General features: G+C 34.9%; 1 protein-coding gene and 2 long non-coding RNA genes across 6 annotated transcripts in view; 1 reads left to right on the top strand and 2 right to left on the bottom strand.

Annotated features, from left to right (window-relative positions):
* The window catches only part of LOC121313863, a 5,275-nt gene extending 5,124 nt beyond the window's left edge, over nt 1-151 (bottom strand). The window contains exon 1 of the long non-coding RNA XR_005950060.1: nt 1-151. This exon is cut by the window's left edge and continues 1,209 nt beyond it. This is a non-coding gene — a long non-coding RNA (uncharacterized LOC121313863).
* Nucleotides 152-36,629: 36,478 nt separating this feature from the next.
* On the bottom strand, nt 36,630-39,791 carry LOC121313861. 3 transcript variants are annotated; one of them, XR_005950057.1, is made up of 6 exons: nt 39,694-39,791; nt 39,293-39,407; nt 39,011-39,095; nt 38,731-38,755; nt 37,965-38,012; nt 36,630-36,856 (listed from the first exon to the last, which is right to left on the bottom strand). It is a non-coding gene; the product is annotated as an uncharacterized LOC121313861 (long non-coding RNA). The 3 variants fall into 3 exon arrangements; XR_005950058.1 differs by having other exon boundaries at nt 39,011-39,407; XR_005950059.1 differs by lacking the exon at nt 39,694-39,791 and adding an exon at nt 39,522-39,674 and having other exon boundaries at nt 39,011-39,407.
* A 4,491-nt stretch (nt 39,792-44,282) lies between these two features.
* On the top strand, nt 44,283-66,009 carry LOC121314845 (sal-like protein 3). Of its 2 annotated transcripts, none has more exons than XM_041248557.1 (4): nt 44,283-44,926; nt 56,688-59,675; nt 59,892-60,235; nt 63,064-66,009. In XM_041248557.1, exons 1-4 carry the CDS (start codon nt 44,845-44,847, stop codon nt 63,493-63,495), a joined length of 3,846 nt encoding a protein of 1,281 aa, XP_041104491.1. In that variant the 5' UTR covers nt 44,283-44,844; the 3' UTR covers nt 63,496-66,009. The 2 variants fall into 2 exon arrangements, with proteins under 2 accessions (XP_041104491.1, XP_041104492.1); XM_041248558.1 differs by having other exon boundaries at nt 59,892-60,173; nt 63,064-63,175.
* The last annotated feature ends 6,080 nt before the right edge of the window (nt 66,010-72,089 follow it).

The raw sequence follows: 72,089 nt of genomic DNA, 5'->3' as shown, positions 1-72,089 counted from the left end.
CAAAACCAAAACAAACAATACAGGCTCCAGCCACTTGTTACGTTTCTCAGCGCAAGGAGGCGTACTGACGTAGCTGCTTCCCTTTTGTACCCACAACCCCCTCCCTGCAATCATCCCATTGCCATGGTTTCTCCAATAGAGGGCCACCCAACATCGGATTGCAATGGAGTCGTTCCAGGTACATGCAACTACGTGCTCCCTCTAATATGGTCACCTTTCCGGTTTCCACCTACCGTAAAGGCGGTCCGTCAATGAGGCAGCATACCACCGTCCTCACACAGCGCCCATTCTAATCGGGAGGAAGATTTACAACATCGATCCTCTCTCTCTTTATCACAGCCTCATATTAATGTCACCATCAAAACATTTTCTCTGTGTTCCCATAAAAGATAAATTAAGCAACATTTTTCTACTACATTTTTTATTATTAATAAAGCTGAAAAGCTTAGAAAAAAACAGTACAATACCACACTTTAAAATATGAATATGCTGCACTTGATATTCTCATTTACAATTTATTCTGCATATATTTCATCCACAGCTCTGAATGAGGATATACTACCACCTTACATGTACATTTTAAACATGTGTTGCTTATGACTTCTCATCTCTGTTTAACAGTAATAACAAGGCAAGTTGCTTTGTAAATTCAGTAAATATGACCAGCAGTAAAACAAAGGTTTTCTTGGTGAAACCTTTAATAGAATCGGCTTAATCTATAGTTTTATTGAGAATCTATACATTTATTAAAAGTAATTTCAAATCTTCCAAATGTGTATTTAGGTTTCCTAGACAGAAATGGTTTGTATACATTTTAATGTAATATTTAGGTACTTTCTGGTGTGCACATATGCATTTCAAGACCACCATATCATATAAAATCAAATCAAAGTTTATTTATATAGTACCCTTCATGCAGGTGTATCTCAAAGCAATTTACGGGACAAAACATATTGCCAGATCTATAAAAACCACACAGACAAACAAAAATGTCAGATGAAAAACAGTTTAAGAAATATATCATGTAAACACCAGTAACTAAATTAAAAATATATATATATAATGCTGTGACAGAAGTGTCTGAGTGGTGACGTCAAGCCAGAGAGACACACAGACAGATACTGCAGTTGTAATAAAGGCGCTGCGGCGCTGTTTTATTTTTAAATAACAAAAATAAATAAAATATTTGAACACAAACACTCTTGCTCACAGAGTACAACAAAAGATGTAAACAAAAACAAAAATCATATTGGTCAGGATGGACAATCGCCTTCACTGTTCCTATATTTACTTTTTCTTTTTAAACTCCTCGTTCTCTCGCTCACCTGCTCGCTGTGCTCTCTCTCTTCTGAACAACCTAACCCAAGTGCAGAGAGCCACACGCTTTTTATGCAGAGTCACCTTCTACACAAGGTTTTTAATTATGCACTGGCAGAGGACGAGCTGCCTAATCTCACCTCTGCCAGAAATAAAACAATAGCAAAACACATGGCTTTCGCCTTCATTATATACAAATAAATAAATCATAATACAAACACAAAATAATAAACTGCACAGGGGCAGAGGGGTACCGAGTTCTAAAATAAATAAGCAAATACCTTTGTTTTTAAATAAGAAAACTAAACAAATACATTTATGGCAGTCAGCAGTGACCCCAGGCGAATCAGAGCTGGCAGTGACCCCAGGCAAAGCAGGACCATCTGCAACCGTAGGAGACACAAAAGAAACAGCTCTCCCAGGCGAAGCGGCACAGCAGGCAACCTCAGGCGATGCGGACCTGCCGGCAACCCCAGGCGACGTGGGGCAGCAGTCAACCCCAGGCAATGCAGAGCAGCAGACAACCCCAGGCGATCCAGACGTGGCATCCCTGAGCAGAGCGGGTGTGGTATCACTGGGCAGTGATGTGTGGGCATCCCTGGGAGGTGACAGGTGGCAGCGGACCCTCGGGAGGCGACGACGGGAGGATAGCTCCTGGCCATGAAGGCGGCAGCAGGAGCTTTACTTTTCCCTGTGATGGAGCCAGGACTATTGGTGGTGGTGGGGTTAGCCCTCTTCGCAGCCTCTGCGGCCAGGCGGTTTTCTCCAGTGCTCCCCTCAGCAACCTATGCAGGGGCTTTTGAGAACTGCCGGCATCCTGTCCTGGTCCGTCCAGTGGTGAAGGGAGAGGCAGCTCCTGCTTCTCTCCCTCAGGCAGGAGTGATGGAGGCAGAGGCAGCTCCTGCTCCTCTCCTTGTGATGGGGGTTGTGGTGAAACCAGCAGGCATTCACTCTCTGCTGAGAAAAGTGGGAACAATAAGTAATCATCCCATGGCGGTAGAGGCGGAACTAGCAGGTATTCTGCCTCTGCTGGTGTAGGTGGGAGCGGCAAGCAGACCTCCAGGCCTGCGGAGGTGATGGGGTCTGCTGCTCCAGCAGCCAAAACCATCCGGACGCACAGGACACCATCCCCACTGAGTAGGCCTCCCAGAAGCAGGAGTCTTCATGGGGCAGTCCTCCCGATCATGACCAAAGTCTCTGCACATGACACACAGGGGGGGCCCCTTCAGCCCTCCACTGCTCCTGCTCAGCCTCCCAGTATGAAGGAATATTTTAAATACAAGTAGTACATATAAAACAGATTCAAAAATAAAAATTATAAAAATGCCCCCATTTAACATACTTTATTTTAGGAATTACCAGCAATCCCATATTCAGAGATCTAAGGGATATATGGGTTAAATAGGCTGGTGCCAAATTATTTCAGGCCTTTTAAGTTAATAAGCCAATAAAAGTTTAAAAATACATATCTTCATCTTGGTTCTTAAGTTTGTTGCATTCTTTTTCTATTTCAAAATAGTTCTAGACCTAATCATATAACTGAGGGTCACCCTCAAAAACCACAAATGACACCCTGCTAGTATTATTCACCCTGCTTTTATATAGGAGACATCCCTAAATAGCCTAATTTAAGTAGATCTTGTTTATATTTATTTTTTCATAGTGGCTTACTGTAAACACTGTCCAACAAATGTTTTCTGTGGACTTGCCTATAGACTTAAAGGGGACATGGCCAGTTTTTGAACCCACCTCCCACCGTTCATACACTCTTTTTGTTGTTACTTACCCATGTTAAAGTAATATATCCATCTGCTTAATCCCACACAACCTTTGTATATACTTTGTCACATATATCTAGAAGACCCCCTTGTGATGGCGCTTGACATACATTTACTTGTCACATGTTATTGAGTGTATCTCAATATGGGAATATGGAGGAACCTGTCCGTCACACAAGTGCATATGGTAGATGCAGGCCATGACTGGTCTACTTTTTTCAAGATACTTAGAGCTCTAACTGTGCAGAGTATTTCTGATAAAAGTTCATCAGTTGCTTTGTAAAACATAGATGTTATAAGAACAGAGTTGTTTCCCCTTTTTTTATATTTAGCTGCTGCTTAAGAGTCTCTGTTGTTATGCTGCCTTTAATGCTTCTTCAGAACTGCAGTCAGTATACCAATCGAGTAATTAATATATATATATATATATATATATATATATATATATATATATATATATATTATTATATAATATATTATATATTATATGACGATGAAATCTTGACTGCTATTAACCTTTTAGGCCAGACAGTATGATATAAGCTGATTCATGATTTATTCATGTGTGTATTTAATTCTTACAATACAAGGACTACTAAATAAAATATTCCAGCATTCAAATTGGTCTATATGTGGAGTGCTCTGACCCCAATTGTACCCATCAATTGCCCCTAAGTCAGTAGTTGCAAGTCTACAGATGAAGGAAGTCTGCCTCTAATCTTTCTGTTATGTTTCTATGGAAAAATGTTCTCTCATCCTCAGGATGCTCCTGGACTATGTTCAATATGAAAAAAATATTTTAATCAATGAAACCCAAGAAAAACTAACACAAATCCTAATCTTAAAATAATTTATGCTCAACAAGAATACAAATAAAGGTACAAAGCAAGTATATCGAAGATTATATATATATATATATATATATATATATATATATATATATATATATATATATATATATATATATATATATTCAAACCTGTATTAAGAGACCACTCAAGGGACAGTCTAATAGTGGCCTCTTAACACAGATGATCTCTTAAAAGAGGGCCAATAACTTATGAATTTCCTGTTTGTCTCTAACATGCTTTTCTGTAATTATGTATGTCTTACATACATTGTAAAAGCCAGATGTAATATGAACAAAAGGATGTATGTCATTTAATAATATCCAATTAAATAATGCATTTTCAAAACAAATTACTTTGTGAAAGTAATGAATGCTTGCCTGTCTCAAGTCACACAAAATGTTTTAAATCCTTTGTAAATTTCAATGCCTGTGTCTGCCTTTCAGGTGAGTGTTGATTCACTGCATCCTGAAACCAACGCCAGCATTAGCATAACATCTTTTTCGATTACAGAGCATGTTGTTTTCGTACTCTTATAAGTATGGCTTAAATATTTCGGGCCTGAAGTATTTTCCTTTTAACGGTTTGCCTTTAAGTCTTAACCCTCTAATTATGAGAACATTCTGTTAAATTAGTGGGAAAGAACAACACAAAACGAAACAGACACATTGGAAGCTACCTAGTTCCCAGACTAGCACATACAAGTGTGAAAGCGAAATGCAAGTTAAAGTAGCATCTGGCAGAAATGATTAATGTCATTGCTTGCTCTTGTGTTCGAATAGTGAAGATGGTGAAACAGAATCAGCAAGTCAATCAGGACATCAAGGTAAAAAGAAGCGACTTTGTTTAGTAATTAACAGTTTAATTAAGATATTGAAATCGGCTCAAAACACGGTCACGTGAACAAAAATAAAAACCTAAAACTTCAAGCCCTAGTTTTTTTCGTTTCAAAATGCTGTACCTGCGTCTTTCTAGTGCCAAATTTTTCAGCAGTTTTTCTTAATAACTTGAATTCTGTCATATAGGGAGGGCCTTTTGTTTCTCCATGTTTTCTCTCTTCCTTTACAAGAGAGCACTGTAACAGTTAAAAGACCGCTAAAATGGTTACCGTATTCCTTTCAATTTAGGATGTACCATGGAAAACTATATTTTTCTTATAATAGTAGCCCCGTGTAAGTGTGCTTAATACAGGTTTGAGTCAGTTGCTGGGTAGAGAATTGTGGTCGCTGGTCGCGTTGGACAGGTGGTTGCTTAATACAGTTAAATAAAAGCACAAATGTCGTTGGGAGGCATTTAAAGTGGTCACAGACCATGTGATCACTAATTAAAGGTGGTGGCATGAGCAGGTTTGACTGTATTCCAAAACCAGAATTATATTATACACAGTGGAAACCATTCAAAGCCTTACGGCAATATTGGGAGACAAATTCTGATAACAGCTGGAATTTTGGTTTTGTAATAAAAGCACATTTTTAAAAGACCATGTTACAATTTAAAATAATTTGGAACCTGTTTTAGCAAGCCTATAATCTATATAAAATCTACAGTATACTTAAAAATTTTATGAACTATGATCCCAAATGTGGCACTGTATTTCTTTCTTTCCCAGAATGTATGAAATAACAATTGGGTTGATAACGTTAATATGATGGTATATTGAAACAAAAACCCATACAAAATACCATAGCAGGAGAAAAAAATATAATTTGTTATTGTGTACTATGAATCTGTCCTGGCACCAAAACAAAATGATCCACTTAAAAAAATAAATAAATACAAGAGCCACATATCTGCTATATAAAACACAAAACAAAAGATGAAATTAGTTGAGTTAGGTACAGTATATGTTCTGAAGACTTCAATAAATACATAAATAAGTATGAACTGAAGTGAGAAGCTCAATATGTTTTGAACCAGTGACAGCATGACGGGAAAGCTGGAACAGATACATTCCATGATGAACAAGTTTTAAGACAAATGTAAACCCTTTCATCAAAGATACTGGCGTACACCCAACACTGCTGGCAGCACATCCCCTCACTTCCTGAGGTTATCAGAAATGTTACAGTACCAGTATCTGAAGTCCAGTTCCCGGTGCTATAGCGCTTTAATGTTACTGAACAGTAGAATTCTCCGCCAAGAAGAGTATTTTGTAACTCTGGCTCTATCTAGCTTTTAAAGACAAGACTTAAACCATAGTTGCTTGGCCTGGCCTACTGGTGATTTAATAGTTTGTGTACAGTGCCTTGGGATACATGTACATGAAAGGCACTTCATAAGGTAATGTTGTACTTCCATTTAATTTTTAAATTAGGTCCTTTGCTTTCGTGCTTCAAAAACTTGAAAAAGCTGTCTGTTATTTATTCATTTATATATGCTTTGCTTTGATCAACTAGATTAGATTATATGTAATATTTTCCAGGAGAGCGGTGCTGCTACATCTTTCTATCCGAGATTTTGAAGATATCACAGTGTCAAAGTCGCTGTGCCCTATCCTTAAATACCCAGAACCGACACTTCAAAGAGAAAACTGACATCTGTGCAGAACGTGTCTTACAGTAACTAGTTTTACAATGTGGTCATTACCTAGATGAATGCAACAATAGACAAAAAGTTACAACCAACCAACCATCACCATCTAACAGTTTGTAAAGATGTCCCTTTTTAATCCATAGTCTTTCTGGGCCATTCTTCAATAAAGTGAATGGACTACATTGCCCTTGAAAAAGTTTATCACAGTAAATCTCCACAATAATTTTGCAGTTCTCCAATTCTATTACATGGTTATAATATCATGTACTATAGTTGTAACCTTGTGTGTGGTTCAGGAAGGAACTAGGTTATGTCCCACTTATAATATCTGCCACTCTCACTATTTAAACCTCAAGTCATGCTCTTATTCTGTCTTGCATTTTCATTGCCTCCATCCTCCCTTCCTCCTCCACTATGCTGCTCCATCTCTGCAACTGTCTCCCTTTACCATGGATTGTCATGTTTTTTTTTTACTATGTTTTACAATACCTTTAGGCTTTACAATGCTTGCCAATGCCCTGCAATACTTTCACTGGTCTTCATTACAATTGCATTGCTTTTACTGTGGTTGCTATGGTTTATAAGGATGGAGCTAAACATGATAGCCTTAACTCACTCTTACCAGATGATCTACAATGCAGTTGTGCTGCAATGCACTTTGGGGCAATGGAAGAAAAGGTCTGTCTCAATGGCAGCCATTGATAGAATGGTATCAACATGGTATTGTTGATAGATTTTGATATAAAATCTATAATTTCACAATAATATGAACAAATAGATTCACTCCAAATTGTCAGAAGCTCAATTCTTTCAGACAGGAAAGATGCACCAAATAAAACGACCAAACCAGAAATAAATAAGTCAGATATATTATTTAATTTATTTCTTATTTCTTTTAAAATGTAGTTGTCGTTTTTCTTTTCATGACTTTAATAATCTAGCCTATTGTATCTGTAACGTCTGCTAAAAATCAATGAGGCCTAGGATTTTTTTAATGGCAGTACACTTAAAATCGAGTTCCAAGTTGCATTCAGCTTTTGTCAGCTTGAGAGAGAAATGAACCATACTTCATATCACAGCCATGACACATAGCACAGACAATCTGAAGTCCATTGTGTTGAAGCTGTGATTGCAAGTATGTTGATTTGGTAGCACATACTGTCCCTTAAACACTCAAAGGTGTTTGCTTTTGCCAAAGCTCATATGGTCAACTCAGAATTGTTAATGGTCCATGCAGTGATGAGATAATATACAAAACAGTTGACTGGTAATTGAGAAGTTAGTGTTTGGCACAAACTACTGAAGGCATGGATGGATAAGTGCTTTGTGCCTTCTGTCAAGTTTGGTGGTTATGCTTAGAGAAAAGTGCCTTTTTGAAGAAACAATGGACCACTTCATGTGCAAGAACATCCTGGAGTCCACGATTCTGCCAAGTGACAGAAGGCATGTGTGCAAGGATTTGTCCTCCCATTATCACAGCAATTGTAAATACACATCTGCTCTTATATACTAGTTTCTGGCATTAAAAAGGGGGGATGTATTGGCTCAGTAAATGGAAACCCAACTGTGCTGATCACATACAGTCAATCAAGCAGCATTTGATGTCTTGTGGAGCTTATTGTTTTAGGAATGGACAGGACTTTAAATGGATTTGTCCCAGTAAAATCAGTGCCTGGTCAACAGCACTGACCTGACATATTCATATTATCATCAACTAGCTAATGGTAATGTGGTTTTAGGTCATGGAAGTTTGAACATGGGCTGTTCAAATTGTATTTAGACACAAATGACAAGTAATAATCTGTTTTACGATAAAGGTTTTTGCAATCCTTTATATATATATTTTTTTTTTCATACAATGGCTTTGGAGGAGATAATACGCTATTCAATTTCTATATGTGGGTATGTTTTCAGCTTGCAATTTTTAACTCTTGTAATAATTATCAAATCCATTCCCCTAAACCTATATAATAAACAGTTACCATGTGTAATTAAGGCATACATTTTGTGTTACAAATTTCCTGAAAGCAGTTCATAAAGAGAGATTAGATTGGCTACACATGTACCATTTGATGTGTAATCTCAACCTGATGACCTACAGTATGTATTCAACAATCCATGCATATGCTGTAATATTTCCCTTTTCTCTATTCCAAAGAAGGCTAAAGAAACACCAGACCTGGTAGAGATTAGATTATCAATTATCATGAAACTTGACTGCAGCTTCAAAGGACTTCATAACAAGGGAAGCCATAGTTTATCTGGACTGTAAGCATTTTGCAATTATCTTTCATGTCACACAGATGTAGAGCAGTAGACTCAGGGAATAACCGAAGGTTTGTACTGATTGGACATCCAACAGCATTAAAATAAATAAAAAACACAATTTTCTTTGGAACATGAATCACTAGCTTCAGGTCACATATCGACAATCCCCTGGTTCTTGAATGTGTTAACCACAGGCAACATAATCCAATAGAATTGTGTATCTATGCAGCGTGAGCATTTTATCGATAGGCAGACACAAAATCCCTTTTTCAGAAACACCAATTTTACATAGGTCAACAGATTGTTAATAGTCTGTCAAAGAATGATGCATTGATTGTCTGTACAACTGCTAGATGTCTGTGTTCAGTTGTTCCCACAAGTATGAAGCTTACAGGCTTGTTCCAAGAATCTGCATTTCAGTCAATGAAAAAACATGCTTTTATGTATCCACCAAATCCAGTCATTTTGGATCTAATGCCTTGTGATTCACATTTTAGCAGGATAGTAAGTATGCAAGGAGTCTATATGGGGTCCAGTGGTTAAAAAAAACGGGTTTGTAACCAACAGGTCCCCGGTTCAAATCCCAGCTCAGCCACTGACACATTGTGTGACCCTGAGCAAGTCACTTAACCTCCTTGTGCTCCGACTTTCAGGTGAGACATTGTTGCAAGTGACTCTGCAGCTGATGTATAGTTCACACACTTGTCTTGCAAAGCCCTTTGTGATGGTGGTCCACTATGAAAGGCGCTATATAAAGATTATTATTATTTATACAGGCGACAAATTATCTGCCCCCTTGTTTCTGCATTCATAGAAAATAGGTATGATTTGAGGGTACCAATTCCGTTGTGAGATGGTTGGATCATTAACATATGTATAAAGATTAAAGGTGTATTCAATGAGAGCAAGCTATTTAGTAAACATGGATTTTAAAAGAAATGTGAATGTGATGGGGCCATTGAACCACCAAGTAGCCCTGCATGTCTTACGGAAGTTTTCACTTTTCCACATTATCAAAAATCGAACACAATTTTAGAGCAGCACATGGCTATAATAATGTTGTAAATATTGGACATAACTCTATGTTCACCTCAATTATTATACAATGATACCAGATGGTATTCTGCATTTAGGTTTGTTGTTTAACATTATATCTTACTAAAGGACACAATAAACACAAACATGTCATATGACAACAGTGTGACAGCAAAAGTTATTTCTATCAGTTTTGGAACAGAAAATCCTGTTTTCTGAATAAACAAAACAAGCTGAATTTTGGTGATATAACCCCCTAAGGCAAACTCATCTCCTTCATAATGCACACTTCCTATTACAGTAACAAGGGACATTTTTTTAGCCTTCCAAAATAAAAGAGAAATTACTGTTCTTGACCCAGGACCAAGTTTTGTAGACTTCAAAAGTCCACTATATTCATCACACATTAAACACTTAAAGTTAGTTATTAAAAGGAAACACAAAAGGAAATGAGAACTAATGTGCATTTAAAGAAAACAGTGTATTTAGTCTCATTCCTTGTTTGCTTGCAGCTGTAACGGAATTAATGCTTGCATTAAAATCGCATATAATTATTTTAATATTTGGGTTATATACCAATTGGTTTCTAACAAAAAAAAAAAAGAATTAAAAAAAAGATTAAATCAATCTTTTATGTTTGGAATCAGAGGCATTAACAGTCTAACATTCACAAATAAATTACAAAAAAGTTTGTGGTGGTTTGGGTTTTAGTGGACACTTCTTAGAGACCTTGTTCAAAAAATGAGGACCTTCATACACTGATTGTGTCTATCCATCAGTCTGTCTGACACACTGCATAGTGAACACCATAAGTCCCTTGATGTTGCAGCTATTATTTATCAATCTTGCCTCTTCTAGACATTTTGGATTGCATTTTTCTATAATCTGATAAATTTCATTATATATATATATATATCTATATATATATCTATATATATATATATATATATAGATATATATATATATTATATATATAGCTACTATATAACTTTAGCTTTAACTAAGTGTAATTATTACACAATAATTAACTGATAATAAGATGCTAAAACATTTTCATAAATGTGCTTCATTACTTGTTGAGTGTTAGTTGATAGGTAGTGAGTTGTTTATGATTTACAGTTAATGTTTATTGAGTCGATCATACTGTATCGGTTTAATTCGTTTAAAAACAGTTTTACTACATTATAAACAACCTACTATATATGTATACTATGGCCAGAAATGAACTGTATCTTTTATCATGCCAGTAGTTGTGTTTAATATGACATTATTTCTTCGGGTGATTCATAAAAACCATTTACCGTCAAAAAACATCACTCATCACAACATTAGAACAACATGCCCTTGGAGACCAGTTTTCTCATAAACATATTATTTGTCTGATTCATAAAGATGTATGGTGCCGTTAATTGACCCTTTCTGGCATCATAATTAACGTGTGCCGGGTGGAGAATGAGATGTGTATTAACTGTCTATTTCCTAGCATCACCTCTGTGTTTAGGAACATGTATTTAAGCCAATAGCAAATAGCAATATAACATTTTAATTATCCCATAATTAGGTAATTTAAGTATTTTGTTATTTATAATGCATACATTAAAATGCATTGTTAACTTGTCTAAACATAATAGGCTACTTACTGGTTGGAAAATATAAAAATCTGGTTTTTTGCCTGTTCATTACTCTGTGGAGAGAATAGCAGGCTTCTGTGCTTGTGTGGGCTGTACAAAGAGGAGGCCAAAATTTTGGAAGATGATCCTCCCAGAAGAGTGAGCAGACCCCATAGATTTGATCCTCTAGATCAGAGGTTCCCAAACTTTTTTTACCTGAGGCCCACCTGTGCAGCTACATTAGGCACTGTGGCCCACCATTAACACTTCTTAAAGAAAATGAAATGAAAACTTTGTACTGTACATGTTTAAACTTGTAATGCTGGAAATGTAAAGCTAGAAATCACTAGGAGTATATACAGACATTTTTAATCAAATCTTGAAATGATGCACCTTTTCACTAAATAGCTTTGAAATTAAGCTATTTTTAATTTTTCCTTCTTTTCCTAATTTCTGTACTTTGTAAATAAAAGACACAACTCTACTCCCAACTACTCAAAAAGGGAAAACAAAAGAGTGATCTTAATGTAATGGGTGTGCCTGCACAGTTTTTCCAGGTGGGGGTATATATTAGTGAGGCTTAACCTGATTTAATCTTTAGTTTTTAGCCTTTCCTCTCAAAAAACTCTAGTGGTTTATTTTGCAACATACTATGTTTTTGCTTCAGATGAAACTCAAGTTTTGAGTAAAGTTTCACAGCATATAACACACTGAGGCAAAGGATACTCGATCCGGTAAAGGAAAATCCAAACTTTAAGTGCGCATTGTCATATTTTCTCACCACTTTCTCAGATCTGTCAATTCAGCACAGAGAATCAGTTTGAATGAATGGCAATGAATGAATGATGATGATTGCAATTGTAATTGCAGATAATTTATGAACTGTGAAGGTCGCTCAGGGCCCGATGACTGTGGAGGGCACTCAGGGCCCAAGTGAAAGATAAATTTGACTGTAGGTCTCGTCCGTAGGTGCCCGACGGCTACCTGCATGAGGCTGGCTAGAAAAACATGAACAGTTACATGCATCCCAGTGCCGAAGATAGAAAGTGGCTGTGGCCACCTCCCCCCGAAAAGACGAGGCCGGCAAACCATGAATGAATAATAATAAATAATTAATGCGTCCCACATTGGCACGCAGCCACCTAACCCCCAAATATTGAATTTAATGAAAATCAGCAGCTGAGAAACGGCCCGTCCCCCAGAGCATGACTGCACCGGGGAGAGAGCCCCGCCCCGACCACTCACCCCGCAGAACTAAATATGAACTGCTCAGCACTCAGGTAAGGAAAAAAGAGGACACAGCTCATGTGCATACCTTCAACAACTGGTTAGATAAAATCTGTCGGTAACAATCTGTGACAAGTCACATCTAAACCCAGTACTGGCTGGTAAAATAACCAGGCAGTAGATTTATAAATCGTGTGTTAAATACTGCCCAGTTTTTTTTTTTTTTTAATGGCTGGAAATTACCACCATCTTTTATGCATGTTGGCCAATATTTGTTAACATAAAAACGGCCATAAAATGAAGTGTGGCTAAAAAGTCTCTAGCACATGTAGTTTCCCAACAAGGTTCACCATTCTTTAAGCCTTTAAGTGCTAGTAAACAGCAAGGTTTAGCCCTATAAAATGAAATGGAGTCATTACACATATTGACTTATTTTATTGTGACAAAGCAGCTTTCAGCAACTAAAGAGAAAAAGGTAAAAGCTTTTTCCAAGCAGCTTTCAGCAACTATCACCAAAAAGGTTTCATCACACACTACCGGTTATACTGTAAAAAATTTACCTGTAAAAAAAAAAATATATATATATATATATATATATATATATATATATATATATATATATATATATATATAATATATATATATATATTATTACTCTCAATAATGATCACTGGAAGTTAAGGAGAAATAATAATCAAATTTTGTATACATCACTTTAGAGCATGGTCATCAAGATGCTCATTAAAGCAAAACAACTCCTAATTCAAAATGACATGTCTGGTTTGAAGTGCCATGTTAATAAATGAGAGCTATACTTTTGTTGAGTTGTTAAGTTACAGGTTGAGATAATTTGCAAGTGTATACAATTTATTTTTATACACTGCTAAAGTAATTAAAATGAAAACCTCTAATTTACTATTAGTACCAGTCACACAATACTTCTAATTAAATGTATTACATTTATGTGGACATAATATTTGTAAAAACAAACTATTTTGATTTAATACAAACTTGCTTACACTTGATTTTAACAGTTTTTTTTTTTAGTATTTACAATGCTGCATCGAAAACCATGTACAACTGCAACAAAGTTACATTTTAAAGTCACTAATCTGTTTAAAAAATCTACAAGAAATTAAATCCTCCATGTTGAAGATAAAAACTGGAAAAAAAGTTAAATCTGCTATAAAAAGAACCTATTGAACAACTTGAATTTTAAAACCAAACACAAATCTAATTCTCACAATATTCTACAGTAATCTGTCACATATCCGACTGCGGTGGGACCTGAGTAAGGGCGAATATGTAAAAAGTCAGATGAATGAATCCAGTTTTAGATACCATTATACACAGCTGTAACAATTACTATATTCACACAATTATTGTTTTGAGATTCAGTTTTTATTAGGGAGCTCCCCTAAATCCCTTGTTTAGAAAGATAACAGGGTATGAATGATTGTGACAAGGTAGCCGTCTGCCATGTGGGTGCGTGCATTCGCTGCTGAGTGACAGGCATGAGATTGAGATGTGTCGTGGAAATTCTAATAAAGGAAGAGAGACTGCAATTTCCAAACACACAGGCCTTTATTTCTTAAGTTTGCAAACTGAGAATACTCTCAACACACAGGGTGCTAGATAATCATCGAGTAGTGTACCAAGATACAGAGTTAGATCAGTTTCTTGTATACCTTAAAACTGTCAGCAAGGCAGAGGGTTAGCCAATGATGATTCAGATATTAGCATATAAGGGAAACAATTTATAACTATGCATACGTGGCATATAGCTAAGCAAGCAAATAACAGAATGGCTGTTTTGTGTGTATGTGCCTGGCTCATCCTATTATCCATTGTCTCACAGCTGCAATGTAGGCAAAACTTTATCTTAAGCAAAGCATACAAGGTTATGCGAGCAAGATTGTAGGAGTGCAAGATGCTAGTACTTTTCCATGGCAGGCAAAACTTTCTCTTAAGCAAAGCATACAAGGTTATCCTATTTTATATAATATTTCTATTACAGATGGAGGTTGAAGTTGATACGCCCTGCAGGCAAACAGGATTTATTTACATATCAACACACTGAACGGCTCACCTGACACTACCAGCAATGGCGGTGCACAGTGCATACAATAGAGTGTCCGAAAACATTGGTAGGATCTGCAATCTCTGAACTAATCTCTGTTTAATAATAAACTAACGTTGTTGAAGAGGTTGATCATGGCGGTAAATGGTCAGGGCAGATATGTGACAGGTGGATACACGGTGGATTACTGTGTTACATACAAAATATAAAAGCTCTATATGCTTACTTACTGACACCAAGAATACCTGTGTCCAGTAATCATGGATAGACTGCTGTTTCATTCTACAGTTCACGGGGCTGTAGCCAGGCTACATGTAGTGACGTCACCTGTCTTCTCGGAGAGCCATCCACAGGTAGGACCAAGCCCTTGGCAGGATGAGGTCCGCATCGTGGTGAAGTCACCACCACAAATAGGTGAGACTGTGTCGTGGTGAGGCAACTTCCAAGGCTGGGTGCATGGCACCCTCAAGGACATAGAGTTAGTAAATATTGAATACATATACAAAAAGGGTTCTTGTCTCTTGGGGGGGCCCCGTACATAAATAGAGGCTCTAGAACCTGAAAGAAAGGAAGAAAAGGGAACTCTGACTTGCAGAGCTGCCCTCGATGATGTAAGTTATAGACTTCCAAAGCTGGGATGGAAATGCATCCCCAGAGAACCTGAAAGTAGAAGAGAGCCTTGTGTTATGAAGGAAGAGCTCCTACGGCGACGTTTAGCAAGAATAAGCTTAGCTCCTCAGATTGCGAGGGTAGTAATAGATTATGAGATGCTAAAAGGTTGGGTTTTGCTTGGGGTCCCCTCTGACTCGTGGATAACCCTCCTCACAGAGGTAAAGGAAGCAGAGTTTAACCAAGGGATGGAGAAAGTAAAACCACAAACCCCCCAAAGGATGGACCCCTGGCTCCCTGCTAAAGATTCCTACGAGTGCATGCAAACAAAAGAACCGGCAATGCATATACAAAAAAAGGGAGAAAACATTTTACACAACATAGAAGGTTAGTGACTGGCTCCCTACTAACTATGTGAAGACCCACCACTCAGTGAAAAGGAAAATCCCCCTTTGTTTTTAGGGGGAAACCTTTGGAAAGGTTGTCCACACTCCAGACATACTAGCAATAGACTGTTGTGCAGAAGACATCTCAGATGGGGAAGAACATACAATATATATGTTTCAACTGCTGATGAGGTCCAGCGGCCCATATTTTTAATTAGACGCTGGTTAATCTTTGCACTTGCTGCTTTTGTGGCTGCCCCGATTCTGAATCAATGAGGAGTATAGAATTGCGGGGGAAGTCCTGCTCTGGAGACCAATGTGGACAGATGGGATGTGAACCAATGTCTGGATATAATAGTCCCGTTTGAATTGATGAACAGGGGGGCAGAATTTGAAATAGGTTTGCGTCTGCCCTCTGCTGGGGCCCATACCTGTCCATACCAATCCTTTTATTTATTTTTTGTCTGACTTTGCAAGTAGTTAAAAAATAAACCGTGACAAAGTTGTACCGTCAGTCAAAACATACATTATCAAATCAGAGCTAAATATGAAAAAAATTCACATATATAATTATAAATACTTCTGAGAAAAAAAAAACACATGGGCCTATGAGTCAACTTTAATTCTCTTTGCAAACTCCTATAATACCACAACCCAATTTTCCAATGGAATAGACTTGCCTTGTTAAAAAAAAAAAAAACAGCGCTCTATGAAACTGATAGTAAGCTGTAAACTTTTTCATAACTAGGCCTAAGATATCGAATATGCCACCAAAATACAAATCGGGTTTTTCCAAGAGAGAGGAGCAGAAAAGACAGCTGGAAATTTCCAAGAATGAAGCTGAAAATGCAAAAAACATGTGCGGCAAATGGTTTCAAAGTAGGCCGACAACAGCCGGAAGTAGTGCTACAGCATAAATGCCAACCTTTTCATAAGAAGAGAAATCAACAGGTGAGCCAGAGGAAAGAGAATCGGACACCTATTTCGGAAAAGGACAGCAGCAAATACAAGGTACAGAATCATCGCTTATTGTAAATCCGGTACCCAGTCAGTCATCATCTTTATCATATGATTTTATAACCTAGCTACTTGGCCTGACGTTTATACTAAAGAACTAAGAGTTGAAGACGTGGAACATAAACTGGTGCAGTTTAAAGAAAATTATGTTGAATTCCTGAAAAATACTGCTAGTCGCCATTTTACTTCTGCAAATTACAAGTGGAAAGTGGAATCCACAAAGATGAATAGACCATCGCTAGTTTACTCTAAATCTGCAGACACTGTATTTTGTTTTTGCTGTAAATTATTTGGTGAAGATAGGGGAGTGTTTACTCAAGGTTTCTCCAACTGGCAAAAGTTATCACAAAAACTCTCTCAACACGAAGCTTACCAATCGCACATAAAGAATTACTACAGTGGAAACATCTAGAAATTGGGTTACAAAATGAAACTACAATAGACAGACATTTTCAAGAAAAGCTAAACAAGGAAAAAGAACAATGGCATGCTGTGCTTTGTAGAATTCTGGACTGTGTTTTATACGTAGCATCGCAAATTTTGCCTTTCATGGCTCAGTAGACCATCTGTACACAGAGAACAACAGAATCATAACTGATTATTGGCAACGCGTTCAGCAAGCCACTAATGTTCATTATTTAAGCAAGGGTAGCCAAAACGAATTTGTAAAACGGTTAGCTGAGGCTGTGACTGGAAAGCTTTGAGACAAAATACAGAAAGCCTGGTACCACAGTGTGCTGATGGACTGCACTCCAGATATTTCTCACAAAGAGCAATTATTGATAATGAGTAGACATGTTTCAATTACTGGAAGCCAAGTTGAAGCGCAGGAGAGCTTTCTAGAATTTCTACATGTTGAAAACACAAAGGGGGAGGAGGTTTTGGCTGATTTGCTATTAAACCGACTTACTCAGCATGAAACAAAAATTGAAGACTGCAGAGGGCAGTGTTATGATAACAGGGCTAACATAAGAGCAGTCCATCAAGGAGTTCAAGCAAGAACATGACAGGTCAAGGAACATGCAGTGTATGTGCCCTGCTGTCCCCATAAATGGAATTGTCCACAGAAGCAAATAATTTCTTTGGGGTACTGCAGCGTTTTTACAGGATCTTTTCAGGGTCCGCTAAACATTGGGACATCCTCGTTAATCACCTGAAATGCAATACATAAGTCTCTTTCCGAGACCCGCCAGAGTGCTCGTGCTGATGCTGAGAAGGCAGTCTTTGAACAACTGCCAGAATTGTTAAATGCTTTGCTCGGAGTATCAAAAAGTGGCAACATTGACAGTGAAACCCTATCTGAGATCACAGGCCTTGTGAAACAATTGGAATCGTTTTCCTTTATTGTAGGTCTGGTTGTGTGGAATGAAGTACTTAGCACCATCAATCATGTGACAGTGATTTTACAGTCCCCCAATTTAAATCTAACAAATGCAATAGATGTGGTGTTGGCGATCAAGGAAAAATTGTCGGATTACTGAAAAAATGGCTTCAGCACAGCATTGGAGGAAGCAAAGGTACTAGTCCAAAAACTGGACATTGAACCATCTTTTTCAGAAAAATTGCATAAGACGTTGAAAGCACCTGCCAGGAGGGGTTTCTGAGGATGAACCCATAAGTGGTCAGGAAAAATTTGAATTCAGTTTTTTTTTTAATTGCCTGTTAGATAAGATCCTGATGGAAACTGAGGAATGCTTTGATTTTTTTTAACAAATTTGAATTGCTTTTTTGTTTTCTGTTCCACATAAAAGCATCTGGAAGTGACGAAAGCTCAAACAAGCAAGCGATGAGCTGGCCCGATTTTTTGGGGACATAGATGGTCCAGACATGTCCAGAGAAATAGCCTTACTCTTACCTGATGATGTGAACTCACCGTTTCATGTGCTGCAGTACCTGGTACAGAAAGATTTGACCATAGCATTCCCCAACACCCAAACTGGACGACAAGCACTGCTTATAATTCCAATTACAGTTGCAAGTGCTGAACGATCCTTCAGTAAACTGTCTTTGATAAAGAATTACCTGTACTCAACAATGTCGCAGAGGAAACTGTCTGCATTGGCTGTGCTTTCAATTGAAAACAAAATTGGAAGGCAAGTGAACTTTTCCAATGTAATCGAAAAAATTTGCTGCAGCCAAAGTTTGCTGTGTACGACGCCTCTAAAACGGTAAGACTTTATTATTTGACATTTGGGAATAATAATTTATTTATAGAGAAGTACAATGTTGTTTTAACACGTGATTTCTATTCATTTAATCCACACGGGTGTAATTATTATTCATGGTTATTTAAATTAACATTACAATTGTAGGAACAAATAATTTAAACATAGCTGCTAATGACTTTCATTAGGTTTATTTTAGGTTCAGGTAATGGACATCAAGCGAAATTGGTATTGAATTCCTGACAGATAGGATTTGATTGTAGCTGGTGCCAGACGTCCTTTACGTGCACTATAAAAGCTATAACCCAGTCCTGGTTGAATGGGGTCTGATTAATCCTGCTTTGGGAGCAGAAAGTCAAATAAGTGGTCCAGCCAGTGGAATAAGATGATCTGGTGGAAGGAGCAAGTGCTGCAGCCATGTATTGATGCGCTGTATTGAGTAGTACACTGATAGTTGGGTTCAGTTGAAAATTAGTTGGTTGAACTGGGGTGTCACTGCTGGAGTTGGCAGAGCTGTAGAGACTAGACAGTGAAATATGGAAATCTGTAAACGAGAAAGATTATCACTTGCAATATTATAAATGCCCGGTATATGTTGTGCTTAGATTCGAAAATTATTTGATACTGAAATCCATATTAACCACCACAGTAATTGTATAATAAAAGGTGAACTGGAACGGCCTTTATTGATAATATGAACTGTAGATTTGTTATCGCAAAAGAATAGTATTGGATTCTCAGGCCAGAGATGACCCCATAGATGTGCTGCCATGACTATTGGGTACATTTCAAAAACAGCTGTTGATTTTAGATGCAGCAATGGGTTTTCGATTTCTAGTGGCCATGCACTAAAAAACAACTGATTGTTTTAAAGACCTCTGAATCCCGTATACGAAGCATCCATAAATAAAGCCAGGTCATGTGGTGCTCAAATTAAATCATTATAGAACACAGACAGACTGTTCCAATGCTATATGCGAGCAGATCACATTTTAATGTCTTTCCTAGCTTCTGATGACATATTGATGTAGGAGTCCAAGTTTTTTGCTGTTGATGAAAGAGCAAGTAATCGAGATATAAATGTCCATCCCTGGGGGATAATGTGAATTGCAAAATTGAAATGTTCCATCAAAGAGAGCGGCACACTTTTCCTGACTGTTTTCCTGATCTGAAAGTTCGGAATAAGAGAACGAATATGATCGAGTTTCGATACAGGGAGGCTGGCTTCAAACTTTTCTGTGTCCATTATGATTCCTAGAAATTCCAGTGAATGTAGGGGGGGCGATTGTTTTCTCTTCTGAAAGTGGAATGCATCGAATCTGCAGGGATATTGAAGATGGCGGGCAGTGGTTGACGCGGTGGAACCATACGCTGCTGCAGATGAAAGGTTGTGGATCGAAGGCTCTACTGTAGAGACCGGGGTTGGTATAAAACCGGAACTGATGGTAGTTGCTGTGCCGTAGGCTGAGTTTACTGCAGGAATGGAGGAAAATACTGTAACTGCTCAACTTTGCTTGTCTCCCTCAATATTGGACACCCATTTATCCAAAATGCTGTTTAGTATTGACTGAAGATAAGGTATCCGCAAATGGTTGCATGAATGCTTTTACTTCATTGAAAATCTGAGAATGTTCCTGCTGAGTTTCGCCAACTGGAGCGGCTGCTTGATGGCCTGATATGCTGCCTACGGGAGTATCTTGCTCTGACACAGTATGTCTGCTGTCTAACCTGGGCTGCTGAACAGTCAAGCATGGCTGGGATTTTCTTGGGTGGAAAAATTGGTTCTGCCGAGCTAGAATTGCAATAAAAAATTAAAAGAGATTCCCGATTGCTCACTGCTGAGATCTCGCTTACATTTTTAAGGAGGGTCTTCATCAGCTTGTTGAGAGTCCAACCCTTAAAATACAGTTGCTCAGGACAGTTATCCTGGGTCCAGAGCCGCTCAGATCCACAGGGATTGACTCCTTGGACAGCAAATAGTGGTATGCTGTCCTGCTCGGGAGACTCCTGTTCGGATCTTAAGGAGACGCCTGATAGAGGGAAGAATGGTGGGCTGACCAGACCCTGGGTTGAAGCTGTGGGAGAAGGTTCTGATCCAGACAAGAATTTATCTTCAAAAACCTCAGAATCCGAGGAAGAGCTGTGCAATAAATGCTCCATACTTGATTTTTCTTTAATATACACCGAAAGAAATTAGCTTTGGGTCTTGCAATTCACAAAAATCAAAAACACAAGACAACTGCATAGGGTGTGACTAATGATTTAAATAAGAAGTAGTTCTGATTGATGATAGGAATTAAAAGGATAGGGTGGACCGAACCACACTAATAGGTTAACATCTATTGCCAAAAGTTTTGCATCACCCTATAGAATTAACTAATTTTGCTTAATAAAGTCAAATGAAACCTGCTGAATAATATTACATTACCATATTAAATTACATATGTTTTGTAGTTTTCTATATACTTAAAAAATGTGGAAAAAATGTGACAAAATCAATCCCTAAAAAAATCTGTTTTGTTCAACTGAAAATATCACACACCATGATAAAAAGAACTTGTAAAGCTACATTATTATCAAGGTGGTTCAATATACTTTGGTTCAATTGGGTACATTTTTTTATTTAAAGTTTGACCAATATTTCATGATAACTTAAGTGGGAGTTTTTGTGAACCAAAACAAAACATCCTCAGTAGCACAATCTAAGAGGTAAGTCTGATCAAATGGTTTGTAAACATAAAGTAAAATGAAAATGCGATCAAAAAAAACCCCAAAAAACCCATGTGTATCAGCAGCGAATTTGCTAACTAATAGAAGCTACTGTTACAGATGCTTAATAATTTTAACAATTTAAATATTCTTTCTGCCTTTTAAAAGGCAGCCATATAAGGGCAACACTTGTAGCTCTTATAACAGTTTGAGAGAGGTAACTTTGTTATTGGCTATTATAGTTATTGATACCTGAAATCTGCCTTAAACTGTAAATACTGTAGCTGGGCAGATTATTCAATTGACGCATCTTATTTTAATTCAAGCAATGTGTTGGAATCATTTATCAGTTTCTCCCTGGTCTGTGTAAATTGCATTTGATTATTTAAGTAATTAATTTAGTTTTCTTCAATATTGGTCAATTGATTTTTTAAGAATTAAAGTTAAGTGCTTAGCTTCAGTACAAACTTGTTTTTTTTTTGTTTGTTTTTTTAATACAGCTGCAATGTGCCATTAAGACACAAAACAACGGGCTGCTATGAATTATTATTCAGCAGAACTGTTCCTCTGTCGAAATGATGGAAACTCAAGAATCTGCAGCCCATAATCCCTTTTGTGATTTTGAGGGCTTAGTATAAAAATATACTTGCTTTTTGTGTCCACTTGACAGAGCTGTCACAGTACCACAACTATAATACCATAATGCTGCTTCTTTCATTTACACCACAAATAAAATGCACTTAATCATATTGCAAGGTAGCGGGATACTGTTATTGTTAAATTCTATCATTGTAATGACTCTTCCCTCATTTTAATGTAGACAAGAGCATGAGGTGGATGAACAATGTTGCTGATATTATTTTTGTTAGGCCTAAGTAAAACAACATACAGAGGAAGCGAAAAAAAAAAAAAAAAATGAGGTGACTTTAAGGGCAATTGATGTTTGTTCCCAATTTAGTATAAATTGGGTACAAGCCAATTCTTTTCCCGAAAGCAAATTTTAAATGAATACAAAGACGTTACCAATTTTTAAAGCAAAAAAATAGCTTTATTTTATTAAAACAGTCTGACCTTACTGTTTTATTCACATAAAATGAAATAGCATGAGGTTGAAATTTTTACATTCTTACTGGTATCAGCTAGGTTTGGAATCAGCTCACTGACTAATATGCAACACACTCAAAAAAAATAAGGTAAGAAGCAACAGGATTTAACCCTTTTTTGTCCTGATTACAACTTTGTAGTTCTAACTGCATTCGTTACTACTAAAATATCCATCAAGCTAATAAAAATTTGATTAGAAGAACAATGGCAGAAATATTGTGATTGCTACAAAAAAGTGATGAACGACATCTGTATCCAGAATAAAAATGGCTTCAAGGAATATGCTGACATAATGCATACAGAGTGAAATATAATTACACTCAGGGGTTATGTGAGCTCATTAACCACAAGAACAAAGCTCAAGTAGTTTACGAAATGTCATATCAATTTATAAGTTAATATTTTGTGTGTTGTGTGCCTCATATTGTAATTATGGATGTCAAGTTGTGTAGTGTGAGCTCTGGTTGATTATGGTAAAAGTGTTTCTGTTATAGTAAGACACAACCTACACACAACATATTACTTGATTGAAAATCTAAAATAAAACGGGATGTGTGATTGTATCAAAATACAACTATAGCTATGTTACAGATGTACTGAGTTGTATACTTAATAGTGATGAGTAAATATCATATAGTAATTGTAAATATACTTTAGAAGGAGTATGGTAGGTGTTGTATTGAAAACAGTATTTTAAAATGTACTGAGCTAGGAAAAATTGGGAACGTTTTGAGGAAGGAGTAAAGCAGTATTTTATAAGCATTTTATGAAGAATGTAACTTTAATGTAATGTTAACATTTCATCAGCATCTTCTGCTTTGCTGAAAGAATGGTCAAGAACAGAACAGAAGTAAATGACAAGGAAACAGATAATTTGGTGTTCTTAGATTGGAACAGTGAGTTAAAAGTTTGTGAGAACAGAAGAGTTATATATTTTAGGGCCAATCTACAATTATATGTGCTGTTAGTATATTATAAATATTTAAAATGTTAAATGTTTCAATTAGAAGGAAGTCAAAAAAGGTCCACAACAGCACTGATTAACATTTACTGCTGGAAAATGTCTAATATGATAGTGACCAAAACAAACTTTTAATTTAATTTAACCCAAGGGAAACTGCAGCATGGTCGGTGTAACAACAATTACATTCCTGAAGGGAATGAAAATTAGTATGAAGTTCATTTTTATTCCAGACCACGTTGGTGTGAACGTTATCAATTGATCTAGGATTTAAGTGACTTGTCTGGAATGCTTGACAAACAAATGTTCTCATGAATTATACATATTAATGATAACTATAATTAATGGCAGGCTGGAAAGAGGGCAGGTATTTCCATCACCTGGGGGTGAAAGCACTGCACATTAGCAACAAGACGGTTCATTGAAGCAGGTAATGGATTGGGCTGTGACCACAAAAAAATTATTGTGGAATGAGTGGGATTATTCATGAAGCATGACGTTTTGCCAGTTATAAGTGTGAATAAATTATTCTATAAAGAAACCCAACTATTACTATATACTTTTAGACTGCTTGGTAGGACTAAGCAGATGTACAGATATTAACTGAAACTAATAAAAAATATAAAAACAACTGATATACCCTAATAATTGCACAACTAAAGACTGCCATTTTATATTTAAACAGCTACTATGCTGATAAATAGGAACTTTAAAGCATTCAAAAGTCTACTTCCTGCAAGTTTCCCCAAAAAAATAACTAAACGAGAAATAAACAGACATTTAATTTAAGGGTATGTGAGTAATCTTAGGGTTTTTTTCCACATTTCTTTTTTTAGAATTGTAATTGGTGTTTTTTTCCTTTCAGGGGTAATTTGTGCTGATATCAATTTAGAGTAAAAAGCATAAAATCCGTCCCTATGTCACATACATATTAAAACATTATCAACCTGTTTGTTTTGCATTCAATAAACATCAAAGCTCAAACAATATTTATTTTGATGGAAATATTTTTTCGGGAATTGCATTTCTTTTTATTTGTTTGTTTATTTATTTATTTATTTGCAAACTCCCAATCCTTAACTTTGTACAAAACCACAAAGTGCTGATGTGTCATGTTTCATGTTTCACTTAGCAAGTTTAAAATCCAGACAAAGTGCACGCAGTCTATTTCAAATTAAATTGCAAATGATTTCTAATCATTAATTCTCACTTTACACAATGAAAGTAATCCATTTAAACAGCATGGTTGTGAATATGGAAATGTGAATATACCTTGCAGTAAGCATGTTTTATTAAACCGCAATGCAGTCTGAGGGTACATCTCTTTTAAGTCACATACTGAGTTAGAAAACAAAGAATTGTGTTTGTTGTTAAACATGTAACAATGTTGTACTGTTATCAATTATTTGGGAACAAGATATCTGACTAATTTATGTATAATATTTAAAGGATATGTATCTATCTGTTTCGAAAATAACACAGTTCATATGGTTAGATTCATCAAAAATATCCTTTGAATTATGTAGGTCTCATAATACACATGTACTACAGTCATTCCCTCTGTTCTTTGATATTTTAACTTTGCACTGCCATGTACAGATTGCACTTATATAAAATGGGCCATTAAATCCCATACTGCTATATAAAATAAACATTTGTCTTAAATTAAGTTACTCGTTTTTAACTATTTTTAAACTCCTGTTTATCAAAAATAATATACCACTTAGGCAATATAGAAAAACATTTACTGTGGAGTAAATGGAATACCACATTTAAAAAAGCTTGTTCTTTATACAAATGTTGCTTTTTTAAAAAAAAAAAAAACTGTGTGTGTGTGTGTGTGTGTGTGTGTGTGATTATGAAAAGTACATTTTTTATCCAGTTTTTTTTCCTGTTTAGTACACTTGGTGTTTTGTGTCATCTCGTCATATTAGGTTATTATACTATATTCTGTTAAAAGCTTTTAGAAATGCAGATACGCTAACATTATCAAGGAAAGCTTGGCTGTTACTGACAGGATAATAAGCTGTATAAATGTAAATAACAAAATTTTGTGCCCTATAGATATTACACCTAAAATATCTTGAGCCAAGATAAGAAGACATCAAAAGGAGGAGCAGCTAGACAACTGAATTAGACAGGATACAAAAGTCACTCGGAGTGAAACACATGTACTTGTGGTCCTGTGACCTTTTTTAAGAGGAGGATGTAAACTATCATTAACCATGTTTCTTTGTGTAAGTCTATCAAATCCTTATCCTTATATTTGGAAATCATCAGCCTATTTCCCCAATGCACATACAGTGCACTGTTTATTTAAATCAGATTAAAAACTATAGGTGCATCTTATATTTACATTGACTACTTCCAAAGGCTAAATTGATCAAAGGATCATAGGTTACGGTCTATGTATTTAACATCCATCCCAAAATGGAAGGTGATTATTTGCTTGATAATTTAAATTATTCTTGGTTTTCTCCATTCCTTTAAATGGAAGAGTTTAATAAGCATATACAGTAATTTACTCTTTTACTGGTTTAATGTTAGTCAGAATTAACCCCTACTGATAGAAGTTGTGGTCTCTGGGAACTGTATTAGGACTATACAGTATCTCTTAATCTTTTACTCTTATTCTAAAACATGACTCTTTGGTGTTTCCTATGGGGATTTGTAAACTACTGCATCAACAGGACACTGACAAAGACCCAGTTTCTTCTCCAAAGCTGCAGTAACAAATAACACCCCCATTAAAACAGCTCTGTGAGGCAAAAAGATGTGTACTGCTACTTCTACCTGATAAATTACATCAGTAGGTTTCATGAAAAGCTAATGAAGTAGAACAGTGATTTATAAAGATTCATTTTTTTTCTAAATTGATTACATTTAACAAGAAAAAAATATATATCTATAATTAAAACAGCCTTTCAAAAAATTGTATATGATGTGCTTAAATACATAAAAAGTTTAACATTCACAAACTGTTCTAGGATGTTTTTAAAGAAACCAAAAGTAGTCTAGACTGCACAGTACTCATACAAACACATTTTGATAAAAACATGCTATAGTGATGATATTTTACATATTCTCTGTCGCTTAAAAAAAGTCAAGCATTTGTTTATCCCCGTACTTCGTTTCTCCGACTAAACGTAAATAAATCTTTGTGAGGTTTATGTCAGCAACTGGGTTTTTTTGGTCACTTTTTCGCAGTTCCTGTCATTCCGTTCTTGGTTGAATTTCCATGTCTTTATATGTAGTGTATTATTCTATTGTGAGTATTGTGCTAGCAATGTCTGATGTTTGTTTATAACAAATTGTAGATAGAAAAGAGTTATGGTGTAGGAAAGCCTCTTTTACAGCAATATAGCTTTGCATATACCTATGTATGAACATGAAAAATATAAGGATTTACTGCTGTTGATACATCTAAAACCGTTCCTTGATATTAAAATAAGACCATAAGCTACAATTTCATTCTCGGAAGTCTGAGGTTGCTGACCACTAAACGCCTGCAGATTGCCCATTCCAACTATACAGTAACTGCAACCAATTTCATTGGCATACCACGCCACACACAGTAGGCTACAAAATTCTATAACCACACACACCCCCACCCTTCCCCCCAAAAAAGGCTCGTAATTTAACAAACATGACATTTAGGATCTACTACAGTTCTCACTGCTGTTTGGTTCAAGAAAAAAAGCTTTTGGGCTATTCCAATGTATTCAAAAAATATGTTTCGGAAGCTTTAGAAGCCCTGTAGGCAATAATAGACAGTTAGCCAACGCCTCTCTCTATACGAGTACTGTATTAGAGAAGGTTGCAATGTTGTTTATTAAGTTGGTAAAAATAGTGGCTACCACGATTCTATAGTGATCACAAGCAATTCATGAAACATCATCTTACTATTCAATACAAATTCCAAACTGGAAAATCACCTTACCTGTTTCTGAGAGTTTCTTAAAATTTCATAATAACCAGCCTGTAACCAGCTACTGTAGTTGGATATTACTCTCATTTCTCATTCTTGCTGCTAAGTGCAACCGAATGGTGTGGTTTCCTTTTCTCTGCCGCTTTAACAGGAGGGCTTTGTAGTTTGCGCTGGTAACATTTGTACCACTATTACCAGTATGCTAACAGTATGCACTGTTTGTCAAACTGTTTTGCTAAACCCAGTAGTTCACTGCAATTACAGATTATTTCATGAATGATGTTATACATGCAGCAGTGTATAATCCCTGGTAATCATGCCAAATAAAAAAGCACACCTCAAGTAAAAAATGTATTACCCTATCTGATTATAATCAGGCCATTAAGTGGAATATTTTCAAGGATTTTCATCCCATCTGTGATGATCAGCATGTATCAAAGAATTATCTTTTTAGCCCAACCATATAAAAACATTTTAAAATTGCAGAAGTGCCCCTTTTTTAACTGCACCATTTTGAAATGCCACATAGTCGAAGTTATGAATGGATAAGCTGTGCATTTTATAAAATACATGTATCTACACTGTATATAAAAAGATTGTGTATATATGAAAGAGCTAATAGGCAACACATAAGTTATAAGTTTAGTTTGCAACCAATGTATTTTCAACAAAATGCAAAACACAATTTTGGTACAGTATGTACAGCACAGTGCAATTATGAAACCATATATTTGTACATATGATTGAATTTCTTTGTAATTTCAACATCAGAGCAAATAGTTCTCTCAAATAGTATATTACAGAAGAATTATTAAAAAGTTCCAGTAAGTAAATTATTGGAAAGTTCCAGTAAGTAAATTATTGGAAAGTTCCAGTTAGTAAAATGCAGTTACTGTGTATTTCATTACTTCCTCATCACGTTTCAGTTTTTTTTTTTTTCTTTTTGTAATAATGTTTTTTTGGGGGGGTGTAGGGGTTGCATTATCTTTACTTCAGTTGAAAATAATTAGAAACAAAGTAACCACATTCTCAAAATAATGTGGATTGCCTAAAATTCAAAAGATGCTTACTTAGTTTTGTTTTCAGTTTTTACAGTTCTCATGCTGGTGCTACATTTTAAGCAGTATGAAAACAGTGCTCTTGAGGTTACTCAAGTTTTAACCATCTTGCCAATATTTTTCATATAAACATATATGTTAATGCATGTGTAGATAGAAAAATAAGTTGCAGTGTCTCTAATAAATAAAACACAGTACAAAGCACTGTCAAACAACTGACCTCTTTTAGTTTCTTAATGTACCACCCACATCCCAGCTCTATCCATCCTCTGTAGCCTCCAGGCATGCAACAGCTGCCGAACTGACTGTCTGTGGCACTTTCGGCAAAACATTAACAACATATTATTAATCAATGAAAATGTAGTTTCACTGTGATAATCTGATACAGATTTACTAACATATGAAATTTAATTTGATCTTGATTGTATTACCATATATTTATATTTGCCAGCTGCATTGATTCAGAGGGCTTAAATGTCATTTCTGATCATCCAATGTAACTAATTAGAAAGTGGAATGAATCAGTTGACATACAGCATATGCTTTTTTAAGGCACTCTGCTAGATCTTAAAATTATTTTCTCAATATTATGTTATGTTATTTATTTTTTTTCAAAAAAGTGAGGCAAATTTTTGTGATTTTTTATTTTTTTTTAATCATAGTTAATATTGGAATGACAAATACATGACAAATAAAGTCAATAAAAAAGCTCAGAGAAAAAAAATCTTCTGACTTTTGTAATCCTTACATTTGTTTAGACTTAAGGTAGGGCCTTCAAATTAATGCTGCCTCTTGAAAAATGCTTTTACAGATCACTTATATTTGCATAAGTTTACACAACAGATATATTCAACATAAAAAAAAAAACACTTATATTTTCTGAATGCATAAGTACCCATATATTCCAAAAAGAAACCTCATTGCCATCTATACATGGTCAAGCCCATTATATATATGTCTCAGATACAATTTACTAGAAAACATGGCACATTTATTTTATGTACTTTATACACTTTTTCTCTTTTTTCTTTTTTTATGCTTTCTTATTTTTACCTTTCTAAATCCCTATTTTTTTCCAGCCTGGCCTTATCCATTGTTATTCACCCTGTTTATTGCTTGAAGCAGCCCTGACATACTGGACATCATCTGAAACCACAAACGACAGGATGCAATAAGCTAGAGAATAGCAGTAATCTGAGGAAAGTTCTTCATTCACTCTTGCTCTTAACTCTCTGTCTTCTTATCCTACATAGAAAATAAAAAAAAAATCAATACCACCTCACAGGGCTTGATAAAGGCGCTGGGCGAGTAGAGCAGGCATGCTGGATATAGTAAATTAAAGTGATCAAAAGTGTTCCAGTCGACTCCTACATCCTACATAAACGAAGAACCCTCATGTCATGCCACACTTTTTCTTTCTTTATCTGTGCCTGGACTCTTCATTTTGATTTCATGTCTATCTACTGGAAAGAGAAAAGTAATCAATAAAGTATACATCAACATTTTTATGTCAGCAGAATTGTGACTGTAATCTTGATTAAGAAAATCCCAAAATGATTTGATCTATGGCTGCTAGAGAGTTTTGAGTGAAGCTCAGTTAACCTTTTATAGCTCTGACATACTGACTTGCTGAAGCTCAAGATTGTGCTTTTCTTTGCTAACTTTTAATGACTAATTCATTTACTTATTTTATGTATTTATTTGTATTTATAGTTTGAATTTATAGCTATGCTGTTACAGATTGACATTAAAATGTGATTGCTTTCACATATATTATATATAGATATATATATAATATATATATATATTTTTTTTTTTTTGGTCATATTAACCATTTGTTTAGAGTGAGGACACTGCCATCCCTCTTAACAGCCTCTTGCCCCCTGTGTCACATAGATGCTTCTGTTACTGTCTGCTGCAGTTGAGGTTATAGATGACCTATTCAAGCTGTTATAGCACAGGGAGCTGAATTATGTTTTATTACATTAATATCTTTTTATAGTGCTGATATCTTCAATATGGGCAAACATGGCAAAATTATTATTCTTTTTTTTTAATTTCTAAAAGCATATAAAAAAAGTCAATTTAGCTTCTGCAGCCTTTCGTATTCCTATTTCCATTTAGTGGGATCATTCTTGATATCAAGAGCGTTAGTTAGTCTGTGAACAAAGTGAAAGTAAGGCAGTTCACATAATTGAGAGGTTGCCCTTGTTTCTCAAGAGTACCCATTTCCTTGAAATGTATCTAGAGTACATATGCATTTGCTTTCTGTCTCACCTTAACAGTGGGGATCCCTTAAGTAATGTAAATAACAAAGAGCATAGCACAGTCAATGAATGAGATACCAGAGTTAACATTTCAATAGGGAAGAGTGAAGAAAAACAAAGAGACAGAATTTGGTTTACAGGGCCTGCAACAATGGGCTCCACTGGAACATATGGATAATTAGAATACTGTAGGTGACAAAAGCAGAGGTTCACCTGACCAGTCCTTGAGTCATTTTAAAAGCTAGGTTTACAGAAACGAGTCCCACAAAAAAAAAAATTGTAGGGGTTTCCCTGAGGATCACTTGGATTTCAATGTTTTCACATTGAGCAATATTAAAAAATGAATGACATTAGCATGCATGTTGTCACCATGGTTTTTCATTGCCTTAAGGGCCAAATTAAAATGCAAGGAGACTGACGAAGGAATTTCAGATTTAACAAATTTGATCTGTTTTACAGATTATACAAAATTGAGTTTTATGGAATTAAAAATAATGGAAATTTATCAGGAAGAGAAATGCATTTCACAATTTTAAACACAATAGGTGATTATTAGGAATGTAGTTACTTGTAAGTGAAATACAAATAAGGAGACATTACATTTTGATGAAATGATAAAATAATTTAAGAAAGAATTGTATTTTTACAAGCTGTATCATTAAAAAAATAATATTAAAAGTTTCAGGAGGCTGGTTTTTACGTGCGTAAAAATTACTATGGTATGACCTACAGTAAGTCCTCCTTTTGAAATGAGTCTTACATTGTCTCTTTTGGCAGTCCCTAAAAAAATGACCAATGCAAATCACTAGAGTGTTGGGATTTGTGGTCTTTTTGTACATGTGAAATGTTTTGTTCAGACGCATCCTTATATCAGAAAGTTCTCTGTATCTCTAACTACTGGTCTGGTGATGTGCAGCTTTAGCCAGTTGTGGTCTAATAAATAGAGCTGCCCTGCAAAAGTTCAGACTGCAGACAATCTTGAGCTGCTTAAAACTTGGGTAACTTCAAGTGCACTGTTATCATACTGCTTAACAGATCATGTTGAGAATTTCTGCAGAGTGATCATAGCTCTGGTGTCACTATGGATTTTTCTGATTTTGCAAAACCAAACATTGATTTTGCAGTCACACATAAAACCCAGTAATTTCCTTTTCAGTGTTAACAAAACTAGCAACTAACAAACAACTTTTTTTGCATATATTTTTTTAGTTCTTATAATCACCTTAATTGCTTGCTTTGTAACATTAACAATTTTATTATTATTTTACAAACAGTGAGCAAACTTTAATTATATAGTCCATTATATCTTACAAAGCTTTTCTTATTTGATGCACCAGTAATTTTCTTATGTTAACGCACCAGTATTTTCCTTCCTGTCCTATTAAACAGCGTGAAATGCTGTTCTATATGCACCTATTTTAATCTCTTTAATAAGCAAAAGGATTGCAATAGCAAATGTCACACTTGGCAATTCAAATGCAGAACAGTTGGTAGTCGGATGTTTAAGTAGTGATTTACCAGTTAAAACCCTAAGAAAAGATTATGCACCAACTGTAACTAGTATCCACAACATATGTTTAAAGAAGTAACAGCCACATGCAATGCTGTAGGATTGCTAAGATACTGTAACAGTATTTCTGTTAAGGTGAAAAACTGTACAGCTTCCTTGTAAAATGTAAGTTCATTTTTTTCTTTAAGACAATTAAAGTCAAATGTTTTTCAATAATAATAATAATAACCATCATCATCATAACAATTATTAAAATATTTAACAATGTGTGTTAAATATTTTAATAAACATCACTGTTTTGGAAAGTTTCAGGTGATAAAATGAAAACAGAGACAGCCAGATGGACTAGGTGTGCAGAATCTCTAGTGCTCCTCTTGTTTCCTATTTTACCCAGCATTCTGTGTACTCGAGCCAGGCAGACAGGTATGCTGGAGACACGCACACACACAGAGACACACAATTTCCCAGGGTTTTGAATCACGGGGATGGCTGACTGATCAATGACAGATATGAAAAACAACATTTGTATGCTAACAGTGCAGGATTTTTTATCTGAGATAATATTTCTCTCTTAAAGGGTTCCCACTCTGCTATGTATTAATTAAAATCTAAATACTAAATATTGATTGATGCGTTATCAGGCCATAGCAGTTGGGCTCTGCCACATTGATTTTTCCTGTGATTTATTATCATATTTAAGAAAAATCATTTTGTGTGATTATACTAGGAAATAGACTTTAGTGAGGGTGTAATTCTTTTGTATCACTTGTGTTGTGTGGAGGACGGGCCAATTTCTCAATTGTAGCCCAGATTACTGATATCTTCCACCGCTTCTTCTCGGAATCCTCTGAAGGCTAATGCTTTAAGCTTGTATAAGCAAAAGATCCTGGCCATGTCATTAGGAATAATAGGTATTAGGATTACCTCCTTAATCACAACAAAGATTAACAGATGGTATGAGAGCAGTTATTAGCAAACATCTTACATGCATCACATCAATAATTTGCAATCAGGCTGTCTTTCTTGAGGGGATGGGGCGTTTCCCAGTGAAAGATCCTGGCAATCATAAACTACTATATAACAATTGCTTTTGACTAAAACTGCTGATAACTCTGTAATGAGGCATAGCATAGCAAAAAACAAAATTGTAACAAGCTGTATAAAACTGCAGTTTATATTTTTAGCAGTATTGTGAATTACGTCATTTATATTTATACTGCATAATTATTACTGCAGCCAAAGTTTATCACTTCCTGTTTATTTTTGGCAGTGGCAAACCTTGCAATACTTTATATGCTATTTGTCAATAAGTACTGGGATATAGAACATAATTCTGAATTCAATGTATGACCTCTGTTGTATATTAAGGATTGGAAGGTGTACCCAAATACTTTAGAGAAACTGAACCCTATTTGAGTATTTTTTTATTAGTTACATTTTTTGCATATCTTTCTATACAAATATGTCACCTCAACTGTATTTTTTTTTTTTTTTGGTTGGTTAACACAACTGTCTTGTACCTGATTTAATAAATGCCCGCCTTACCTGCTACTTTGTGTTTATTGTTGTTGTTTTAGAAAGTAATGCTGCTTGTCGGCTCACTTTGGTGCTGCTGTCACACTGATAGAAAAGGTCCCTTGGTACCCTGGTTCCAACACACAATGTCACTGGAGCTGGTTAGTATCTTCCCAAGGTCAGCTCTGACGAGGAATTCTAATGAGATTAAGTCTCATCATTGGGGTTTTAGTCCTTTCTACACATTGTACTGAAGTAGTGAAATAGTATTACGGTACCCTCTTCAGTTAAATCTCAGAGCTTAATCTACAACCAACTGCATTTCTAAACTTCCATGCCAAATACCACTGTTTTTCTTATCCTTTGAGGATCAAAATACCGCTGCATCACTAAAATAGGACACTTTGGGTTAGATTCTTAGTGCTACTCAAAATCATTATAAGCACAACTTTTATGAAACTATACCAATTACAGTTCTAAAGCTAGTTATAAATAAGTCCCTTAAAAAATAGTTTATCGTTGGTTTGGTAAATTTATTGAGGAAGTTTTTCATTAAATAAAAAAAGAATCTACTGCTGATGTATGCTATGGACAATTTGGATAAATCAGTTACAGTCAACGTGAATCATTTTAGTGTATTGTTCTGTAAGTGTATGTGTAAAGACAAGAATGGCTCCTATTTTAATGATTTAAATGCACTCATGCAATACAGCCAAATCAATAGAGGTAGCCCGTCTTCTGTCTGTTGCCTCCCTTATTCTGTCACACTCATAACTCATTAGCATACACTGTCACACAAGAAACTATTTCATAGGCAAGAGGTGTTATTTTAATGATCTAACCAGTGGTAAAGCTAAATGCTGCCTCTACATAACTCCCCAGGGTTTATTTGTGACCCACTTATTAATGTTACAACATGCAATAAAAATACAGTGGAATGACATTTGCAGAAAATCTGTTCCTTAAATTGCAAGGTGAAGGTATTAAGATCTGTCGCTGTTTAGACCCTAATGTATGCATACTAAACACTCAAGCGGAGGGATTAAGTGATGCCAGTTTATTCTACATTTTCGTACACTCTTGTAACATTAACAGATTCTCACTGGAGACAGAGCTTAAGAATCGTACTCACATATCCGCATGCCATTCAACATTCAACAGAGACTAATCTTATTTTACAAGCATCATTCCCAGTCAACTACTCCTACTGGATTCAAAGTTAGCTGAGAACGCGGATCTTTCTTTGGGTTTAGGCCATTACAGATCAGTGGCATCTACACGTAATCTCTTTACAAACCGGACTGCACACTCTAGCACTTCATTCAGTGCCTCTCGCTCCTAATCTGGAGTCAAAGCATGTACTTTATACCTGTTTCTTTGTGGTTCTGTCTGCATCACAAAATTGATCTGATTATTTTATTCATACCTACCTTGCTTGGTTGTCAGAGCTGTATCATGCTACTCCTTCTCACTGTACTAAACTGTGTTTTTCCAAATAAATTATTTCACCACTTTTGGCTTGCAGTACTTGTGTGGCAGCATGGATAAACAATTCACGTGGCTCAGCCATTACTCTAAATCTTCATCAGACGCAGCTGCAATGGCTGCAGCCCTTTATCTTCAATTTGACATTCGTAATTTCATGTCACGAGCCACAGTATTATTTCATATTCAACCGGCTTACAAAAAGATACTTCCGGAAAGCATGTCAACTGTAAAAAAAAAAAAAAAGCTTCTACATAGGTATACATTACATTAACTTTACATCTTCAATGCTTGTACATAGATATGCATTACATTAACTTTACATCTTCAATGCTTGTACATAGATATGCATTACATTAACTTTACATCTTCAATGTCACCCGAGAACCCTTTCTGTTATGGTATGTTTACTGTCCAAGATAATAACTTTAGTATTGAACAATCTAAATTACATTTATTTTTTCTATCTTTATGTCTAGGAAACCCCACATATATTGTTTTCTTTTTAAAAAATAAAATAAAATACACTGTATACATTCACCTGTCTTTTTTAGCAGTCATTTTCTGTTCATTTGTTTTAAACAGATATTTTTTAGGTGAAAAATTCCTTAAAATAATTGTTAGATGTTTTGTAATTAACATACCATTCAAAACCAAGTGCACTGCAATATCCAACAAATGTTTGATTAGGTCTGTCACAAACCTTATGTGGATACTAAATTGTAAACTGGGCAACATATCTAATCTGAAAATGATTTCTTAAAAGTCTGGCAAAAACAGGATTTAACTCTAATCTCTCTTAGTCATTACAGTGGACTAGGAAACAAACAACATACAAAAATAAAGAAGAGATGATTGTCAAATGTAAAAGACAGAGATGTCAAACAGAGCTGTCTTTCGGCAGGTAAGGTCACCTGAGTGTAAGTCTTTAAATATATACCTTACATGCAAAATAGGAGCCTATGATTCACATTCTGTTACATAAACTCCCGAGGATATGATAAGAAGATGTAAGAAAATGCTTGGAACAAAAAAAAAAAAAAAAAAAAAACCATATAGTACAAAGAAAGTAAACCTTGGTTCAGTAAGGAAAAACTATTATCCAGTTTGTGAAAAGTTTAGAACCAACTCACAGTTTGTAGTAATTGGTTTAACTTCAAAATTATTCTAATAACTGTTTTGTTGCAAACTCCAATAACAATTTGTGAGCTGGTGTAAAACAGTCTGAGGTGTGTTTGTGTTACAGCAGTAACAACAAGGGTGGATTGCTACCTTTAAATCCTTACTGTAAAACCTTGGAGGGCACTTATGAAGGAAAAAACGTAGTCAGTCACGTGAAAACACAAATCACAAGTTCAAATGTGTTTGTTTTTATTGGTTTAATGGTGACGTTTAACCTCCTCAGCTGCCTGTTTGTACTGGAGTATTTTGAGCTCACACCTGGTATCTGAAATAAAGCACAGCATGCATAAATAATGACGATTGTGTTTGTGAAACTAAACTAAGTGGCAACTGTGTGTGACAGAGGCCCTTGCATCAATACTTAGAGTACTGAAAAGACTTGTTAAAGAAGACTCCTCCATATAGGACCAAATTAGAAGATAATTGTAAAAACTGAAAACAGGACAGATGCACTACAATTGGCTGACACAAAACAAGCATTATTAAACAAATATTACTGGGAGTGTCATTAGTGCATCATTACCATTGAGTATATATGTCAGCCGAGGTCTCTCATTTTTATTTATGAGTACACACTTACTGTAACATGCATGTGTACAGTGCATGTCATAAAGAGGACTGGTTTGTTGTTTTTCATTTTGAAACACTGGTGTCTGAAGTTCTGCTGTGCTCTTCTGTTTGTTTCCAATTCCTGTTTTACTAGCTCCTTGTCCATATCCATGATATTGGATTTTTATAAACTCTTTTGAAGTAGTCAATCATATACAGAAGTGTACCAGTAGCAAATAAAAGATATTGTTGTGCCTAGATGGGTTATAGTTTTCTACTGTATAAATGATAAATAAAAAATGATCTCTCACTGACCTCTTCACAAATACTATTATATTTGTATAAAGATAATATTGTCACTATATTAGGTACAGTACTTCCCCACACAAACATCTACTGTATAGTAAAACATGTTCAATTCAATCTCACGTCTCCACCCTATATGTTCACCAATGGCCTCTTTAATTACAGTAATAACCTCAATAGCTGAAAAAAATTTATACTATATTATATATATATATATATATATAGTATATAATTATATATATGATATAAACACTGACCATACCACGACTGACCATGACCAGGATGCTGCCTAAACAAGTTGAAATATTGCCTAGCTGTAATTATACTTAGGCAAGACTGAGTAAAATGATTGTAACTGAAGGTAGGGGGCCCCCGGTTAATTGTCAGGCATGCACTTTCACCAGAGGCAACACACCAGCGAATCCTTTATAATTTAATAGTCAAGTGGGTAATTATCTTGGGGTATATGCTCTGATCGTCATTAGACAGAACAAAGAAGCTGGGAGCACAGTACTTACAGTTCAGTGAAATATACTACATCCTTGTTCCTTTTCACCTTAAAATAACTGCATAAAAAGTTAAGTTAATAGTAACCAAAATATTATTTTGTGTTATATTTATTTGCAAAAGAATATCATTAATACTCCATTTATATTCCAGGACTATTTGAACCTATATAGTTTCCCACATATGATATATGATAGATCACATGCATGCCCTAGGGTTGTAAACATGTACACAGAACAGCTGAACTCTGCCATGTTTAACAATCAAATGTTAAAATCAATATGATATCGATGAATTAAACCAAATTCTCAACATAATATGTGGGCTAAGAGATATTTACATCGTTAGTCATATTATTACTATTATATTGGGAATATGCCCAATTTGAATATTTGCAAACGTATAAGATATTATTTTGACTGGCTACATAGCTTGTATCTGATGCTTGTATTTGTCTAAAGTGCCTTATGATTAAACAACCTATACATAAGGAATACAATGAATAAAGTATTTAATTTTATATTATTGTATAATGTAGATTGTGTTTACAGTATCATTGTTTCCTATGACATTGTAATTTGCAAATGTACCCTCATATCTAGACTGTAGAAGGAAAGTATGAACACATTTCCTGATTTCAATTGGAATAATACATTATGTCACAGTGTAGTTATGCCCTATTAACAGCAGCCACTAGCATTTAGATTGGCTCTGTACATTCTAACAGTTCTCCATATATAATCTCACAGTACCACATAGCAGCAAAGAAGCACTTACATGTATGCAATTGGCTTTTCTGCACCTATAACGGGCAAAAACAGAAATCAGTAAAATGTATTATGACTCACCTAGTCCGCATTAACTCTCCAGTACAACAAGCACTAACCTTAACAGTGACTTTATATTTATATATATATATATATATATATAGATATATATAATATATATAATATATATATATATAATATATATATATTGAATCTTATATGAACAAATACAAAACAAAAAATATATAAAAAATACATATCAAGTTGAAAACGTTATTATTAGCCTTTACCTTTCCGGTTGTGTGTCAACTTTAACACATTCACTTTTAAGTTCCAATGCTGTGTCTTTGAATGTGTTGTTCTGCGATCGTTTTTCTAAGAGTTTACAGAATTCACAATGTAAACAAACGTGTAACATTAAATACAGCCGTGTCATTTAAGGCTATGCATGCTTCTGTTTCTGCTTTGTACAAACGTGGAAATGACAACATAATGCAATATTACAGTTTTAGACATGCAGGTAAATAATGATAACAACACACGATGATATATGTATAGCGTTCAATAAGTACCTTGGTCTTACGCTCCGTCCTCTGGTTCTTAACATTACCTTTTCAGCGTGCCGTCACAGTCCAAGGATTTTGCAGGGCCTCCAAATGAATCTCCATACACATCGTGCAAAGGCAGCTAACAAAGGAAGTGATATAATAATAAAGAAGAAGAACTCAACCAGTAACTTTATCTCTGATTTGTTTATCTGCTTTACATTCTGCAAGTCGGCATTGTGAAGAGCATACTTACAGATATCTACTTGTAACTTCTAATCAGACAAAGAATGATGTTGATAATGGAATGTAGTAAAGAATCAGATTTTAGAGTTTTGCTCAAAACACTGCAGTTAAACTGAGCGTGTCTTTTAATTGCCGCCCAGATTATTGTGAGACTAACTAGCCATTAAATATGATCAGCATACCGTGTGCATTGAAAGTAAACCTTTCCCAGCCGTGATTGTTCCAAGGGGGATTCACTTTTACCTCCCACCTTACTCCACTGTAAACGATTATAATTACTGTTCACTCTACAATCCCCGTGCCTATAAATGACGTTGACACACACAATAAAGGGTAGGGTTGTTTTCAGCAAAATCTTCCTAACAAACAGTTTTTTGTTTTTGTTTTTTGTTGGGGGTGGGCGGGGGGAGGCTCTGATTATTGAAAGGCTACAGATTCAAATATCGATTTTACCAAGACATCTTTTACCCCAAATGTAATACAACCGTGTTTTAGTTTAAATGTGCCAGGTTTCACTTCAGTAAACTGAGAAGTGTTGCTGTTTTGGAATCGCTTAAAGACGGTGATGCATGTTACAAACGCTTGTTGCACTTTTTTTTTTTTTTTTTTTTTTTTTTAATAATAGTTTGTTGAACAAAGTGGGCTATGACAGGTGAAAAGCCCGCAGTGAAAAGGACAGTGAAATAACACGTTGCCTCTTTTTTTTTTGTTTGTTTGGGTTTTTTTGCATCACCTATTGTGTTCTTACTTAAATATATTTTGCAACTGCTCAATACTTTGATAACGGTTTCATTTTGCTTTAAGAGCCCCTTTTGAGTAATATACTGTATATATGGGTTTAAATGATAGCGTTCTTTTCATCATCAGCAAACTAAAGAGTAGGCTGCGGATTATATAAAAAGCACTTTAGAGCAGAAGCAGACCTTTATTCCAGTGTCTTTGTGATGATATTGATGATGATGATGGTCAAGTGGACAGTTTGATTTTTGTGTGCAGAGCTAGTTATAAAGAATCAATATTATATCAAGGGCTACGTGTCGTGATAAAGGACTTCAGCCACTCTGGCTATTCATCATAAGTCTGTAGCAAGCAGATAGGTCAAAAGAAATTATATTGCACTAAAGAGTGTGTCTTCTTATCTCTATATAGCAGGGGTATAAGGGACAAGCCGATCGATACAGTAGCTGCTGTATACTTGTAATTATCAATAGCTGATTTTGTCTTGCCAGAGCTGCATCTATTAATACCAGCTAATAACAACCTTTTGGACATAACTGCAACCGAAGGGATGAAAAAGTTTTCTCATAGGACGACCTTCCTGTCATAGTCTTTGCACATAGCATTTTCATGAGTTTCAAATACAAATAAATACATGTATGTACAATTCCACATTGTTTGTTATACTGTGTAGCTGTAGAGTCGATATTATATATAATATATATATATATATATATATATATATATATATATATATATATATATATATATATATATATATATATATATATATATGTGTGTGTGTGTGTGTGTGTGTGTGTGTGTTGTTAGTATAATCAAGAAGTATAATATTAATCTTATTATATATTAACTTGTATTGCGTAGTATATGAACAAACGCATCATATACTATTTGAACTCACTTTGATCTTGTTTAGTTACGTCTTAAACCAGTATGCAGAATTTACATGGTGTGCACCACGTGGAAATAAAACAAAAGTATTCCAAAAAAAAAAAAAAAAAAAAAACAAACAAAAATACATTCATCCATAATCATTGTAATTATAATAATAATAATAATGCAATTAAATTATAAAAACATAAATCTTGTAATATTATTAAGTGATTTTCTTTTGAGAGTTGTTTGATTGTTAGGAAACGAAAATACACTGCAGTCATTACATTCAAGTTTTAATGAAGACCCTATATGCAATTAAATAAGTCATATTTTAGACCTACGTTTACATTAATCTGTTTATCAAATGAATATTCAGCGATCTGCTTATAGGTTTGAAAACAGAAAACGGATCACTCAAGCACTTCAATTTATAACAAGCCAACCAGCAAGTGCGATAATCTAACAAAATCTTCGATTAATTTTTTCAGGTTAAAAAATAACAGGGAATAGATTTTTAAAATACATTTTGGAGAAGATTGGCAGGAGAAGACACCCATCTCTTAGTATTCAATAAAGCTTGAAAACTTTAAAGGGCAGATAACTGATTTCCATCTTGTGCTGACCAGACAATTCGATTTCGACCACTTATTTTCAAAATTGATCCTTTTTTCATATAAATCAGTTTAAACCCGTTCAGCATAAGATTTGATCATCCTTGTATTTCTTGACCAAAGCACTATTCTTTCGTTCTGACCAATTTGTAGAAAAACGCTGCTTCATATTGTAATGACATGAATTAACTATATTACTTTTTTTTTAAATCGGATATATATTTTATATAATTGAATCATAATGTTTGACGTTTCAGAATCATATTGAGCATTTCTGTATCAGATATCACATTCTAACCACGACTATGCATAATAAAGAGCTTATCGAATTGCCCATTTACTAATCATATGATTTACTTAAGTAGAATTTGAAACTTTTGCTTCCTCGGTACAGACATTTGATTATAAAAGGGACTAATACTATTATTCGTTTAATATGGAATGCACTACTATAGACGTCCGTATTTCGTAAAGAAACAAATCTTATTAATTAGATTCTAATAATATAATAATATTTTCTTTCAATAAAAAAAATACAATTAACAGTGAAATTTATAATAATATATTGTATTCACTTTAAAGAGGGTATAGAGACAAGTTCAAAGTGATTATTTGTGCAGGCTGTCACCTTTAAATCGGATTATCTAATGGAAAGAAGCAAGGAAATTAAAATATACTTTTCAGATTAAATGTCATTACAATTTGTTAATTTTTCATTTCCGTTTTCATTAATACTGTATTTTAAACGAACAAGTTTTTGCGTCATTATGTAGTTTAGTCATAGATCTCTTTAAAAAAGAGTATATATCCTTCTATAATTGTATTCACAAACGGAATTAAGCATTTGCATGTAAAACCATGGTTAGTAAAGATCAACAACTACATTGTCTAACATAAAAATGAAAGGCTAAAGAATCTTTAAGAAAAAAATAACACGCAAGAATATAATTTGTTTTAATTCGGAATACTTGTATTTGTTAAAATACATTTTATATTTTAAGAAGGCCTGTGGAAAGAAAATGCTATAGGGCTCGTGTCTTATGTTAGTTTTACATTTTGAATTAATTGGGTTACATATTTACCCACATTAATGTTTAAAGACAGGATAACCGTTTTCTTTTAATTATGACAATTGTTTTTCGGGGTGGAGGTGGGGGGTTGTGGGGACCCCCACCCACACCCCCCCAATGGAGGGAGTGGTGGGGGTGTGGGGGTGGGGTGGGGTAACCCCATAAAACAATATTCAACAAAAACATGGCTTTGTATTAAAACCATTACAATGTCAAATGAAAGATGTGTTTAGTGTTTGCACATACTTTTGCAGATAAAGGCAATGTAAATTACATTCCTGGAAGGGGAAATCTAATAATTACAATTACTGATAATTAAAAATAATATTAAAAATACACTGCATGGTGTAAATGCATGCAAAATCGCTCTTTTATGTAGCGGGATTTGGCCTGTAGATTACTTCTTATCAGAGGCTCATAAATATTTTGTCATTGACACTGCATGCTTGCTACACTTCTTGTATGAGAAGAAATTAACAAAATACTGTTTGAACAAGAACATACTGGTGGCATGATATAAAATCTGTTTGAAAGGGTGCAGATGTTTATGTGGGTATGATGGCGCACGGTGAAGATGTGGAGTTGTTAAAACAGTAACTGTGTGGTACATCCTAGCGGTCGCTCAATGCAATGCTGGCTGTCCTGTTGTAGGCTGAACTGAAACTTACCGAGAGCTGAGATCACTCACTCGCACACGCAACACACTGCTCTGTCTCGAAGAGGGAGTAAAAGATAAGGAACTACAGCAACATCAAACCTCATATTAACTGTCTTATCTCGCAAAGATTCATCACACACATTCATGACCGTCTCATTGGTATCTGGGATTTGGTTTTAAACAAATATATAAATATATAATCTTAAACAAAAGGACGAGGGAATTTGGACAGCGACTCGAGGTTACACAGCGCAGCCGATAGCAGTGCAAAGAAGGGGAGACCAGCCCGATCCGCTCGCACCTTCAGGTGTAAGCTGCTTTTGTTTTTTAATAGAAAAGGAGAAAATGAAGAACCTCCGGATTGTGGCGATCAGTTGTTCTCAAGAAAATAAATCCAGAGAAGTAAGATAAATATAACATTCTATTGAATTCAAAAACATTGAAAAGTAATACAAAAAAAAAAAAAAAAAAAACACATTTGCAACCCAAGGACTTGTTCTACCGAAGGACTTTGAGGAAATCAACCGTCTCAAGTAGAACTGACAGTAAACAAGAACTCATTGCAGCTGCCTCGTCTCCAAAAAGAAAGACACGTATTTACAACCTTCTTCAAAACTTTTTTTTTCTTCCAACCAGTGGTCGAGAGGAATTTCAGTATAGAAAAAAGCTGTAAAAAAATAAATAAAATAAAATACACAGAGACAAGAGACGGTTTTGAAGACAAGTTTTAAAAAAAAAAACCCGTGGGAAAAAAAAAAAAAAAAAAAAAAAAACGTGTTTTTATGCATTTTATGGGAGAAGAAAAATAAAGCCGAACAAGAATGAAAAAAAGATGAGCCAAAACATTCACATTTATAATATTAAAAAAAAAAAAAAACCCTGGAAAACATAATCAATAAATGTACAATGAAATATGGGATATGATTAAATAAATCAAGTGAGGAAAGAATTGTTAGAATTAACAAGAAGAGCGCGACAGAAAAAGAAAAGAACCTGACCTTCCAAAAAGTGAAGAACCTTTTGTGTAGAGTGTAATAGGCAGTGTTTGCAGTGGTGTTGGAGGAGGTGGAAAGAGAGCAGAGACAGATAGATTGACAGTGAGACAGCTAATTGCTGAGTCCATCCCTCATTTCCATATCCAGTGTGTGTCCGCTGGACCTCAGCCAATCCCCTCTCACACCACCATTAATCGCAATGCATTATTCACTATCATAATTATATACAGACATGCGCAATCCACACAACAGCAACACCAGCTAATTTCCGTAATTTTGCAACTCGACTATTTGTGAACATTTTTTTTTTTTTTTTTTTTTTTTTTTTTTGCTCGCTGCTGATGTATCTGCAAAAAGCAGAAACAAGTCGCTTCTTACCAGCAGCATGTCGCGCCGCAAGCAAGCAAAGCCCCAGCATCTGAAATCGGAAGAGCAAGCACTAGCTACCGAGGTAGTTTCAGAAGATGGTAAGTCTCTTTTAGGTGTTCTACTGGGGCGGAAAAGAAGGGGTGGGAGATTTTTTTTTTTAAACGAATAAACGGGTTAGTAGAAGTTGCACAATTTCGCAAAACGTACAGTGCCTTTCCAGATCAAGATCTCTCTATACAAACTTAGTCTCTGACATTCGATCTACTATTACTGATTGGATGTGGACTTCGGACGAAAAAGAAGAGTAGTACAGATGTCATTTTGGATAGACAAATACAGTTGTTGGAATGATAAGGTAGGGTTTGAAATGTATTTGTTAAGCTTTTTAAAGTTTTTGTTAACAATTACACTGGTGTTTATTATGTTATTTTCCTTATCTTTATGTGTGGATCACTGACTCGCTTAGTGTTTTCGATTCTACCGAACCAGTACCATACCAGCACAAATTATTATTTTTTTCAACCAAACACTGGGTATATTTATCCAACGCTACAGTATATTCAAAACTTTAATTGTGATATAATGACCGGTCAAATATGTGTGTGTGTGTGTGTGTGTGTGTGTGTGTGTGTGTGTGTGTGTGTGTATGTGTGTGTGTGTGTGTGTGTGTGTGTGTGTGTGTGTGTGTGTGTGTGTTTCGCATGCAAATACCACGAGATCAAAATGGTCACATATCAGCATTTTGCGGTTTGTTTATTATATGTAAATCATATGATTGAGAGGTGAGATGTTAAAGCATTAGTATAAGAAAGTTCAGTTGTTGGCAAAATGGATTTGTACTATAGTCAGTAGACGAGCCAATCTGCCTGTTGTCGGAGTCAGTCACAGGGATAATATTTCATCCGTATTTTACTTTTAATTGTATTTTTAAATTATGCGTTAACTTAAAAAAAAAAAAAAAAAAAAAAAAAAAAAAACCCACACACTGTATTTGTTGGCTAGGAACTATATGTACATGTTTATATCAGATAACCGCATTTATCAATGTAACAACCAGAGAAAAAGTGTCTGTGTTTTAAATAGGCAGGTCGAAATAAAAATCATAGGCTACGTTATTTTGTAACAGGCCATGGCGTTAACAGAAATGTTTTACTTTTTAATTAAATAACAAGTTATGTGCATATTATTAATCTTATCAGTAGCATCTACAAGTAATGTACATCGAGTGTATATGTGTGGTCAATTTTTAAGTTTATGACGATATAGTAAATATAACATAAATAGTGTATTGTTTACTGGTTATAGAACAAGAAGTTTTTCTTCCCAAACACAAAGTGAAAAATGTACTGGATGCAACTCAACTGTCAGTTGAGCAGGTTACAAATGCACGCGTGTAATTCCACATGATAATAAAAAAGTAATTAAACAAACGTTTTGATTTTCTTTTGAAAGGGAACAATTGCTTTTTTCCCTTAAATATAGATTTAATAAAATAAATAACAGAAAATCGTAAACCGTACTAAGGATGTTGCTGTTTTCACCTTAATTAAATCGTTGTATGTATTGTATATTTATGTGCAGAATTATGCTTATAAAAATAAAGAAACAAATTAGATGATTTCCTCTAATAATCACATATTATTTGGTAAAAAAAAATAAAAAAAATAAAAAAAAAATAAATAAATAAATAAAAAAGCATATCTTCAGTAACAATCAGTTTTAAAGACGGGATGCAGCTTCCACATTCTCAAACTTCACGTGAACTTACACATTGCTAGAAAGTAAAGGGAAGGCAAAACAATGGGAAACGTGTTTTTTAGCATATCTTTCTTATCTTTTGCATATTTGTCACACCCGCTTTCAACTGGAGCCGTGCTTAAAGAGAAACGCTTGCATATGGTGGGGTAGATTAAGTGCAAAGTGTCTTTTTGTTATGGAAATGCTTTTTGTTTACTTCATCACGTAGAATTTCTCACACTTGGTTTGTTTTGTATTGGCCTCAATGACTACATGATCAGATGAATAGATTTATTTTTGCGCAATGAAAGAGACAGTCTTTCCATTAAATGAGTACACTGCATCCCAGTGAGGAATTTTTAAACGTTTATTGAGCCTCGTGAATAGCTTATAGTCGGCGCTCACTGCAGCCCCCCCTCCACCCCCTCACCCCCCCAAAAAATGCAACAATGTAACAATTTGAGCTTCTGAGCATTAATAGGGACATTACATTGCAATGACTTGTTTTTCCGTGTTTAAAATAATATACTTTTAGTTAATAAATAGCTTTCAGACATGTACTCAAGTTTATTTATATTTACTTCCAAAGGATACTTGTGAACATGGTGAACCAAACCATGTAAACAACACACGCAATGTTATAAATAATTATCTCTGAACTATTTTACTACACAACAACCGTTATATTCTTTTATATTTAGGACACTCATATAAATATAACTGCACTTTTTCGTGGTAGTGTATATTTTAAATGTACTTAAGTGAAATGACTGTCAGTCACCCTTGTTTAAAAACAGACAATATGTGTCACAGTGACAGTTTAATATTTACTACAGAAGGTTGGATTTTTGTGCGAAAATGGGCGACAAAAAAGTGTAACTATAGATTCTCAAAAATGGTTAAATTGCCGTTGTGTTATTATTGCGATTCAGATTTTCTGTAATAATCAAAACTTGTAATTATATCAGGATGGTTGTTCATGTATCCACATTATGTGATTAGGGCTTTATTAATTGATTCCTTATAACTCAATGTTAATATTTGTAAGATTACATGAACTGGTTTATGTTTATGAACAGCATACCTAGTTATGGTTAAGTTTAGACAGTCACAAAAAAAAAAAAAAAAAAAAAAAAACATCATGTGTATCTGCTTTAAGAATAGTTAAGTAAAAAAAATGGCAATGGGCCTGTACATTTATTTATTTATTTATTTATTTATTTTATTAACAATGTAACATATTTAATCACACAAAGGGACCTGCAAACTGTGTAATATTGTAATCTATAAGTGCTTTCAAAAAGTGAAGTTGGCATTTGACATCCTTTTGGTTTCTTATTTGGAATTGTAGTACACAACAGTGGTTTGATTAAACCCTGACATCTTTAATTTGGAAGACTACAGAGAAACTGATTGGAGTCAGGGTTTCTTATTGACAGTATGAAGGGCTGTGGCACATAATACATCACTGTGGTTTTATGTTCTGCCTTTCTGCAGTTATTTTTAAATTATTTGAAACTTACAGGAAACATAGAACTTAAACTTCCATTATATATTGTTTATTTTAGAAAGTTGCAACACTAAGACGCACACACAGATGCTTTTAGACAATATCTCACAGTGATGTGGATGTCTTGGGCTTCTAATATTGTTAAAACGAAAGCAACCCGCCCCCCAAACAAGAACCTTTCGTACATTTAATGTGTGCCTTGTGTTGTTTTACAAGCAGTCTGCCATTTACTTCTAAACAGTATTTATAAAAAGCATACGTATTTGAATGTAAAGTGAATTCAGAAATCGCTAGTGCAAACGCTTGTATTTTGAACTTGTTGGTCCAATTACAATATTGTTTCTTCTTTTTCATCTTTGGCCCAATACGACTAACACAACAACTGTTTCCCAAAGGCGAAAGATTCGGCTGCAGTTATTGAATTATGGTTACATCATTTGGTTTTATATCTTTTATCATATGTATCTTTGATGTGACTTCATTTACAGTAAGAATTGAGAAGTGTTAAAAAAAGCTTCATGAAAAAGCTGCGGCTTTATAATTTTTTTTAGTTCAGAAACATGTCAGATGTACATTGCACACCTGGTTAAATTAATCAAGCTTTGAAAAGTGTTAAATAAAATAGACTTTGTGCTTGTTGATAATATAGACATCTACCCTAGGTAAAATAACATATTATTTTATTTTATTAATTTAATATTATAATATTATTATAGTTGAGACTACTAATCCTATAATAAAAGTTCCCGTCACTCCTTGCATTAGATGGCTCTTATATTACGTGCCTATTGAAACTTCATGTTTTAATAAATGCTTTTAACTATTGGTCAAACATACGACATGTGTTTTTGAAAACTTCATGTTTTATAAAAATCAAACAGCTATTGTCAAGTAAAAAAAAAAAATATTAGCATAAGAGGCCCATTGTGCTTGAGAAACAATAGCACATACTGACTGCAAAAATAGCAAGAACTGTTTTCTCAGTCTTTAAAGGAGTGACTAAGTGTTCAGCAAACAACAGTGTTCAAATGGTTTAGGGATATAACCTTTTTTAGAAACTGTCACCTCTTAGATGCATCATTTAATGTCAGAAGGACAAACAAAACTGCTATTTGTGCCAGATGTCTGTTAGTTATATGAAAAGCCTATAAAATATTTCTGAATCCCTTCAATTTTCTGTAGAGACAACAGGTAACAAGCTGAGTGCAGCTCAATATGGCTTTCCTAAATAGAAATTTAACAACAGGTATGGATTTACATTGTAAATTGCCTAAGCAGGTTGATAGGTTGACTGTATGCTGTCTGTGAGTACAGAAAACTGGGTCAGGTTTCGTTTTGCATTTCTAATGCCTTAGTAGTTTTGTAGTTGATCACAAGTGTTGCTTGTTTAAATCTTTATTTAATCAAAGCACTGAATAAAGGATAATATACATATATTCCTAAATTGCAGCTTTTTTGTCAGAATTCATAAATTGTTGATTTGTTTTCTTTAACTTTTTATGTATTCTGTATTTTACATACACAAATGAATTAATCGTTTTGGTTTGTATGTTATTGTTTTATATATTTGAAAGACTGCTGTTAGATTACTGGTAAGTCAGGGCTGGAGCGGGTCATACCTTTTGATACGGGAAGTCTGATGTACATTTAAGCTTTGCTACGGGAGGCGATTACGTGTAACATTACCTTTATAAATCTAACAAGAAGGTAATTTTTATTTAACCTTTTCCCAGTGCTTATTGACAACAGATATATGGATATGGAATACATTATATACAACAGTAAGATTATTTTAATACATTTTGCTTTTACTGATTAACAGGTTTTCTGGCTTATTGACTGTCCATAAAGTAGCTTCAATGGCATTTATTTTACTTTTAGAATGAATTAAAATGTATAATGTATTTTTAATACAATAAAAAAGGGGCCTGTGCTAAAGAAATATTCCACACATTTAGGCAAAATGTAATTGTTGTATTTTCTCTGTCATTATACAATTATCTTCAAAAAACAATTACCTAATATTCTGTTACCTGAATGTGGTTCTTTATTTATAATACTTTGCTCTAATTTTATATCGAAGGAAATTTTTTTTTTAAACACAAATTACATGTTTTTTTTTTTTTTTTTTTTAGATCTACTGTTTTATTAGGATTTGTCATTATTTAAACTCTAGCATTGAGTTGACCCTTTGTATGTCCCTTTTGTATTAGGTCTGCATTGTTGTCAAATGTAGCACATTAGTGTCCTTTTGTTTGGTGTCCCTGAAAAGGTGAGATTGCATGGAGTGCCAACAAGCTTCCAGTGGTCTAGCCCTCAGGGTGGGCAGTCAGAAGTGCTTTAGCAGAGGTTGCTGACTTAACCTTTGCCTGCTATGCCCTGCTAGGGGTGGCCACTAGATGTCAAGTTCATAATACAATTAGTACATCTGTGCGGTTGACCTTGGCAGCACAGTTTACCGCTGTTCTGTTAAGTGTTAACACTGATTTTGAGTGTTAACTGAAGATTCCTGTGAGTTTGCTACATGCTTTGCATCCTGTCAAATGTCCGCCTGCATCAACAAGTATTTACAATCCTTAGAAAGTTCAAATAAATTATGGAGCCCTGCAATTTCAAACTATCCTCATTTAAATGCTGGCTACATTATTAAGGCTTTTTTGTTGTTTTCATTTACATATTTATTTTTTTAGTGCAAGATACCTGACAGGTATTTGTAATTTCCCCAAGTAATGTGTGATTGTGTGATTTGTTTCTAACAATCATTAATATACAGGGTATGTAATGCTAGGTTAATTTAAAAAAGGAAACGTTAGGATTTCTGTTTTTAAATTTTATCACTCTTCAGTGTAATATATAGATTATTAGAATGCCTATGGTTCATGTGTGTCAGATCATAGAAAAGTGGCCTGTGCAATTAAATCGTTATTTATTGTAAATGCTCTCCATTTGTCACTGTTGTCACATTTCTTTTAAGCACTGAGGCAGGCCTATATCAAAACATCTTTTTTTTTAAGGACTTTTAGAAAACTTCAACTGTCATTTGAAAATGTAGTCAAACCACATTCTTTGTATAAAGTACTTCCAGTAGATCCTCTATTGTTTATTTAGCAATGGAAAACTTCAAGACTGTAATAAATGTAATAATATGGCTGCTCATTGCTTCCTTTGTATAGCTCTGTTTGGTTATTTTCTTCATGCTTCACCATTTGGTAGAGACCTTCGGACCACCCACTTTGATGTGCCAGAGATGCTTGTAAGAAGTTGGCTCAAAGAACAATAGGATGGCTCTTTTAATTATAGTTGCTGTGCTGAAAGCATGCATAAATATGACACCCAATTAAAACTACTAATCAACATGATGTCACCCTGAATGCGCTACAAAAGTTTCATTATTTAATATAGTATCATACGCTGAGAGTACAAACAAATCATGAGTGTTTTAGCTTTTCTGCATCTGCATATGCACACAAAGCCACCACTGTTGGTGTTGAAATAGAACTGTACTCTACTCATTAAAAGTGCATGTCCATGAAATAGAGAACTATTGGTGGCTAAACCACAGGTGTTAGTTGGAATACAAATGCTGAGATTTGGCCCATTAAAATAAGTGTGCTGGGTTAGTGATATAGTCAGTATACCAAGAGTGCCCTCCACTGTTCATCGTCTTAGTAGCAGCTTTCACAAACTGGAAAGAGATGGATAAACTGTCATTCATTCAGGAATTTTTTCTACATTGTTAAACTCGGCAGGCGTCCCTATTTGTCTCCTTCTGTCTCACTTGGTCAGTGATTTTTATAGGATTCATCTTAAAGAGTTAAAAGGAATTTACCGTGGTGGTACCAATCATTTCTAATAATTTCTAGGAAATGCAGTGGTGTCGTTATCTTGTGGCATATAACCTTGGAAACACACGTGATCTCTTGGGAGCTAGACTTTTATAGGACAAAAACAGCATTGTTTAAATGTGCCGGACTCACGTTAGACACTTTTTAAAACCGTACAGCACTAGTAATAACTCATAAATCTAAAAGACCTGTACAAGTACTAAAGATATTAAGTACCTGAATAGTTTCATAAAACAAAAGAGAAAATAATACCAAGGTTTATTTGCTTAAAATATTTTGATGTTGTGTGGATTACTAATTTGGATGTGGATTTTACCTTGCGGTATGTATATACAACAAAAATAATGTGTGTAAAAGTTAAATACATATATATATATATATTATATATATATATATATCTTATAATATATATATATATATATATAATATATATATATTAACGTACTATATAAAGTGGTCATATTACATCGTGATAAAAGATCAATAACAATTTCACCAGTTAATTTTGATGTAAGCACTATTTTATCAACAAGGAAAGCCATATTAATATTCTTGCTCTAAAGTTTACTGTGAATGACACAAGATTTTGCCTTCTAGCAGATAACTAATAATGAGTGAAAACTATCTATTTGCTCATCACTAACATAATTATTTATCATTTTTTATTTGACACTACATTGTAGAGAGGTGTTGTAAATGTTAAACTGCTAGGTAAACAATAGAAAACATATCTTGTCATTCCACACAACATAATTTTATACATTAGAACATCACCCTAAAATGAATACATTTTGCCCAAAAATGCGAGAGGCCTTATTTTCAAAAATGTTTTCTAAACAGATTTGGCAATTAAATCTTACACTCAAATCTTATACTCAATTAAATCAGCATTTTTTTTAAATCACAAAAGTTATTTAAAGCATTATATATATATATAGTATAATATATATATATATAACGTTAGTATAATATATATATATTATATATATACTATATATAGTATACTTAGTGTCGTTTTATTTATTAAAAACAACCAACATTTTTACCCTTCTAAAGACATAAATTGACGGTGGTTTATTCACACAATATAATAGCTACAGATTCACCTCAAAGTCCCTGTTTTACTTTAGCATCGTAAGACATAGATAGTTCAGTAGTGTTATTATTTTGTTGTTTTATTAAGGTAAATCGGTTTATGGGTTATATTATTTTTATTTGAATAACGTAAGTAATGCAAAATATAATTTCAATTTACAAAAATGAAACCAGTATTAGATGCTTGCAATGACAGATGTATTTTATTTTCTAGTATCTACTAAATGGACGCAAAAGATTGATTAGGAGACTGTAAATAACATGATGATGTGTTTTATATAATAGTATGGGTTACTCGTTTTCATAGTCTGAAATAAATCATTTACAAGGAGTATTATTATGCATGGCAATATAATGACAGTGGCAGTGTATGCTTCACCGCATGCTTTCCACTGTTTTGACAGAAACAAAAATCAAGAAAAGCAATGTGCATGTTAATAATAAATCCACCCTTAACCATTCTTACTAATTTACACTGACCTTTTAACCCTTAATTATGCAAATTTGCAATTTTGTCAGTTGATCATTTAAGGAGATTTGTGTTTACAGGGATGTGTGTTTTGCCATTTTCAATACTTGTTTTGCTTTGTTTGCTGTGCATGTCATAGAAATATAAATTAAAAGTAAACGCTTTGCTGTAATTGCATGAAAAGGATGTAGTTAAACTGGAAGATGCAAACACTTACTACAGTGCAGGTCAGGCTTTGCTTCTTGTTAACTTAAATGTTCTCAATGAACAAATAATTTTGCTTCTTTGGATTTTAATGGGTTTCCCTCATATACTTTTCTCCCAATAGACAGAATGAAAAAATGCTAGATATCTGTGGTGGTAAAAGTGCAGATTTATCCTATTTGAGCTTGAAACCCTTCTGTTTATTTTTTATCATTAATTGTCTTAAAGAAATTGGATTCTGGTTGCAGCTACGACCCTTTAGCAATAAATTATAACAGAGATAATAAATTATCACAGTAATGAATGATTTACAGACACAAATGCAAGGAAATGTATGATTGCAGTCAGCATTTATGAAGGTGGATATAGGAGTGTTTTCCTTACAGCATTTGTGGTAGGTTTTAATCAAGTAGAATGATTTTAGTGATGACGAATACAAAACCTGTTTTAGGCCTGTCAGCAGACAATGGTACTGATTCACAAAAATAAGTTTGTGATTTAATATAACATTTCTGAGTTCATCTTGTAAAACACATTTAAAGCTGCTGATTTTTCACAGATATGTGCCGCACATTTCTCAGATTTAAGGAGTATAATTACGAACCGAAGTATAACAACAACATCAGATGACAGGATTAGATATTTGTGATTCCGTATATGATTTTTTTAATATGTTTTAACAAACAATAAACATTTAAAACTACTGATGTATATCTATCTCACTCACTCTCTCATACATATATATGTATATGTGTGTGCGTCACTAAAAATAGTCATATAAAAGTAACTGGTTTTCTTGATCTATCTGAATACATTTGCTGAAGTCATTCAGCTATGGTGTCAACTAGTCACCGATATATGTTGGTGGAAATGTACAGCATAGCAGACACTGGCATTAGATACATACCAGTGCCACAGATTTATAAAAAGTAAACGTTACTGTAGCTGGGTTTCTCATTCCGGTGCAGCTACATATTTGATCAGGTGTGAATTAGAATTCCGTTCATTAAACATGCTTGTTATTTGGCACATGATGGTAACACTAGTCTGAGGAAGTGGCTGCCTACAACTGTAATTAAACATGTGTAACCAATTAGTGGGTTTTCTGCTATGACACTAGCATGTAATTTGTCCTTTTTTGTAAAGAAGAAGAAGAAAGAATGTAGAAAATGAGTCTGACTAGACGCTACTGGTTTATATATATATATATATATATATATATATATATATATATATATATATATATATATATATATATATTATATATCTATGACGAAGAAAATTGCTGGGTGCGCGAAAAAAAATTAAGCTGTTGGGGAAAAAAAAATATTCCATGTACTTTTAAAAAAATGTGACTATGTCCACTGCCCTTTATCCATTGTCTGTTATATGTCCATTGTCCTTTATCTTTAGGAACTGACGTATAATAATGCATGGTAAAGGTCGCCCACAGGGTTACCATAGCTACATATGGTATACCATATATAACTATATGGGGACATTTTAAATGCAAATTTAGTGACATTGAGATTTATTAATACCTATCACTCAGAAAAATATGTACGAGTACCTTACACAAAATTGATAAATCAGGATTTAATTACGTGTGCGACAATCCTAAACTTTATGTGAACGAACAAATCAAGTTATTTTTTCATGCATGAATGATAAATATAGGCTCTGGACATTAATCCACTGGAACGGTGGAACGTTTACAGTGGCTCACTTAAGTACATGGCCAAACTTGCCAAGAAGGTTTTGTGTGTTGTGGGAACAAGTATCCCTTCAGAAACTGTATTAGTACCATTGGAGACATTGCCACTGATACCAGACAACGACTGCTCCCACTGTTCACATGCCACAGTACATATGGAATTCATTTAGTAGTTGCCACTGCAAAATACTTCTCGGAAAAAAATGGAATGGGAGTCTGTAGTAAAAACGCATTTGGGAATACACAAGTAACCACATTATGGGGTTTGTAGTATAAGCATTATGTTGATTTTATTTCCTGTTATATAATGTCCGTTTTTACTGACCTTCTCATTAAAGTATACATGTAATGTGACTTTTCACGTATGTATTTATTTATTTATTTTATTGCAGAGTTTTTCAAAAAGTTAACGCTTAAGGTCTTAGGAGTATGCAGTGTTTTACACATTGCAGTTGTTTCCGACATTGCCCTTGTTTCAACCATTTTAAAACAGAAAAAAGCTAGTGGCTGCAATGTCTGTATAAAATATATAAGGTGGACCAGCCACATACTGCTCCACTGTTTGGACCTGGCTTCCTTAAAGTATACCAGACCTGTAACAGACTTCCATAGATGTGGATCGGACCACTCCTGGCATCCAGGTGGTATCCCTAAAGTATAATAAGTATGCAGGCTAAACAATGTAATCAAAAATTTGAGCTTTTTTAATATAGAGGACATCATGTATGTATAACAGTATTAATACGATTATATTAAGCATGTGAAGATGCTTTAAATAAGTTTCCCTAGCTCGGTAAAGAATTAGGTACCAAGGGTTTCATCTCAGACAGTAGGTTAATGCCAAAAAAAGTTACAGATTAGTTTAGCAATGTTAAGCGAACTGGCAAAGGCATCTCTACTTCTGTTGGAAATGAAGAAGCTTGATAGTAAAGAGGAATCCTAATGAGTTCATCAAAGGGCTGATTTGTACCCAACAGACAAGGCAGCTGTGAGTTATATGGAAATATTGGAAATCAATAGCTTCTATGGAATTTCATTACAAAGCAGTATCCACAATTGATAGGCCGTCATAATTTGATGGATTGTGCAAAGAAAATGATTAGCCAGATAGAGAGAGTTAGAATACACACACAGAGACCTGAAAAGTGTTGAAGCGGGGTGATTTGTACAGAATAAAAAAATATCAATTGAAGTTATGTGCAAAAAAAAAAAAAAAAAAACCTGAAACTTGCAGTGTGAGTTGTGTGTAACTCAGTGTCTGATGTGTTTCTTTTGATTTTTCTAGCAGTCCCACAGGAAGGAGTGGATGATGCAGACAGTGGAAATGAGAGTAGAAGTGGCAGCGAAGAAACACACATTTGTGATAAGTGCTGCGCTGAATTTTTTAAGTGGCCAGACTTCTTGGAGCACCAGAAGAACTGCACAAAGAACCCTCTGGTGCTTATCGTGAATGAGGACGAGGCGGCTCCAGACCCTGAAGAGTTTCTGACAGAGCCTTCCCCTGTCCACAGCTGCCCCAGTGAACCAGCGGACAGTGAGGCTGCCGAGGAGAGTAGTCCAATAACAGAGAGCAATGAAAGCTCTGAGGTAGTAAAGAGCACCGAAAAGGAAGACGAGCCCATGGAGGTGGAACTATCGTCCGACAAAGAAGCGCAAAAGGATCCAGGTTCTTCAGAAACCCCTGCTTTTCTACCTCAGCTTCCAAACCCATCTTTTGTGACAAACTATAACATGCCAAGCACTAATGTGACTTTAGAGACTTTACAGAGCACTAGCGTAGCAGTTGCACAGTTCTCACAGAGTTCTCGAACTGGTGCAAATACCGGGGCGACCACCATGGCCATCCCTATGATACTGGACCAATTGATAGCCCTTCAGCAGCAGCAGATCCACCAGTTGCAGCTGATTGAACAAATCCGCAGTCAGGTGGCAATGATGAACCGACAGCCAATGCAACCGCCCCTGAACCCAGTTGTAGCTTCCCAGGGGGCTTCACTGACAACTGTCAACCAACTTAAACTCCCAGGCTTCATTGCCCCTCCACTTCATCAGTTGCCAGCTCCAGTGCTGTCTGCAGTCACTGGACAGGCATCTGGTCCTATCCCATCCACCTTGGATGGGCCTCAGCAACATGTTTCATGTTCAGCTAACCAAGGCATGCCGAACCGCGTATCTGTTTCAGCTGAACCAAGCCTGCCCCCAACCAGCTGTAATGTGATTCCGTCTCTTGTTACTCCTTGCACCATCACAAACACAAGCAACAGCTCCACACAACCAAAAAATGCTTCAACCCCTCCCTCAATTGGACACAGAAGCCTGCTCAGCCCATCTTCCAGCTTGGCACTACTACCTCAGAGCTCCTCAAGTAGTGTGATCTTCCCCAACCCTTTAGTTAGCATTGCAGCCACTGCCAATGCCCTAGATCCTCTCTCCGCCCTCATGAAGCATCGTAAGGGAAAGCCACCCAACGTGTCAGTGTTTGACACCAAACCCAGTTCAGAAGACCCGTTTTTTAAACATAAATGCAGGTTCTGCGCCAAGGTCTTTGGGAGTGACAGTGCTTTGCAGATTCATCTGCGTTCTCATACTGGAGAGAGGCCCTTCAAATGTAACATTTGCGGGAACCGTTTCTCCACCAAAGGAAACCTAAAGGTTCACTTTCAGAGGCATAAAGAGAAGTACCCTCACATCCAGATGAACCCCTACCCAGTACCAGAATACCTCGACAATGTACCTACTAGCTCTGGCATCCCCTATGGGATGACTTTGCCACCTGAAAAGCCAGTGACAACATGGCTGGATAGCAAGCCTGTGTTATCAACAGTCCCGAACTCGGTTGGGCTGCAGTTGCCTCCTACTCTTCCAGGCATGGGTAGCTACAACGATTCTCCAAGTATTACTCCATTGAACAGGTCACCGCAAAGGCCCTCTCCCACTTCAAGTGAATGTGCTTCGTTATCACCAAATCTTACCAACACGGAATCCAATGTTTTAGCAGCTCCGGAATCTCCCCAACAGACCCTTGGTAATTTGGCTCCTCCAGTTCTTAAACCTGAGGGAATTCACCTGCCACCTAGCTGCACAACAAGGCCAGGGGAGAACCCCACCACAACTGGCCAAGCAGTTTTTTCAGCTTCCAACACTACTAGTACTACTGTTACTACAGTTGCTACTACTACAGTAATTGTTACAGAACCCAGCACACCTCCAGCAAGCATCTTCAATCCTGTACTTCCAATGATTTCTGATCAGTTCAAGGCAAATTTTCCATTCAGTGGTCTACTAGACTCTATGCAAACCTCAGAGACATCAAAGCTGCAGCAGTTAGTGGAGAACATTGACAAAAAAATGACAGATCCAAACCAGTGTGTCATTTGCCACCGTGTACTCAGTTGTCAGAGTGCCCTGAAGATGCACTATCGCATTCACACAGGAGAAAGGCCATTTAAATGTAAGGTCTGCGGCCGTGCCTTCACCACCAAAGGCAACCTGAAAACACACTTTGGAGTTCACAGAGCAAAACCACCACTAAGAGTGCAACATTCCTGTCCCATCTGCCAGAAGAAATTCACCAACGCTGTGGTCCTGCAGCAACATATTCGTATGCATATGGGAGGGCAGATTCCTAACACCCCTTTACCAGAGGGTTTCCAGGACAGCATGGACACAGAACTTTCCTTTGATGAGAAGAGCATTGACGCCATGAGCAACTATGATGATGAAATGATGGATGAGAACTCCATGGAAGAAGAAGGGGATTTGAAGGAAATGGAAAGTGATTCTTTTAAGCCTTTGCAGTCTTACTCTGGTTCATCACCCACCTCTCCCCCTTCTGTTATTTCCAGCATTGCTGCACTGGAGAACCAGATGAAAATGATTGACTCCACTATGAGCATGAACTATAATTTTGGACTGAAATCTACTGAAAATGGATTCATGGAGAGTGATCATTTGACCAATGACTCTTTCTCGATTGTGGGTGATCTTGAAAGCCAGAGCGCAGACAGTCCTGCTATGTCAGAGTCCTCCAACTCTATGCAGGCCTTGTCCCCTACTCTTAGTAGCTCTGAGAGTCCTAAGTACAAATCACCAGGATTCAACAACCATGAAGAGCAACAGGAGGAGCATGCTATTGTAAAGTCAGAAAAAGCTGAAACCCCCTCACCCACACCCGAGAATGGAGGCGCACTAGATCTGACAGCCACCCAACCCAGCAGACCCGTCATCAAAGAGGAGGTTCCTTTTAGCATGCTGTTCCTGAGCAGAGAACGTGGTAAGTTTAAAAGTACTGTTTGTAATATCTGTGGCAAGCCTTTTGCTTGTAAGAGTGCATTGGAAATTCACTACCGCAGCCATACTAAAGAACGTCCATTTGTTTGCACAATCTGCAATCGTGGGTGTTCCACTACGGGTAATTTAAAACAGCACTTACTGACGCACAAATTGAAAGAACTACCTTCTGAGATATTTGAACCCAACTTTACTCTAGGTCCAAGCCAAAGCACTCCTAGCCTGGTCACCAACACAGCGCCCAGCATGATCAAAATTGAAGTGAATGGTCACAACAAGCCGACCTCCCTAAGTGAGGGCCCACACTTTCCAGTTGGTATCCAGGTTCCAGCTGCACCCCATACAGTGATGAGCCCAAGTATCACTCCCATGCTGGCACCGCCGCCACCGCGCCGGACACCCAAGCAGCACAACTGTCATTCCTGTGGGAAGAACTTCTCCTCAGCAAGTGCTCTGCAGATCCATGAACGCACTCACACTGGTGAAAAACCTTTTGGTTGCACAATCTGTGGTAGGGCTTTTACCACTAAAGGAAATCTTAAGGTATGAAGCTGTTATTTAAGAATTAATAATAATCTGTAAAGCTTTTGGGTCTTGTTTTTTATTGTGGTAAATTGCCAATGTTTTACATTTACCATGGGAAGGGCAATCTGTCCACAGTGGAAAATATACCCCTTTTGTGTTTTTAAGGTTAGGATATTGGATTTAGAGTGCGCTAGAGTAAGAAAGTATTATGGGTACATGGCGTCTGGGATAGACACCGGATGTCATTATGATAGTATGTTTACATTTATTTTTGAATATTTAGGGGTAGATGTACTTAGATGTGCCAGTCGCAGCAGAAATATACCACAATTTGTATTTTTTTTGCAACAATTCGCAAAGTATTGTTTGAAAATATGTTAATGAAAAGAGCCGCAATATACTAATTTTAATATTTGTTGCGTCTTCTTAGCAAGATCTTGGGGATTGCAAGAATCAAGCAACATTGTTCAAATAAATAGCAGGAGTTGAGTTGTGGTCTGCTGCAGTGGAGGGTGCCCGAAGGATAACGTCTATACATGCAAGGGTGCAAGAATCAAAATAGCATCGTTTTTGATAAATGTAAACGTAATCTGTACAGTACATTCTGTTCCGTCTTCATTTGACCTATTTTAATACTGTTATATAAATAAAAAATAAAAAACAAAAGGCAGTTTAATCCCATCAGATTCTATAGTGGGGCCCCCACCTTCCCTCCCAAAAATCTCTTCCGAATCATACAGTAGCCCCTCGTTAAACTGGACCAATATAAGGAGCTGTAGGGTTTAAAAACAATAAAATGCAAACACACACACATACATTTATTGTGCTCAATGCATTTTACATGTAAATCATTGTGCTGAAATAACACTGATGTGTTTTGGGTAGGTTACACATTATATTATTTACAAATCTAAATCTGTAGAGTAGTCCTATACAGCATACAGTACAGTAGTAAAATCAAATGAATACCTAGCACATTATTTTAGCCTGTAGGCTACTGGAAACACAAAATAAATCAGATTATTTTAAATTGAAACTAAATGATTTTAGCATTTTTTTTGTTGTTGTTGTTGTAATTATTATTATTTTTAACTTGGCCTGCTTAGTAGCCTAGACAATTAACACAAAATAGATGATAGTCCTATACAGATGCTCAGAATGAGCTGGACGGGTCAGTGGCACATGTGTAAAGTCTATTGCTCCCAGCATGTTGGGGAAACCAGAAATGCCACAGAAATTTGTTTTCAAGGCTTGTAGTGAAAATTAGGTACCCTGCCTTTAGTGAAAATTAAGTACTTGGGTGTTCGCCTCAAAAATGCATTGAGCACAACTAGCAACGCACAAAAGTGGACTGGGAAATGCCAGCAACAATTGCGACTGTTCGAAACATGCTTTCAAACGTATTTAACGAATGGATGCAATTGTAAGTGTTGCTGGCAGCTTTCGTACATCTCATTAGAATATCTGAAAACCCTCATTTGCACTATCTCCGTCCCCTTTTTGCGAATTTATGCAGGAACGGACATAATTACATATTCATTCAAGTGTCTAATAACATGGCGCTTGTTTAGTTCATTTCACCCTAGACTTCCGACTCGTTTGCAACTGGTTCGCAACTATTGCAACAGGCACTTTAGTACATCTACCCCTCAATCTATTAGCCTGACCTGCATGACAGAATAAATTAGATAAGTAAAAATGAACATATTATTTATCACTTATATAAAGATATCTGGTTTGTTTAATATGTTGTAAAACATTCCAGCTGGTTATGTTTATTCTATGATACAAGCTACATTTCTTCATAACAGACACAATCAAAATAATCAAATAAGTGCAAAGGAGTCTCTTTGGTCTATATGCTGTATATACATACTAGAGAAATGTTAACTTGATTACCTTGTATGACAATAGGCTCCATCCACAAAGCTTAAATATTTTATGTTGTATTTTTTAAGTTTGTTTGATAATTGAAAATATTAAAACTTCTTAGTTTTTTTTTTTTTTTTTTTAAGACGATAAATGTTCATTAAAAAAAAAAAAAAAAATCTAGAGCCAAACAATATAATTAAAGGTCTTTAAGCACTGCCATTTTTTTTGTTTCTCATTGGAGTGGAATTTTCTTCTTTCAAAAAATAAGAGAAAAGAAATGCAATAACTCTTAAAGCATCGGCCACACATTATTTATATTACAGCTGTATGTTAACAATATTGAAGTACTCAAACTTGAATGGAATGAGTAAGATTCATTCTGTAGCTGTGCCTTCCTAATATAACTTGACCACTGGTAGTTATTGGGAGACACCTTAAAAAAAAAAAAAAAAAAAAAAAAAAAAAAAAAGACAAATACTCAATTTTAAAAACAAATCCAATATTCCAATCTTAAATGTAATGTTTTAAATCTTTCAAAACTGTCATACCTTAAATACTTTCCAAAACCTTTAACATTGTTAAATGCAAATGTTGAGAGCTCTGATTTTAAATGTGTTATCAAAAAAAAAAAAAAAAAGTTTCATCCTACCCATTTTCTTGTTAATTCAAAAACAATAATGTTTATACATTTTTAAACAGACATAATTACCAAGGATAAACAATATGTTTTCATGTAATAATCATAAAAAAGTAATCATGTATGCTTTCTATAAAAAAATGAATTAACCTCTTTAATACTTTGAGAATGGTTAACAGTTACATTAGTTGTAACTATTGCAGATTGCTTATTGTTTTAATATGTGACTGATATACATGTCTGCTTTCAACAGTTTTCAAGTTTTTTTTTTTTTTCCTTAATAAGAAGCTTAACGGTTTGAAATTCATGAGCCTTTTTCTGATGTTTTTGAATGTAGGTTCACATGGGAACCCACATGTGGAATAATGCTCCTGCTAGGCGAGGTCGCAGACTGTCAGTGGAGAACCCAATGGCACTATTGGGAGGTGATGCCATGAAGTTCACCGAGATTTTTCAGAAGGATCTGGCAGCAAGAGCTATGAACGTCGACCCTAGTTTCTGGAACCAGTACGCTGCAGCTATCACCAACGGCCTGGCTATGAAGAACAATGAAATATCTGTTATACAAAACGGAGGCATCCCCCAACACCCCGTTATTCTGGGCGGTGGTGGAATTCCATCGTTAAATAGTTTCACAAGCGGAATGGACAGGGCACGCACTGGCAACAGTTCGCCTGTGACTGGTTTTGACAAGACAAATGTAGATACGGGAGGAAATCGTCCATTTTCTAGGTTTACTGAAGATAATAAAGAGATTGGTATTAACTAAAAGACTTCATAATAGCAAAGTAACTGTTCAATCAGTTCTAACTATAAATTCATGTACTATATTATGTACAGTTTTTTTTTGTTTTATTAATTGTAATATTCAGTATTTGTTAGAAAATGATCTTATTTACCTTGCTTTTGTTTCCTTGCTACTTTACTCATTCCAAGAATACATTATTTCTTGGCTGAGATTCGGTTGTCTTGCAAGATTTGCATGGTACTTTTTTGGTTTCTACCAGTACGTTTGACTGTTTTGGGGGAAAAAAAAGAAAATGTTCTAAAATTTAGATTTTTACCCAAGCTCTTTAAAGATTTAAAAAAAAAAAAACAAAAAAAAAAACACATCAGAATAAAATATATAAAACAATATTTAAAAAGAGGCTACCTTGGTGTAGTTTCTTTGCACAGGTACTGTACACTTCAGAAGATTAAAAGGGCCTTGAATTTATGAGACTGAAATGCATTGTTTGATGTTGTTCTTGTATTTTTTTTCTCCACATGAAGTACAAACTTGAACATCTTTTTATATAATAAACATTTTAATCTTAACATTGTAGTGCCCCATATTGTATTACAATTCATTGTCCAATGTATTTAGTATTTATAATATTGAGAAAATGCGGGTAAAATAAATAAGTAAATAAAACATGTAATAGCCCAACCTTTACTGATCCCTTTTCTAACTGAAGACAACAAACATAATGGATTTTTCCTTTAATAAAGGCAGCAAGCACAATAAAGTTTTATTGAAAAATAACAACAACAACAAAACACAAAGAAAAAAAAGAATTGTAAAGTTTTATTTGGAATTTTTGCCCTGTATGGTACATGTATAACTTTTACATTTTTTTGTATTATGTTTTTTAATGAGTTACATTAGCTGCTATTTGAACAGATGTGCTATTACATGGAAACCATTTTAAGAGTTACACTGTACAAAATAAAAAATAAAAAAATGAACACAATTTAGACAAATCTTACTAATATTAATAAAAGTAAATATATGCATACTTTTAGTTAATATTTAATAAGTCTAAATTTAATTTGTATAATTTGATGAGAATTATTAAGTTTATGCCTGTGCACTTTTTAAATTAAAGGTTTGTCTGTAATTTGTGTTAACCCTTAACAAAGCTATTATGTATTATTTGAATCACTTCTAATCTGTTTTCAAGAAACAGACCTGTATGCCACACCAACAGTGGTTCCATTCATCTAATTAAAGAAACTTTATGTCCGAGTGAAAAAGAAAAAGAAAAGAAAATGACTTCTGATGTCTGCAGATTCAAGAATCGTTGAAGAGAGTATTGTGTAGGTTTGGTTTTTACTGTACATAACTTATTTCCACATACAAAAAGGGATGTCTAATATTATGTATTTGTACAGCACAGCAAGGAAAATTTCCTAGTAGCGTTCAACTCTTAGAATCCTGTTTTACTTGCTTCCTCCTTGCTGTTTTGCTATTCTTTGATTGTACTTTGGTCATTAAAACCATATGTTTGGTGCGATCATGGTGTTAAACATAAATCATGCAAAAATGGATGGTTTCCACTCTGAGCTATGGTGTTGGGGAGGCTGGGGCTTATTTAAAACTTGAACTAACAGTATATGTTTTGTGTACTACCTCATTTTTTTTTTGCATTAAACATCGTGGGCTTGGACAGTTATGGAAACTTCCATCGTTACTAAATGTGCAACTGAACTGTACTGGTATTGTGCAACATTGAAAAGCAGTTGTGTGAGTGCCCCTGCAGAATGACGAAAACAGGAAAGATCTTTTTTTTAAACGTCTGGGACTTGACAATTGACTTAACGTGGACAATCGTTCTAAAACATAAATCCCACCATTGTACTGCAAGGGGATGAATTCATTCTGTCATCGTGTGATTCAGTAACAAAAACATGAACAAAACAACAAGAAGAACAAACTATTCACTTTGATAGCTGTGTATTTGTATTGGAAGAGATCAAGTTTAAAAGACTATTTACAGTGATGATCAGCATGTCACCACTGTATTTTCATCTTTTTTTACCCATAATGTTGGGGAATTTTGTGGTCACTTTTAAAGAAAGAAAACAATCTTAAGGTGGCTGCATTTCAGCAGTTGAATGTTTTTATTTATCTGTGTAATTTTTTTCTGTGTGCTTTTTGTTTGTTTTTGTTAGTATCTGGTACCATGTAGTGTTATCCCTTCTCTAAGGAAGTGTACAGGTTTAAGAGATGTAAAGTGTTGTAAATAGGAAGGTTGCTAAAGGTACAGTTAAGACTGAACCCATTTTGTGTTCAGGGCCTAGCTCTTCCTCTCTGCATGGTGAAGAGAGACACTATTTTTATAATGCGATACCATGTGGGGCTGGACGGCCAACCCGAACCGGCTGGGCGTTGTTACCTAGATCCAATATTTTTTATTAGTAAACCTTGTTGGCTTGACACATCTAATGACCGAAATGGATGTCTTAGTCTAGGTTACTATTTTGTCATATGGAATTGAATAAATTGCAGGATGTAATATTATTTCTGAGGGTTTGGAGTTTTTAAATCGGCTTGTTTATTACTCGCACTGTTGTCTTACTGCATTTGAAAATGTGCCTTATTACTGTATACATTCTTTTCCATAAAACACCTTGCAAAATAGTTCAAAATCCATTATCAGTAACATAACATTACATTGACACTGCAACATGCCAGAAACAAAGTTCTATGCAAAAACAATAAAGCACAAAATTTGTAACAGATATTAGTTATTATGAAAATAATTCCAGATGTCTGAAGACCCACTCACACTTGGTTTGTTTGGTCATTTTTTCTATCTCAGTGCAGTTCAGTTGGAAGCATATATAAAAGAACTCTGTCCTTTTCAGAGTAAGTTTTAATCCAACCAAAATGAGACCTTCTTAGGCCTATGGACTGAGCATATGGGGATGCTCGTTTCTGTGCAATATGAAAGCAAAACAGTCCTTTTGCAAGGCTAAAGAACCAGCACACACATCAAAATAGGACATAACTGCAGCCATGTGGTGCCTAATATTTTAGTGTAAAGCATGTTTCAGCAAAAGAACCAAGAACTGCTCAGAATAATTATAATCACGCTAAAATATTAAGAGAAAAAAATGGAACTAAAAACAAGCTATTGGAATTCCGTAAAAAAAAAAAAAAGGAAATGTGTGCATCTAAGCTACCAAGCACAAAATAAAGAATAGTTGAAGAATTTTATATTATAATAATACAAAAAAATGTACAATCTTCCTTCCTCATCACATAGCCTCAGCATTTTTCAGACTATAAAACTGCACTTGTTCTTTCTTAAGATGCTTGCATTATCGTGATGATAATTTAAATATCACTCACACTAAGTTCTCATATTTAGCATCAAAGGGGGTTAAATATGTCTGTGGTCTTTCTGTTCATTCACACAGACACAAATTACTGTGCAAATCATTTCATTTGAAAAATACAAGAACAGCAAAGTCTAAAATGATCAAGTCATGTATAACGTGCATAAAGATTATCTGATTAAATTCACTCTATACCTGACTACATGACAGATTAGTCCCTGTTCTTAAAGTACATGGAACTAACAAAATAACTCTAGTAAATTTGACCTAACATGTATTGCCATCATTATAATCGATCTCACATTTTCCTATATGAACATTATGGTAAAGGGGCATTTTATTTGTTTTATGGTACTTTTGTTTAAGCTATTAGTGGAGAAAATGTACAGATCGCATATTGCAGATTCACTGCTACACTTCCGGTTAACTTCAAAAGTGTGCAAAGGAACACGGTTGACCCAGCCAATAACTGGAAAAGCAGCAATTGCTTTCTTGCAAGAACTTACACTCCCAGAAGCAATGGGACCTGCAGCATGGAAACAAGTGCAAAAGAAGGTCACCATTTTATATGTTAACAATGCTATGGGAAAAAATACCATTATAAATAAAATACACATTTCAAAATATGTGTGCATCTTTTATATAAGAACATTTACCATCTACAATGTGGCCATAATACATATTAGATAAAGTTTATATATATATATATATATATATATATATATATATATATAATCTAACACTCGGCTATTTTATATTTCTAGTTCTCTTTTAAGCAACACAGCTTTTGTTTACTATTTCATTCTAATGAAGTAGACAGGACAGAATCGGAGTCCACTGTCGATGATTTCAGGCTTCTTATAGAAAGGCAGGAACATACATCCTCCCTCGGCTTCTATCAAGCAGAGATCTAAAACAGGGCAAAATAGTTTTAGATCACCAAACTCATTTAAACTTGTGAACACAGCCAAATTCAAACCAGGCCCCCAGAGGTCAAAGGCATGAAAAGAAAAGGTGGTTTTTAGTTGATTCAGATTGTACCCTGAATGTGTGCAGCAGGCAGTCTCTCAAAGAAATTAAGTCTATGTCGTCTATTGCTACAGAACATTAATAAAATATCATTATCCATCAAACACTTTTTAATTTAAACAAAATGCCAAGAAAACAGTGTAAAAAATGTGTACAGTATTGTGTGTTTCCATGCATATTAATAGATCCTCACACCTTATACAAAGCACCTAAGGGAATAGAGACATTTAACAGAGGTAAACCTACACTAACTGCAACTGCAGTCTGATTTCTCCCTTGAAATTAAAGTATTTCCTGATGAGGTAACGAGGTAACAATCCTTACTTTGAACATGACATACCACAGGCCTATTGGGACTAATGGGGCAAATGGTAACTTTCCAGATTTCCTTTGCAAAAAGAAGTTTTATGTAAATGCTTTTGATAACATTTTAAAGATAAGGGTCAGAGAAGTAGAAGCTAAATTGTTTTCACGTGTATGGAAAAATAAGCGACATTTTTGTTTACTTTCAAAACTATTTTTTTTCATGCAGTAGGAACATATCTGTTTTATTGCTTGGATCCTTTTGATACTACACTTGGATTTTTTGGAATGTTTAAAACAGAATGACTATGTCACTATGTTGATATTCTTTTCATTTAAAGCAAACATTTTTCATGAGAAGAAAGCATCTAAAACAGAAGTTTCCATAAATAATGTGAAACAGAACCTTTTTTTTTTTTTTGGACAACGTGTAAACAATTAAACGCATGTTTAAACAAAACATGTATTCCACTCAATCAAAAAGAACATAGCATACTGTAACCCGATTATAGTGAGCTCCTCATATAAAGTGCACAACCTGTCTATATATAAAAAAAAAAAAAAAAAAAAAAAACATTTTTAAAACGGTGTGTATTATACAATAATGATTACAGTAGACTTGATTGAAAACATACAGGCCGGCTTTGTGACCTATATTGTTTCGCTGTTTATGATATCCAGATATGAGGACATTTCCCTGTACTTACCGCTGCATTAGCAGAAGTATAAAAAAAAAACCAAAAACTATGTTAACATTCAATAAGCTCTTAACTTAAAAACACAATACACCATGCCTCTGGAAGCTTTCACTGAATGTTGCCATAGAACATAGTTTCTACTAAGTAGGGGTGTAACAATTAATCATTTATTGATGGTTTGTGATACTTTCTTTACATGGATCAGCACATAGAAATAAGAGGTATCGTTTGTATTGTGATACAAGACTGAAAGCACAGCATAGATCATTGCAGTTCATGAAAAATAAGTGTGTTTCATCATTACTAAATGTGCAGCTGAATTGTGGTATTGTGCAACATTGAAAAGCAGTTGTGTGAGTGCCCCTGCAGAATGACGAAAACAGGAAAGATCTTTTTTAAAACGTCTGGGACTTGACAACTGACTTAACGTGGACAATCGTTCTAAAACATAAATCTCACCATTGTACTGCAAGGGGATGAATTCATTCTGCCATCGTGTAATTCAGTAACACAAACATGAACAAAACACCAACAAAAACAAACTATTCACTTTGATAGCTGTATATTTCTACTGGAAGAGCTCAAGTTTAAAAGACTATTTACAGTGATGATCAGCATGTCACCACTGTATTTTCATCCTTTTTCACCCATAGTGTTGGGGAATGTTGTGGTCACTTTTAAAGAAAGAAAACAATCTTAAGGTAGCTTAAATGTTGCTGCATTTCAGCAGTTGGATGTTTTTATTTATCTGTGTCGTTTTTTTCTGGGTGGTTTTTGTTTGTTTTTGTTAGTATCTGGTACAATGCAGTGTTATCTCTTCTCTAAGGAAGTGTACAGGTTTAAGAGATGTGAAGTGTTGTAAATAGGAAGGTTGCTAAAGGTACAGTTAAGACTGAACCCATTTTGTGTTCAGGGCCTAGCTCTTCCTCTCTGCATGGTGAAGAGAGACACTATTTTTATAATGCGATACCAGGTGGGGCTGGACGGCCATCCTGAACCAGCTGGGCGTTGTTACCTAGATCCAATATTTTTTATTAGTAAACCTTGTTGGCTTGACACATCTAATGATTGAAATGGATGTCTTAGTCTAGGATAAGAGGTATAATTTATATTGTGATACAAGACTGAAAGCACAGCATAGATCATTGTAGTTCATGAAACGGTTCTTGAATGAAAAATAAGTGTGTTTTATCGTTGGTGTGAATACATACTCTACCTACTTCATTTAATTTTGGTCTTTTAACAAAATATTCCATTATTAAATAATCATTTAATTTTATTGTGCATCATACAAAGGTAGCCAACCAGGACCATCATGTATCATTTTAAGAACTAAGCTCCAGGTTTTGGAAATGTTTTATCTGTAGCAAGTTTTTCTCCTCATGTTTCTAAACATCTACCTCGGTCCTGATGACATCATCATGTGGCATGTTGATGTGATTTCCTGTGCTAATCTTCAAAATCTTTTTTTTTTTTTTTTTCCCAAATTATGCTATTTTGGTTATCAGTAGCTTCAATTAGGTGTTTGAATAGTAACTTAAGAAAAGGTAAAAAAACAAATTTAAAAAGTGTTAAATTTCTAATTCAAGTCTATTAATTTTTTTTTTTATTGACAAACATACAGTATATCTCTGCTTTTTAACAAAGTCAAAATAAAAAAATAAAAAAGTTACTTGGCTGCAGAATAAGACTTTTTAAGCTGTGGTATTTTCAGTGTTTTTCTCTAGTGATGACATCATCACAGTGATGTAATTTCTAATATTTAGCAACAGTTCTGGCAGAGCAGGTCTCTTGATTCTTATCCCCAAGGGTCTAAACTTTAAGAATTTTTTTTTTTGTAATTTTAGCATTTTTTGGTGCATATATATATATAATATATATATATATAAATATATATATATATATATATATATATATATATATATATATATATATATATATATATATGGTAGTAACTTTGTAGTGGAGAAAATAGTGCTAAGTACATTAAATGTAGCCCTTAGGCTTAGGAAAATGAAGCTTATTTAGAATAATTAGACCAGTGCAGCACATTCAGTGCTACCTTATTTCTCAATTAGTAAGGCAATCTTTAATGTTTGTTCCATCATATTCAAAATAGTAACAAGATGACAGAATTGGTTATACCAGGGTCACAAATCGAGATGTAACTTACTGAAACAATGCATATTCTGCCAGATTCTAATCACTGCATCTTTATGTTTACTCATCGCATAGTGAGGCACTACTAAAGAACTTTTAGATTCCTGACCATGAATAGCAAGAGGCAGTGGCAAACAACAAGTCAGTGAACTGCTTGTTTCATAGTGAATGTAGGGTTACCCATTTAAATATCTCTTCTTAAACTTTTACTTCAATGAGCAAAAAAAGCATGTTACCATGACATTTAAAAAAAATAAAAAATAAAAAAAAAATACTTTTCTATGTAGCATACTATAGTAAACTTTAATGTTTTAGATATTACAACACTATATTATAGTATTTTATAGTGGTTCATGGAAAAGCAACAAACTTGGTTTAATTTTATAGTTAAATGTGATATTACTGCACTTATACTGTAACATTTATAACTTAAATTCTCAATAAAATCATTAATAAATTGTTTGCCAATATAATAAAACACACATTTGTATGGGTAGATGATGAAAGTGAGACAGGTTCTTATTGTCACTTTAACAGCATATACACATATAATATTTACACTTGTGAGCACTTTGTTGCTTTTAGTCAAGAAATGAATACTATGAACATATAAAAAGTAACCCTAAATGCCATAGACGAAAATGCCTTTGGGTGACTTCCAGTTTATGGCTTGCTTCTAATGGCACAGAAAGATATTTTTAAAGGCCATCTGTAGTGTTGGTATTTAGTTTTGAGTTGCATAATCACAGGTACAACTGTTATTTATTCTTTAACCCTGAGGAAATAACGCAGCAACATTTGTTTAGGTTGCTTGGATATTGTATATAAACAACCCATTGTGAACATTTATTTTGTAATACAGATATCATCCGCAGTTTTATATTGGCAAAGATCCAACTGCTCTTTTAACTCACAATACGAAAGTTTTAAAAGTTGTACAATATCTTGGTAAAGAAAATGTGAAGAAATGGAGAAAAACAAACAGCCTTTCCAACCTATTCATTTTCAATTCTCTATATTGTGGCAAATACGCAATATCACTTTCTATCAAAGGAATATCTGCACTGTG

The sequence above is a fragment of the Polyodon spathula genome, chromosome 4, assembly GCF_017654505.1.
Source record: "Polyodon spathula isolate WHYD16114869_AA chromosome 4, ASM1765450v1, whole genome shotgun sequence".
Classification (NCBI taxonomy): Eukaryota; Metazoa; Chordata; class Actinopteri; order Acipenseriformes; family Polyodontidae; genus Polyodon; species Polyodon spathula.
This window is presented reverse-complemented; position numbering and strand designations above follow the sequence as displayed.

Excerpts from the sequence above, each read along its gene's own strand:
- LOC121314845 (XM_041248557.1), top strand. The coding sequence starts at position 44,845 with ATGTCGCGCCGCAAGCAAGCAAAGCCCCAGCATCTGAAATCGGAAGAG. Across the intron at positions 59,676-59,891 it reads GTTCCTGAGCAGAGAACGTG|GTCCAAGCCAAAGCACTCCT; the intron begins GTAAGTTTAAAA and ends ACTTTACTCTAG. Across the intron at positions 60,236-63,063 it reads CCACTAAAGGAAATCTTAAG|GTTCACATGGGAACCCACAT; the intron begins GTATGAAGCTGT and ends TTTTGAATGTAG.